General features: G+C 41.6%; 3 protein-coding genes across 5 annotated transcripts; all 3 read right to left on the bottom strand.

The window, feature by feature from the left end:
- Nucleotides 1-16,056: 16,056 nt before the first annotated feature.
- On the bottom strand, nt 16,057-43,507 carry LOC116947865 (echinoderm microtubule-associated protein-like 2). Its single transcript, XM_076071097.1, has 19 exons — nt 43,335-43,507; nt 34,685-34,713; nt 34,022-34,151; nt 32,540-32,689; nt 31,885-31,954; nt 30,828-30,938; nt 29,731-29,826; nt 28,174-28,308; nt 27,413-27,512; nt 26,942-27,093; nt 25,341-25,466; nt 24,151-24,282; nt 23,531-23,598; nt 23,284-23,372; nt 22,525-22,622; nt 21,391-21,478; nt 20,706-20,801; nt 20,008-20,138; nt 16,057-19,087 (listed from the first exon to the last, which is right to left on the bottom strand). The coding sequence occupies exons 1-19, from the start codon at nt 43,382-43,384 to the stop codon at nt 18,962-18,964; spliced, it is 1,977 nt and encodes a 658-aa protein (XP_075927212.1). The 5' UTR covers nt 43,385-43,507; the 3' UTR covers nt 16,057-18,961.
- Nucleotides 43,508-46,064: 2,557 nt separating this feature from the next.
- On the bottom strand, nt 46,065-59,997 carry LOC116947863 (delta(3,5)-Delta(2,4)-dienoyl-CoA isomerase, mitochondrial-like). Of its 2 annotated transcripts, none has more exons than XM_032964069.2 (11): nt 59,822-59,997; nt 58,093-58,139; nt 54,945-55,116; nt 53,902-53,990; nt 53,331-53,455; nt 52,493-52,541; nt 51,397-51,461; nt 49,704-49,774; nt 49,104-49,175; nt 48,063-48,213; nt 46,065-47,978 (listed from the first exon to the last, which is right to left on the bottom strand). In XM_032964069.2, exons 2-11 carry the CDS (start codon nt 58,136-58,138, stop codon nt 47,874-47,876), a joined length of 945 nt encoding a protein of 314 aa, XP_032819960.2. In that variant the 5' UTR covers nt 58,139; nt 59,822-59,997; the 3' UTR covers nt 46,065-47,873. The 2 variants fall into 2 exon arrangements, with proteins under 2 accessions (XP_032819960.2, XP_032819961.2); XM_032964070.2 differs by lacking the exon at nt 59,822-59,997 and adding an exon at nt 58,307-58,476.
- Nucleotides 59,998-62,826: 2,829 nt separating this feature from the next.
- ECH1 (enoyl-CoA hydratase 1) lies at nt 62,827-70,801 on the bottom strand. Of its 2 annotated transcripts, none has more exons than XM_032964074.2 (10): nt 70,715-70,801; nt 69,097-69,268; nt 68,234-68,322; nt 67,687-67,811; nt 66,659-66,707; nt 66,300-66,364; nt 65,848-65,918; nt 65,200-65,271; nt 63,449-63,599; nt 62,827-63,096 (listed from the first exon to the last, which is right to left on the bottom strand). In XM_032964074.2, exons 2-10 carry the CDS (start codon nt 69,210-69,212, stop codon nt 62,992-62,994), a joined length of 843 nt encoding a protein of 280 aa, XP_032819965.1. In that variant the 5' UTR covers nt 69,213-69,268; nt 70,715-70,801; the 3' UTR covers nt 62,827-62,991. The 2 variants fall into 2 exon arrangements, with proteins under 2 accessions (XP_032819965.1, XP_032819964.1); XM_032964073.2 differs by having other exon boundaries at nt 70,526-70,728.
- Between the last annotated feature and the right edge of the window lie 1,288 nt (nt 70,802-72,089).

Here is a 72,089-nt window from a genome sequence, read left to right as displayed (position 1 = left end):
TTTTTTGCTTGAAAATTTCATGGTGACATTTCTCACTTTTAGTGGAATATATAGGATACTCATGCTAAACACAACTGAGGAATGCACTTTTTGTTGATATATAAAGCTGTGAAAATTTGGCCAATTTTTGCCACAAATGGCATAGGTTAGTATGCCGATTTGCTCTTTTTTGCGACGTGAAAATTGAATCGTGAAATTTCCCACTTTTAATGTAATATATAGCCTACTAAGGCTAAACACAACCGAGGAATGCACTTTTTGTTGAAAAATAAAGCTGTGCAAATTTGGCCAATTTTTGCCACAAATGGCATAGGTTAGTTTGCCGATTTGCTCTTTTTTGCTTGAAAATTTCATGGTGACATTTCTCACTTTTAGTGGAATATATAGGATACTCATGCTAAACACAACTGAGGAATGCACTTTTTGTTGATATATAAAGCTGTGAAAATTTGGCCAATTTTTGCCACAAATGGCATAGGTTAGTATGCCGATTTGCTCTTTTTTGCTTCAAAATTTCATGGTGACATTTCTCACTTTTAGTGTAATATAGGATACTCAGGCTAAACACAACCGAGGAATGCACTTTTTGTCGAAAAATAAAGCTGAGAAAATTTGGCCAATTTTTGCCACAAATGGCATAGGTTAGTATGCCGATATGCTCTTTTTTGCATGAAAATTTCATGGTGACATTTCTTACTTTTAGTGTAATGTATAGAATACTCAGGCTAAACACAACTGAGGAATGCACTTTTTGTTGAAAATAAAGCCGTGAAAATTTGGCCAATTTTTGCCAAAAACGGCATAGGTTAGTATGCCGATTTTTTTCTACGACATGAAAATTGAATCGTGAAATTTCCTACTTTTAATGTAATATATGGCCTACTAAGGCTAAACACAACCGAGGAATGCACTTTTTGTTGAAAATAAAGCTGTGAAAATTTGGCCAATTTTTGCCACAAATGGCATAGGTTACTATGCCGATTTACTCTTTTTTGCGACATGAAAATTGAATCGTGAAATTTCCCACTTTTAATGTAATATATAGGATACTCAGGCTAAACACAACCGAGAAATGCACTTTTTGTTGAAAAATAAAGCCGTGAAAATTTGGCCAATTTTTGCCAAAAACGGCATAGGTTAGTATGCCGATTTGCTCTTTTTTGCGACGTGAAAATTGAATCGTGAAATTTCCCACTTTTAATGTAATATATAGCCTACTAAAGCTAAACACAACCGAGGAATGCACTTTTTGTTGATATATAAAGCTGTGAAAATTTGGCCAATTTTTGCCACAAATGGCATAGGTTAGCCGATTTGCTCTTTTTTGCTTGAAAATTTCATGGTGACATTTCACACTTTTAGTGTAATATATAGGATACTCAGGCTAAACACAACCGAGGAATGCACTTTTTGTTGAAAATAAAGCCGTGAAAATTTGGCCAATTTTTGCCAAAAACGGCATAGGTTAGTATGCCGATTTTTTTCTACGACATGAAAATTGAATCGTGAAATTTCCTACTTTTAATGTAATATATGGCCTACTAAGGCTAAACACAACCGAGGAATGCACTTTTTGTTGAAAATAAAGCTGTGAAAATTTGGCCAATTTTTGCCACAAATGGCATAGGTTACTATGCCGATTTACTCTTTTTTGCGACATGAAAATTGAATCGTGAAATTTCCCACTTTTAATGTAATATATAGGATACTCAGGCTAAACACAACCGAGAAATGCACTTTTTGTTGAAAAATAAAGCCGTGAAAATTTGGCCAATTTTTGCCAAAAACGGCATAGGTTAGTATGCCGATTTGCTCTTTTTTGCGACGTGAAAATTGAATCGTGAAATTTCCCACTTTTAATGTAATATATAGCCTACTAAAGCTAAACACAACCGAGGAATGCACTTTTTGTTGATATATAAAGCTGTGAAAATTTGGCCAATTTTTGCCACAAATGGCATAGGTTAGCCGATTTGCTCTTTTTTGCTTGAAAATTTCATGGTGACATTTCACACTTTTAGTGTAATATATAGGATACTCAGGCTAAACACAACCGAGGAATGCACTTTTTGTTGAAAAATAAAGTTGTGAAAATTTGGTCGAGTTTTTGCCAAAAACCGCATGTTACTTTTCCGATTTTTATTTACGACATGAAAATTGAATCGTGAAATTTCCTACTTTTAATGTAATATATAGCCTACTAAGGCTAAACACAACCGAGGAATGCACTTTTTGTTGAAAATAAAGCCGTGAAAATTTGGCCAATTTTTGCCAAAAACGGCATAGGTTAGTATGCCGATTTGCTCTTTTTTACGACGTGAAAATTTCATGGTGACATTTCTCACTTTTAGTGTAATATATAGGATACTCAGGCTAAACACAACCGAGGAATGCACTTTTTGTTGAAAATAAAGCCGTGAGAATTTGGCCAATTTTTGCCAAAAACGGCATAGGTTAGTATGCAGATTTGCTCTTTTTTGCTTGAAAATTTCATGGTGACATTTCTTACTTTTAGTGTAATGTATAGGATACTCAGGCTAAACACAACCGAGGAATGCACTTTTTGTCAAAAAATAAAGCCGTGAAAATTTGGCCAATTTTTGCCAAAAACGGCATAGGTTAGTATGCCGATTTGCTCTTTTTTGCGACATGAAAATTTCATGGTGACATTTCTCACTTTTAGTGTAATATATAGGATACTCAGGCTAAACACAACCGAGGAATGCACTTTTTGTTGAAAAATAAAGCTGTGAAAATTTGGCCAATGTTTGCCACAAATGGCATAGGTTAGTATGCCGATTTGCTCTTTTTTGCTTCAAAATTTCATGGTGACATTTCTCACTTTTCGTGTAATATATAGGATACTCAGGCTAAACACAACCGAGGAATGCACTTTTTGTTGAAAATAAAGCCGTGAAAATTGGGCCAATTTTTGCCAAAAACGGCATAGGTTAGTATGCCGATTTGCTCTTTTTTGCGACATGAAAATTTCATGGTGACATTTCTCACTTTTAGTGTAATATATAGGATACTCAGGCTAAACACAACTAAGGAATGCACTTTTTGGTGATAAATAAAGCTGTGAAAATTTGGCCAATTTTTGCCAAAAACGGCATAGGTTTGCCGATTTGCTCTTTTTTGCGACATGAAAATTTCATGGTGACATTTCTCACATTTCGTGTAATATATAGGATACTCAGGCTAAACACAACCGAGGAATGCACTTTTTGTCGAAAAATAAAGCTGAGAAAATTTGGCCAATTTTTGCCAAAAACGGCATAGATGCCGATTTGTTCTTTTTTGCGACGTGAAAATTGAATCGTGAAATTTCCCACTTTTAATGTAATATATAGCCTACTAAGGCTAAACACAACCGAGGAATGCACTTTTTGTTGAAATATAAAGCTGTGAAAATTTGGCCAATTTTTGCCACAAATGGCATAGGTTAGTATTCCGATTTGCTCTTTTTTGCTTGAAAATTTCATGGTGACATTTCTTACTTTTAGTGTAATGTATAGAATACTCAGGCTAAACACAACCGAGGAATGCACTTTTTGTTGAAAATAAAGGCCGTGAAAATTTGGCCAATTTTTGCCAAAAACGGCATAGGTTAGTTTGCCGATTTGCTCTTTTTTGCTTGAAAATTTCATGGTGACATTTCTCACTTTTAGTGGAATATATAGGATACTCATGCTAAACACAACTGAGGAATGCACTTTTTGTTGATATATAAAGCTGTGAAAATTTGGCCAATTTTTGCCACAAATGGCATAGGTTAGTATGCCGATTTGCTCTTTTTTGCGACGTGAAAATTGAATCGTGAAATTTCCCACTTTTAATGTAATATATAGCCTACTAAGGCTAAACACAACCGAGGAATGCACTTTTTGTTGAAAAATAAAGCTGTGCAAATTTGGCCAATTTTTGCCACAAATGGCATAGGTTAGTATGCCGATTTGCTCTTTTTTGCTTGAAAATTTCATGGTGACATTTCTCACTTTTAGTGGAATATATAGGATACTCATGCTAAACACAACTGAGGAATGCACTTTTTGTTGATATATAAAGCTGTGAAAATTTGGCCAATTTTTGCCACAAATGGCATAGGTTAGTATGCCGATTTGCTCTTTTTTGCTTCAAAATTTCATGGTGACATTTCTCACTTTTAGTGTAATATAGGATACTCAAGCTAAACACAACCGAGGAATGCACTTTTTGTCGAAAAATAAAGCTGAGAAAATTTGGCCAATTTTTGCCACAAATGGCATAGGTTAGTATGCCGATATGCTCTTTTTTGCATGAAAATTTCATGGTGACATTTCTTACTTTTAGTGTAATGTATAGAATACTCAGGCTAAACACAACTGAGGAATGCACTTTTTGTTGAAAATAAAGCCGTGAAAATTTGGCCAATTTTTGCCAAAAACGGCATAGGTTAGTATGCCGATTTTTTTCTACGACATGAAAATTGAATCGTGAAATTTCCTACTTTTAATGTAATATATGGCCTACTAAGGCTAAACACAACCGAGGAATGCACTTTTTGTTGAAAATAAAGCTGTGAAAATTTGGCCAATTTTTGCCACAAATGGCATAGGTTACTATGCCGATTTACTCTTTTTTGCGACATGAAAATTGAATCGTGAAATTTCCCACTTTTAATGTAATATATAGGATACTCAGGCTAAACACAACCGAGAAATGCACTTTTTGTTGAAAAATAAAGCCGTGAAAATTTGGCCAATTTTTGCCAAAAACGGCATAGGTTAGTATGCCGATTTGCTCTTTTTTGCGACGTGAAAATTGAATCGTGAAATTTCCCACTTTTAATGTAATATATAGCCTACTAAAGCTAAACACAACCGAGGAATGCACTTTTTGTTGATATATAAAGCTGTGAAAATTTGGCCAATTTTTGCCACAAATGGCATAGGTTAGCCGATTTGCTCTTTTTTGCTTGAAAATTTCATGGTGACATTTCACACTTTTAGTGTAATATATAGGATACTCAGGCTAAACACAACCGAGGAATGCACTTTTTGTTGAAAATAAAGCCGTGAAAATTTGGCCAATTTTTGCCAAAAACGGCATAGGTTAGTATGCCGATTTGCTCTTTTTTACGACATGAAAATTTCATGGTGACATTTCTCACTTTTAGTGTAATATATAGGATACTCAGGCTAAACACAACCGAGGAATGCACTTTTTCTTGAAAATAAAGCCGTGAAAATTTGGCCAATTTTTGCCAAAAACGGCATAGGTTAGTATGCCGATTTGCTCTTTTTTGCTTGAAAATTTCATGGTGACATTTCTTACTTTTAGTGTAATGTATAGGATACTCAGGCTAAACACAACCGAGGAATGCACTTTTTGTTGAAAATAAAGCCGTGAAAATTTGGCCAATTTTTGCCAAAAACGGCATAGGTTAGTATGCCGATTTGCTCTTTTTTGCTTGAAAATTTCATGGTGACATTTCTTACTTTTAGTGTAATGTATAGGATACTCAGGCTAAACACAACCGAGGAATGCACTTTTTGTTGAAAAATAAAGCTGTGCAAATTTGGCCAATTTTTGCCACAAATGGCATAGGTTAGTATGCCGATTTGCTCTTTTTTGCTTGAAAATTTCATGGTGACATTTCTCACTTTTAGTGGAATATATAGGATACTCATGCTAAACACAACTGAGGAATGCACTTTTTGTTGATATATAAAGCTGTGAAAATTTGGCCAATTTTTGCCACAAATGGCATAGGTTAGTATGCCGATTTGCTCTTTTTTGCTTCAAAATTTCATGGTGACATTTCTCACTTTTAGTGTAATATAGGATACTCAGGCTAAACACAACCGAGGAATGCACTTTTTGTCGAAAAATAAAGCTGAGAAAATTTGGCCAATTTTTGCCACAAATGGCATAGGTTAGTATGCCGATATGCTCTTTTTTGCATGAAAATTTCATGGTGACATTTCTTACTTTTAGTGTAATGTATAGAATACTCAGGCTAAACACAACTGAGGAATGCACTTTTTGTTGAAAATAAAGCCGTGAAAATTTGGCCAATTTTTGCCACAAATGGCATAGGTTACTATGCCGATTTACTCTTTTTTGCGACATGAAAATTGAATCGTGAAATTTCCCACTTTTAATGTAATATATAGGATACTCAGGCTAAACACAACCGAGAAATGCACTTTTTGTTGAAAAATAAAGCCGTGAAAATTTGGCCAATTTTTGCCAAAAACGGCATAGGTTAGTATGCCGATTTGCTCTTTTTTGCGACGTGAAAATTGAATCGTGAAATTTCCCACTTTTAATGTAATATATAGCCTACTAAAGCTAAACACAACCGAGGAATGCACTTTTTGTTGATATATAAAGCTGTGAAAATTTGGCCAATTTTTGCCACAAATGGCATAGGTTAGCCGATTTGCTCTTTTTTGCTTGAAAATTTCATGGTGACATTTCACACTTTTAGTGTAATATATAGGATACTCAGGCTAAACACAACCGAGGAATGCACTTTTTGTTGAAAATAAAGCCGTGAAAATTTGGCCAATTTTTGCCAAAAACGGCATAGGTTAGTATGCCGATTTGCTCTTTTTTACGACATGAAAATTTCATGGTGACATTTCTCACTTTTAGTGTAATATATAGGATACTCAGGCTAAACACAACCGAGGAATGCACTTTTTCTTGAAAATAAAGCCGTGAAAATTTGGCCAATTTTTGCCAAAAACGGCATAGGTTAGTATGCCGATTTGCTCTTTTTTGCTTGAAAATTTCATGGTGACATTTCTTACTTTTAGTGTAATGTATAGGATACTCAGGCTAAACACAACCGAGGAATGCACTTTTTGTTGAAAATAAAGCCGTGAAAATTTGGCCAATTTTTGCCAAAAACGGCATAGGTTAGTATGCCGATTTGCTCTTTTTTGCTTGAAAATTTCATGGTGACATTTCTTACTTTTAGTGTAATGTATAGGATACTCAGGCTAAACACAACCGAGGAATGCACTTTTTGTTGAAAAATAAAGCTGTGCAAATTTGGCCAATTTTTGCCACAAATGTCATAGGTTAGTATGCCGATTTGCTCTTTTTTGCTTGAAAATTTCATGGTGACATTTCTCACTTTTAGTGGAATATATAGGATACTCATGCTAAACACAACTGAGGAATGCACTTTTTGTTGATATATAAAGCTGTGAAAATTTGGCCAATTTTTGCCACAAATGGCATAGGTTAGTATGCCGATTTGCTCTTTTTTGCTTCAAAATTTCATGGTGACATTTCTCACTTTTAGTGTAATATAGGATACTCAGGCTAAACACAACCGAGGAATGCACTTTTTGTCGAAAAATAAAGCTGAGAAAATTTGGCCAATTTTTGCCACAAATGGCATAGGTTAGTATGCCGATATGCTCTTTTTTGCATGAAAATTTCATGGTGACATTTCTTACTTTTAGTGTAATGTATAGAATACTCAGGCTAAACACAACTGAGGAATGCACTTTTTGTTGAAAATAAAGCCGTGAAAATTTGGCCAATTTTTGCCAAAAACGGCATAGGTTAGTATGCCGATTTTTTTCTACGACATGAAAATGGAATCGTGAAATTTCCTACTTTTAATGTAATATATGGCCTACTAAGGCTAAACACAACCGAGGAATGCACTTTTTGTTGAAAATAAAGCTGTGAAAATTTGGCCAATTTTTGCCACAAATGGCATAGGTTACTATGCCGATTTACTCTTTTTTGCGACATGAAAATTGAATCGTGAAATTTCCCACTTTTAATGTAATATATAGGATACTCAGGCTAAACACAACCGAGAAATGCACTTTTTGTTGAAAAATAAAGCCGTGAAAATTTGGCCAATTTTTGCCAAAAACGGCATAGGTTAGTATGCCGATTTGCTCTTTTTTGCGACGTGAAAATTGAATCGTGAAATTTCCCACTTTTAATGTAATATATAGCCTACTAAAGCTAAACACAACCGAGGAATGCACTTTTTGTTGATATATAAAGCTGTGAAAATTTGGCCAATTTTTGCCACAAATGGCATAGGTTAGCCGATTTGCTCTTTTTTGCTTGAAAATTTCATGGTGACATTTCACACTTTTAGTGTAATATATAGGATACTCAGGCTAAACACAACCGAGGAATGCACTTTTTGTTGAAAATAAAGCCGTGAAAATTTGGCCAATTTTTGCCAAAAACGGCATAGGTTAGTATGCCGATTTGCTCTTTTTTACGACATGAAAATTTCATGGTGACATTTCTCACTTTTAGTGTAATATATAGGATACTCAGGCTAAACACAACCGAGGAATGCACTTTTTCTTGAAAATAAAGCCGTGAAAATTTGGCCAATTTTTGCCAAAAACGGCATAGGTTAGTATGCCGATTTGCTCTTTTTTGCTTGAAAATTTCATGGTGACATTTCTTACTTTTAGTGTAATGTATAGGATACTCAGGCTAAACACAACCGAGGAATGCACTTTTTGTTGAAAATAAAGCCGTGAAAATTTGGCCAATGTTTGCCACAAATGGCATAGGTTAGTATGCCGATTTGCTCTTTTTTTCTTCAAAATTTCATGGTGACATTTCTCACTTTTCGTGTAATATATAGGATACTCAGGCTAAACACAACCGAGGAATGCACTTTTTGTTGAAAATAAAGCCGTGAAAATTTGGCCAATTTTTTTGCCAAAAACGGCATAGGTTAGTATGCAGATTTTTTTTCTACGACATGAAAATTGAATCGTGAAATTTCCTCCTTTTAATGTAATATATAGCCTACTCAGGCTAAACACAACCAAGGAATGCACTTTTTGGTGATAAATAAAGCTGTGAAAATTTGGCCAATTTTTGCCAAAAACGGCATAGGTTAGTATTCCGATTTGCTCTTTTTTGCTTGAAAATTTCATGGTGACATTTCTCACATTTCGTGTAATATATAGGATACTCAGGCTAAACACAACCGAGGAATGCACTTTTTGTCGAAAAATAAAGCTGAGAAAATTTGGCCAATTTTTGCCCAAAACGGCATAGGTTAGTATGCCGATTTGTTCTTTTTTGCGACGTGAAAATTGAATCGTGAAATTTCCCACTTTTAATGTAATATATAGCCTACTAAGGCTAAACACAACCGAGGAATGCACTTTTTGTTGAAAAATAAAGCTGTGCAAATTTGGCCAATTTTTGCCACAAATGGTATAGGTTAGTATGCCGATTTGCTCTTTTTTGCTTGAAAATTTCATGGTGACATTTCTTACTTTTAGTGTAATGTATAGAATACTCAGGCTAAACACAATCGAGGAATGCACTTTTTGTTGAAAATAAAGGCCGTGAAAATTTGGCCAATTTTTGCCAAAAACGGCATAGGTTAGTTTGCCGATTTGCTCTTTTTTGCTTGAAAATTTCATGGTGACATTTCTCACTTTTAGTGGAATATATAGGATACTCATGCTAAACACAACTGAGGAATGCACTTTTTGTTGATATATAAAGCTGTGAAAATTTGGCCAATTTTTGCCACAAATGGCATAGGTTAGTATGCCGATTTGCTCTTTTTTGCTTCAAAATTTCATGGTGACATTTCTCACTTTTAGTGTAATATAGGATACTCAGGCTAAACACAACCGAGGAATGCACTTTTTGTCGAAAAATAAAGCTGAGAAAATTTGGCCAATTTTTGCCACAAATGGCATAGGTTAGTATGCCGATATGCTCTTTTTTGCTTGAAAATTTCATGGTGACATTTCTTACTTTTAGTGTAATGTATAGAATACTCAGGCTAAACACAACTGAGGAATGCACTTTTTGTTGAAAATAAAGCCGTGAAAATATGGCTAATTTTTGCCACAAATGGCATAGGTTAGTATGCCGATATGCTCTTTTTTGCTTGAAAATTTCATGGTGACATTTCTTACTTTTAGTGTAATGTATAGAATACTCAGGCTAAACACAACGGAGGAATGCACTTTTTGTTGAAAATAAAGCCGTGAAAATTTGGCTAATTTTTGCCAAAAACGGCATAGGTTAGTATGCCGATTTTTTTCTACGACATGAAAATTGAATCGTGAAATTTCCTACTTTTAATGTAATATATAGCCTACTAAGGCTAAACACAACCGAGGAATGCACTTTTTGTTGAAAATAAATCCGTGAAAATTTGGCCAATTTTTGCCAAAAACGGCATAGGTTAGTATGCCGATTTGCTCTTTTTTACGACATGAAAATTTCATGGTGACATTTCTCACTTTTAGTGTAATATATAGGATACTCAAGCTAAACACAACCGAGGAATGCACTTTTTGTTGAAAATAAAGCCGTGAAAATTTGGCCAATTATTGCCAAAAACGGCATAGGTTAGTATGCCGATTTGCTCTTTTTTGCGACATGAAAATTTCATGGTGACATTTCTCACTTTTAGTGTAATATATAGGATACTCAGGCTAGACACAACCAAGGAATGCACTTTTTGGTGATAAATAAAGCTGTGGAAATTTGGCCAATTTTTGCCAAAAACGGCATAGGTTAATGCCGATTTGCTCTTTTTTGCTTCAAAATTTCATGGTGACATTTCTCACATTTCGTGTAATATATAGGATACTCAGGCTAAACACAACCGAGGAATGCACTTTTTGTTGAAAAATAAAGCCGTGAAAATTTGGCCAATTTTTGTCAAAAACGGCATAGGTTAGCCGATTTGCTCTTTTTTGCTTGAAAATTTCATGGTGACATTTCACACTTTTAGTGTAATATATAGGATACTCAGGCTAAACACAACCTAGGAATGCACTTTTTGTTGAAAAATAAAGCTGTGAAAATTTGGTCGAGTTTTTGCCAAAAACCGCATGTTACTTTTCCGATTTTTATTTACGACATGAAAATTGAATCGTGAAATGTCCTACTTTTAATGTAATATATAGCCTACTAAGGCTAAACACAACCGAGGAATGCACTTTTGTTGAAAAATAAAGCTGTGAAAATTTGGCCAATGTTTGCCACAAATGGCATAGGTTAGTATGCCGATTTGCTCTTTTTTGCTTCAAAATTTCATGGTGACATTTCTCACTTTTCGTGTAATATATAGGATACTCAGGCTAAACACAACCGAGGAATGCACTTTTTGTTGAAAATAAAGCCGTGAAAATTTGGCCAATTTTTTTGCCAAAAACGGCATAGGTTAGTATGCAGATTTTTTTTCTACGACATGAAAATTGAATCGTGAAATTTCCTCCTTTTAATGTAATATATAGCCTACTCAGGCTAAACACAACCAAGGAATGCACTTTTTGGTGATAAATAAAGCTGTGAAAATTTGGCCAATTTTTGCCAAAAACGGCATAGGTTAGTATTCCGATTTGCTCTTTTTTGCTTGAAAATTTCATGGTGACATTTCTCACATTTCGTGTAATATATAGGATACTCAGGCTAAACACAACCGAGGAATGCACTTTTTGTCGAAAAATAAAGCTGAGAAAATTTGGCCAATTTTTGCCCAAAACGGCATAGGTTAGTATGCCGATTTGTTCTTTTTTGCGACGTGAAAATTGAATCGTGAAATTTCCCACTTTTAATGTAATATATAGCCTACTAAGGCTAAACACAACCGAGGAATGCACTTTTTGTTGAAAAATAAAGCTGTGCAAATTTGGCCAATTTTTGCCACAAATGGTATAGGTTAGTATGCCGATTTGCTCTTTTTTGCTTGAAAATTTCATGGTGACATTTCTTACTTTTAGTGTAATGTATAGAATACTCAGGCTAAACACAATCGAGGAATGCACTTTTTGTTGAAAATAAAGGCCGTGAAAATTTGGCCAATTTTTGCCAAAAACGGCATAGGTTAGTTTGCCGATTTGCTCTTTTTTGCTTGAAAATTTCATGGTGACATTTCTCACTTTTAGTGGAATATATAGGATACTCATGCTAAACACAACTGAGGAATGCACTTTTTGTTGATATATAAAGCTGTGAAAATTTGGCCAATTTTTGCCACAAATGGCATAGGTTAGTATGCCGATTTGCTCTTTTTTGCTTCAAAATTTCATGGTGACATTTCTCACTTTTAGTGTAATATAGGATACTCAGGCTAAACACAACCGAGGAATGCACTTTTTGTCGAAAAATAAAGCTGAGAAAATTTGGCCAATTTTTGCCACAAATGGCATAGGTTAGTATGCCGATATGCTCTTTTTTGCTTGAAAATTTCATGGTGACATTTCTTACTTTTAGTGTAATGTATAGAATACTCAGGCTAAACACAACTGAGGAATACACTTTTTGTTGAAAATAAAGCCGTGAAAATTTGGCTAATTTTTGCCACAAATGGCATAGGTTAGTATGCCGATATGCTCTTTTTTGCTTGAAAATTTCATGGTGACATTTCTTACTTTTAGTGTAATGTATAGAATACTCAGGCTAAACACAACTGAGGAATGCACTTTTTGTTGAAAATAAAGCCGTGAAAATTTGGCTAATTTTTGCCAAAAACGGCATAGGTTAGTATGCCGATTTTTTTCTACGACATGAAAATTGAATCGTGAAATTTCCTACTTTTAATGTAATATATGGCCTACTAAGGCTAAACACAACCGAGCAATGCACTTTTTGTTGAAAATAAAGCTGTGAAAATTTGGCCAATTTTTGCCACAAATGGCATAGGTTACTATGCCGATTTGCTCTTTTTTGCGACATGAAAATTGAATCGTGAAATTTCCCACTTTTAATGTAATATATAGGATTCTCAGGCTAAACACAACCGAGGAATGCACTTTTTGTTGAAAAATAAAGCCGTGAAAATTTGGCCAATTTTTGCCAAAAACGGCATAGGTTAGCTGATTTGCTCTTTTTTGCTTGAAAATTTCATGGTGACATTTCACACTGTTAGTGTAATATATAGGATACTCAGGCTAAACACAACCGAGGAATGCACTTTTTGTTGAAAAATAAAGTTGTGAAAATTTGGTCGAGTTTTTGCCAAAAACCGCATGTTACTTTTCCGATTTTTATTTACGACATGAAAATTGAATCGTGAAATTTCCTACTTTTAATGTAATATATAGCCTACTAAGGCTAAACACAACCGAGGAATGCACTTTTTGTTGAAAATAAATCCGTGAAAATTTGGCCAATTTTTGCCAAAAACGGCATAGGTTAGTATGCCGATTTGCTCTTTTTTACGACATGAAAATTTCATGGTGACATTTCTCACTTTTAGTGTAATATATAGGATACTCAAGCTAAACACAACCGAGGAATGCACTTTTTGTTGAAAATAAAGCCGTGAAAATTTGGCCAATTATTGCCAAAAACGGCATAGGTTAGTATGCCGATTTGCTCTTTTTTGCGACATGAAAATTTCATGGTGACATTTCTCACTTTTAGTGTAATATATAGGATACTCAGGCTAGACACAACCAAGGAATGCACTTTTTGGTGATAAATAAAGCTGTGGAAATTTGGCCAATTTTTGCCAAAAACGGCATAGGTTAATGCCGATTTGCTCTTTTTTGCTTCAAAATTTCATGGTGACATTTCTCACATTTCGTGTAATATATAGGATACTCAGGCTAAACACAACCGAGGAATGCACTTTTTGTTGAAAAATAAAGCCGTGAAAATTTGGCCAATTTTTGTCAAAAACGGCATAGGTTAGCCGATTTGCTCTTTTTTGCTTGAAAATTTCATGGTGACATTTCACACTTTTAGTGTAATATATAGGATACTCAGGCTAAACACAACCTAGGAATGCACTTTTTGTTGAAAAATAAAGCTGTGAAAATTTGGTCGAGTTTTTGCCAAAAACCGCATGTTACTTTTCCGATTTTTATTTACGACATGAAAATTGAATCGTGAAATGTCCTACTTTTAATGTAATATATAGCCTACTAAGGCTAAACACAACCGAGGAATGCACTTTTTGTTGAAAATTAAAGCTGTAAAAATTTGGCCAATTTTTGCCACAAATGGCATAGGTTAGTATGACGATTTGCTCTTTTTTGCTTGAAAATTTCATGGTGACATTTTTTACTTTTAGTGTAATGTATAGGATACTCAGGCTAAACACAACCGAGGAATGCACTTTTTGTTGAAAAATAAAGCCGTGAAAATTTGGCCATTTTTTGCCAAAAACGGCATAGGTTAGTATGCCGATTTTTTTCTACGACATGAAAATTGAATCGTGAAATTTCCCACTTTTAATGTAATATATAGCCTACTAAGGCTAAACACAACCGAGGAATGCACTTTTTGTTGATATATAAAGCTGTAAAAATTTGGCCAATTTTTGCCACAAATGGCATAGGTTAGTATGCCGATTTGCTCTTTTTTGCTTGAAAATTTCATGGTGACATTTCTTACTTTTAGTGTAATATATAGGATACTCAGGCTTAACACAACCGAGGAATGCAATTTTTGTTGAAAAATAAAGCCGTGAAAATTTGGCCAATTTTTGTCAAAAACGGCATAGGTTAGTATGCCGTTTTTTTCTACGACTTGAAAATTGAATCGTGAAATTTTCTACTTTTAATGTAATATATAGCCTACTAAGGCTAAACACAACCGAGGAATGCACTTTTTGTTGAAAAATAAAGCTGTGAAAATTTGGCCAATTTTTGCCACAAATGGCGTAGGCTAGTATGCCGGTTTGCTCTTTTTTGCGACATGAAAATTGAATCGTGAAATTTCCTACTTTTAATGTAATATATAGCCTACTAAGGCTAAACACAACCGAGGAATGCACTTTTTGTTGAAAAATAAAGCTGTGAAAATTTGGCCAATTTAGGCCCAAAACGGCATAGGTTAGTATGCCAATTTTTGGACGTGAAACTTTCAACGAATTTCCCACGTTTTATGTAATATATAGCATGCTCATGGTATAGAATGGAGGAATTCACTTTTTGTTTAAAAATAAAGCTACGACAATTTGGACAATTGGCCTAAAACGGCACAGGTTCAATCATAATTTTCAGCTGGTGCACTGATTTATACGCTGATTAGGTAATGCAATGCTTCGTAATCAAACCATTAACCTGGGGGCATGTTACATGTGCAAGCGTTGTGTATGAAACCGGCTGAAGTTCAAGTTTGTTGGAAAGAACCCCGTGGAAGCTTCACATTCAAGAGGTTGAAAAGCAGAGCAGTATTACATTTTCTTGCTGTGGTTTTCACACCTGATGATTGCTTGTGTTGCAGTCGAAACGTCGTGAGAATTGTATTGTTTTATATTTTTATAATTTTGTTTCCCTTCTACGTGACTTTACCGAAAGAACCAAGACTACAGAGCAGTATTGTTAGAGTTTTCCTCCTGGCAACTGTTTCATACATTATGACAAGGTTCGCTATTCTATACTCTTGCCACGTATTGTAGTGGTATGTGGCCAGTCGTTAACTACCTTGCCTAGTTAATTCCCTCGCCTGGGTTCAATCCCGACCGCCTGTATATTTGGAGTTTGCATATCTCCGTGGTTGCGTGGATTCTTCTCCGTGTCCTTCAGTTTCCCCCCTCCCCCCGCCACATTTCGAATCAAAATGCCATATAGCTCAGTGGGCCTTACCTGGTAAAATACAAATTTAAAAGAAATAACAGATCTGATGCGTTGACGTCAGTTATAATTGATATACGCGAGACGTTCAAAGGGTCACAACTGCTTATTTCTCAGAAAGTGATATTTATTTTATAAACAGGAATGTTCACCGGATGTCCAAATACGATTGGATAGCTCCAATCGCAACGCCATGTATCCCAATTCATTCGCTCGAGATATGCACAAGCCGACCCAAAACCCCTAAGCACGTGGACAAAGGTGTATTGCTTGTATGATAGAAGGAAAATGGAGGCCCAAAGCTCAATCGTCTGAAAACTGTGAGACGGACTGATCAAGCAGCAACATCTGACTGGCTGCAAAGGATAGGTCAACTTGGAGACGGAGCTGACGGCAGAGGCACCAGTAGCATCCCGAAGACCATTGGGGTGAAGGCATAGATGACGATGATTACTGCATGTAGTGTTTGCGTTATGAAACAAAATCCAGACAGACACATCGGCCTTGTGAAACCAACATTTATTTTCTGACATGTGAATGTAGTATAGCAATTCGCTCGTGCAGCCAAATAAATGTTTAAGATGGATCAGCAGAGCAAATAACAACGCCTGCCCCAAGGATATGCGTAAGATGCTCGTCAATGGCAATTATAACGATCAAAACGGTTTCATTGGGCAACTCAGCACTTTCTGACCATCTTTAAGCACTGTATATAGCATCTATAAATGTGCCTAAATAGTGAACGTGCAAACATCTTGTTGGAACATTTTCAATGTTGGTAATGCCTACATTCAATTCGTTTCAAACGCTTAACCCCAGCAAGTCAAAACACACAGCAATTGGCGAGGTTAACGCAAGAACAATCTGGCATGCATCTGAAATGTTAACGAGTCAATATTTCTGGAGATTATTATCTGTAGTAGTCAATCAGAAATTAGAGAATCGCTTCATGACTTTATCAGATGTGGTTATTAATCTTAAAACGCAGTAAATTAGTAAAACATCCTATTAAGAAACAAAAAAGACTAAGCCAAACAATCGGGAAACCATTTATGGAATGCACCTGTGCTTTTTATGTGTGGAACTACAGAAACATATCCCTGCTAATGTGTAAATATTAGGTATTAAAAAAACATTAATTAATTATATCAATTCAGTAGATACCGTGTTTTCGGATAGCAATATGGTGTCAATACTGCATTCCATTCACCTCTCGATCGTGCTGTGCTGCAATCTTAAGTATGTCCACAAAATTACAAGGGTGTGCAACGTGTATGGATTTATCCATACAGGGTTTTTTTGGGTTAGATCGCGGAAATATATACATGTCTCGTTAAACCCGCCACCACCTGAAACGTACAATTCGTAAGGTTTGTCACGTAAACAGAAAATGCCAATTCGTTACGAGAACAGCACACCGGTGTGTTGGAGACGGAAACAAATAGGTCTTTCGCCATACTAATTGGCTGTCGGGCTTAACGGCACACATATATTTACACGATCTAACCCAAAAACATACGAAACCTGTATTATGGATGACATTGGTCGTGAATGCCGACGTGTTAAACTGTAATGATTTAATTTGCATCTATTAACTTGAGTAATCACCTGCACCATGGTGGAGTCTGAGAAGAGGCATTCCGGAAATATCCTTCTACGTTACTTTAAAAAAGTTTCCAGAAAAGTCGTCTAGAAAGTGACACTTTGTTGTATACCACCAATCTATGCATTTCTCCCTCCTTAAAGTGCCTCTACATATCTGTATCATGAAGTAAATACACTTGCAAATCTTGACTTATAGCTTTTGTGACTGCAGGAATTCATAGTCAAAGAAACCTATCTACGTGACTTTACCGAAAGACTCAATAATATGAACACTTGCAAAGTTACAAAGTAATAATAATTCGATGCATTCCTGAAACTGTACTGCGATTTATAGCGCAATTCTTACACAGTAGTTTTGATCCAGTATTTTGCTTTGATTATATTTATTGTTTGACATGTTACCTAGTCATCACACACAAATTAATAAAGTACTGCTTTTAGACCTGTTTTTAAAATGGTGACTACCAAGTGTGCTTTTTTCCCCATTGTTAAAATTATTTGTGCTGGGTTTCCATTGCCGTTTACCCCTTACCAAACGTGTGCTGTACTTTAAAGTGCTTTGAAAAACGAGCGAATGGTATCACTTTACCAACAAATGCTGCATTTAAGAACAGCACCGTGGAATCTACAAAGTTCAAAAGACTTGTCTCCCAGCACAATTAATTAAAATGTCGTACAAAAATCTCATTGGACATTCCAGACCGAATTGTTATACTATGACGAGAAGTTAATCAGTGCATGGGATCACAGGATCGTAACCTACGCAAGCGGACCGGTAATGTTACCAAATCCTCAAAGATTATCTCAAACTGCACAAAAAACGTAAACAACGCAAACAGTACGATTGTTAAAAGACATTCGATAAATCTTTTCAAGACGCTCTCAATTTTTTTTTATATTTTGAGGTTATAATGCACCGCTCAAACGGTAATTACGACATGCTAGCCAACGCACTACGATTGCATTAAGGCATGCTGCTACGCGTGGTGGCTAAACGAGGGTAGAAATCTGTAAATGAGCTGCAAGAAGCAGACCAATATTCTACGTGTAGGAACCACCACGAGAATCTGGAAATGTAACTTTCACTGGCCAAAGCATGACAGCCCAGACTATTTGTCCACTATAGCAAACTTGAATATGTAAACAGACCAAGGTATATTAAAGGCTCAGAAGATCGTTACACCTGGAAGCGTGGAGTGGTACGTTGCCACAACTACTCTGCTTGTACTATGGCGAAGCAGAAAACCTGCTCTTAAATGGACTGCAAATGTATTGAGTGAAGGGGATATTTCAGTGGCCTGTTTAAAGCAGAGGCAAAGCGACAACCTCCTTCATAAACTGTATGGCATTGTTGTTGCGCAAGTTTAATGTGGTCGTTTTGCAAGGTCCTCCCAGATGTGTTTTCGGGTTGTATCGCGCTGCTGTTCGGCTTGGTGTCCGACAATTCACCCCACGTGCCGGGAGCTTCTCCACACTGTGGGAGCCGAACAACAGGTGGCACAACCTGACAAAACTCATCGGAGCGAGCCACAGAGATGACGAAAGAGGCGACGCATCGTTTTAGCAGTGACGTGTAACATCAGATCAGGTATTCATAGACATTAATAAAATGAGCCACAGCGATGAAACGATTGCTGGCCATACATCGCATGACAACAATGCTTTTGCACTGCAGATTTTACCATACACAGATGACGGTGCCTCTGCCTTAAAATGAATCATGGTGACAGGGTGCCAAGGGATGACGAGGTGGACGGGGTTCGGGGTTGGGGCAAAGGGCTGGCGAGCACGCCGCTGGGCCGTCACTGCACGCGCCACTGCAGGACGCCCATGTCCTTGCCGCCGGTCGTGAAGACGAAGGAGTCGTCGCTGGAGAAAGCCACGTTGGTCACGTGGCTGCAGTGGCCGCCGTAAGCGTGGCTGGGAGCCTGCAGGGGAAACCGGGGGGGTGGGGGGGGGGCAGAGGGGAAGCGGTTTAAGGAGGCAGTTACGTGTAAAAAGTTGCAGTTTACAACCAAAGCCAAAGGATTATCATTGACGATGTATCAAAATCCGAATATTTACTTATACTGGAGGAATCCGATGAGCTATAAAGCAGTTTTTATCATTATTTTTCACAGGTGTCCAGTATGAATCCGATGCGAGGAGCCAATGGCCTGTATGAGGAAATGCAGGCGAGAAGCCTGTTTTATTTTTAGTAGAAATGGATAGGTTCCACTAATTTGGTACAAATTGAATGTTCTGAAAATAGTTTTCTTCAGATTTAACTATAAGCCAGAATCAGAACCATTGAGACGCAGCCAAATAGTGTGACTAAAGAGGACAATTTGGAAATCTGATTGAAGAAATTTGGAGCTAAATAAGAAAACACTATTTTCAAGTTCACTCTAATAATGACATAAAATGCCGACCTATACAACAATATGTATTTGTAAAATGCTCATTTGGTATTATGTATACAAGTTTGTAAAATATGTATCCATAGGTGTCTGTGCGAGGTTAAATTTCAGAAACAGAAAAATATTCACAAATGTAGTCCCATTAGAAAGACGATCACCAAACAGTTGCACAGCAGTGACAATAGTTAATAGACTGTGGCATAAACATGTGGCGATGCTTTGCATTGACGCCAAAAAATTACAGCAAATCACCTGGCAACGTTAATTCAACAACGTCCTAAACAATTCGCTCCCGTTTACCATTTCGGTTTCTGTCTGCGCGCCGATATATTTCTCATCCTGGAATAGAGCCCGTGCAACTCGCGTCAGCGCGCCAGCATACGCGCGAGAGATTCGCCCTTGCGCCCTTCACGGCTCTCGACGCGGAGGCCACGGCCCGCGTCTCTCACCTTGGGCTGCGAGGCTGGAAAGCGGAAGAGGCGCACTTTGCCGAAGTCGTCGCCGAGCACGCACAGCTTGCCCGAGCCGGAGCGGCACAGCGCGTTGATGTCGGTGCCGTCGGCTCCCTCCGACCACACGCCTGCGCGCGGAAACAAACACGACCGAGAGACTCGGCTCGGTACTGCGCCGAAAAAAAGTCAAACTAAAACCAGAGAGCTCTTCAATTCTGAGTCGCATCCCAATCGTGATGCCGGCACGTTGCGAATGAATGTACACACACGCTGCCATTCCATACAATCATCATCATCTGGGATCACTCGAGGTTGAGTACGATGATCGTCCATGGACAGTGATGATGCTCAGGGTTTATGGGTATGCAGTGGGCTGATAAGGCCAATCCCTGGAACTAAATATCTTGTTGTACAGTGACCGGCATATGTTGTCGCTATTGATGGTATGGAATCTTTGAGTCGGACATGGATGCGTTCTTTCCTTCGTGACCGTTTGCAGTTTCATTATGGCGTCTTTGTGACTCAAAGTGTCGAACGCCTCGGTGGACTAGAGCTCTCCAAGATGATCGCTCCCATCCAATACAGACCCGGCAAAGTAAACGTGTGGAATCATTTTTCAACAGTGCCGTACGTTAAAGGAGACGTTTAAAAAAGAAAAAAGCAAGGGCGCCAATTCGTTGGGGGTGAATGCGCACCAAAGGTGGAGAATCCAAGCACACAGGTCATCGTGGCCCACTCGACGTCCCGGACCGTTGCCATGGCCGTCACCTGCTTGCAGTTGGCCGGAGTCCCTAAAGGAGGAGACAAAGAGTAATAAACGGCAGCGGCGCGATGGCTTGGAAACACTCAATGCACGAATGCGCGTCGTCGAAAGAGAGAGGCAGGCATCCAAGGGATCTGGGTACCCTCCCAATCCACGGGGTTGACCCAGAGGCTGGGTTGAACCACACGTTGACGTCTGGTGCATCGAATCTTTCATCGTCTTGGCCCAGGCCGCTATCGTTATGAATATTTAAGCGTCCTCATACTCAAAACTATTGTTGGACGTTACTTATTGCTGGCGGTCCTGAGCCAGCGATGGAATTCCCCAGCAGGTAACTTAAAAGAATGTTCTGCAGTTTAGAAAGTTTTTTTTCTTCATTTTGTACCTTCTCAAAAATATGAACAAATGAACCAAATACACATCTTTCACGAAATAGAACATCACTCGTTTTTCACGGGTTTATTAAAGTTGCCTTGTGATATACAAACTACTGAACCCCTTGCTATTAAAGTTGTACTCTTCTTCACCCGACATTAATGCTCCATCGCTAAGCGGGCTTTATTTACAAAGCTTTATTATTAATACATTTTTGCGATTTGATTAATGTCCAAACTCACAGTAAAGGGTCTCATAGTCTCCGGAGTTGGACATGAGGAACTCTCCGTTTGTAGACCAATCCAGGTGCGTTACGAAGCTCGAGTGGCCCTGAAAATTGACAAGGGGAAATGTTTTTAAACAAAACAAGGTTCGGCACACAAATAATGTTAAAGGGTTTACGCATCTCCGTTCTCTCGCTAATTATAGGGGTGGTGTTCATCGCTTTTGGTGTGCTTGAGCCAGGAGCGGAAATTTCACTTTCCTCTGGCAGAAGTCAGACTCTGTACAGGACAACCATTGTTAAATTCTTCCAAAGCAGTTATTTTTTTATTTTATCACCCCTGCATGATTGGCTCGGTTGACCCTTGAACAGGATTTGAACTCTCAATCTTCCAACGCAAGACTCGTGCTCCGCTATAGTGCCACCCAACTTGATTTGTTATCATACCTAGGAAAGTCTCGGTCTGAAAACCTTTTTGAGAATGGCCCTGCAGTGGGATGAATGGCCAATTACTTAAGTGGTGGTTTGCACGGAATATAGAAAACTGGAGCACCCAGAAGGAATACTACAAAATAATTTTGGACCATGACAGCCGCACACGTGGCCAGCTCTTTTATGAATATCTCCCGGTGGCGAGACGTTAACTACCTCGTCTGGTATACAGGAGGTCGCGAGTTCGATCCCGACCCTGATGCCTGCATATTTGAAGTTTGCATGTTCTCCCTGTAGTCGCATGGATTTTTCACCGGGTTCTCCGGTTTTCCCCTCCATATTTAGAAACATGCTTTTAGAGTATTTGCTATAAATTTACACATAAGCCACTTCGTTGGGCTATCATTTGTAGCCAGGTCGCTTCTGAAAAAGAGCTTTACAGCTCAGTGGCCCTTACATGGTAAAATAAAAATAGCTTATAATCTTAGTTTAGAATAATGCCACCGAAACTTTTAAGCTCACTGTGAAGCATAGGGCTTATATGCTATGGTTAATACATCTGGAATATTAACCGAGGTGGCTGGGGGTTTTGAAACCGCACATATTTGCCACGAGTGGCAAATGCGCTTGCGCTCGTCTTTGATGATGATGATCATGACGATGACACACCAGTGGCCATGCACCTGGTGTAGCAGAGTGCTTCTCATGACCCAAGACTTACCGTGCATTTCCCAACAGCGTTGTACTTGTGCCCTTCCTCCGAGACGGAGTACACATAGATGAAATTGTCATTTGAACCCACGGCCAGGTGGCTCCCATCTGAAAACATATACATAAGTAGATAAATAATTCGACCCTTTGCCAAGGTTCTTTGAATCAGAACAACAACATGTGTTCCGAATACAGTGCTTCACATATGCACAGATGGAGCAATCGTGTTTGAAATTGTGCCAGAAATTGGCAGGACAAGCAAGTAAGACATTGTGGTACCCGCATTTTATCCAAACAGCCAATGGCAGACATTCCACATTCCCATGACGGGAACCAGGCATTTCACATGACAACCACTGTACACTTCCCACAACATGATTCTCATTCTTTGAATCCCGTGTAGGTGGTCGCCCGAGTTTACCGCCACCTGGAATTTAACTCGCAACTCGAGCTGGGACGGCGAGTAGATTGAATCCATTAAATCGACCAATACTTGCAATGGACTACTTTTTGTGTCCAATTATTCAGGCTCGTTCACAAATAGTGCCACCCCCCCCCCGCCGACCCGAAAATGGAAAACCCCAATACATGCCCAGTGTAACAAAAATTGTTTGTATTATCTGATTAGGAGTGAAATTTGACCGATGGTGTAATCGATTCATCATATATATTCGTACATCCCAGCTATATTGAGAACCTTACAATTTTGATTCAAGACCTCTCACTGCAGCACCAGGTTGGATCATTTAAGGGATAGTGACACTCATACCAGGCGAGTAGCGCATCACAGCAATCTGCTCATTGCCAGCTGATTCATGATGCAACTCTTTCTGTGTCTTCAAGTCCAACACCAGCCAGCTGTCACAGAGAATAATCACACACAGACACGGTCACGCAACCACACATGTGTACTAGTACACTCGGGCACGTAATACTTTTCTTAACAGTTTGGATGATGCACCGAGCCTGCGTAATTCCATTGTGTGTGTTCACGTTTCATGACATTTCAGGAATACCTTGCAGCCTGTGTTCCAATGGCAACCACTTTTCCACTGGGATGGAAGTCAGCCGACTGCAACGGATCCTGAGCCACACATAACACAAGCGACGACGAACAACTCGCATGTATCCATTCACACTACGAGTCATTCTGATTATAAATGAGCATCCAAAGTATCTCGCTTTAGTTTTTTACCCTGTGCTCGTCTTTTTCTCCGTCTACCTGTGGATATTTATATTCTTCCGTGCATTGTGATAGCATCTAGAATAAAACACATTTCATAGTAATATACAGCCCTTTGCCAATCTGCTGCTGGATGAAAGCTTACCGATGCCATGCTAGTCTTTGGGGGATCAGAATCAGAATCTTTAATTGGACTGGAGGAATCTGATGAGCTATGCAGGTCTTGTTCGCAGATGACTTAATAATTAATGCACTAAAAATTCCAATAACCAATAAAACATTGGGGACGTTTAGACTCAAGAGTCGGCACAGGCCTATCATGCACCCTTAAATACGAGCTACTTTATAGGGTCAACTCTCGTTTCCATGGGAATGTAGAATCTGTGTTGCCGACCACTGTTGACACAGGCGAGGTAATCAGATGATCCCAGAGGCAAATGAGCAAATTCTGACCTTCAGAGTCTTGATCCAGGTGGGACGGTGAGTGGCAGAGTTCCACAGTATGGCCTGCTTGTCCTGGGCACAGGTCAGGAAGGCATCCTGGTTTTGGTGCACCGCCAAGCCCCACAGCTCGTCCGTGTGGCCCTGGCACAAGCAAGAAAGCAAGGCATTTTTTTTATATCACGGTCGCTTAGCACAAGCCCAAAAGTCCCAAACGCCAAGCAGCTAATAAATGAGGGTTTATACGTTTCTTGAATTGAGCGAGATAAGAACTTGACAAAAGGGACGATCCAAAAAGCAGCGGCGCGAGGGAAGAAGCAGAGAGGCGTTTTGACTTGCAGTGTGGTGAACACAGTATGTGACAAAACAGTCTGGTCGACAAGAGTCCTCAACAATAGAGGATGAACCAATGAGTGAAGTTCATGGGAACAGTAACCATGGCAGTAGCGAGGAAAAGCGAGTGGCTGGAGTGAATCTGTGAGTGCTGATATATAGGACAAGATAAGATGCAGCATGCTACTTATAAATTGGAACTCCATTTTTTTAAACAAGTTAGAAAAGCCATGCACACAAATTCATTAAGTAAACGCTATTCAACAATCATAATAAAGGTTTTTAGGTTAGATCGCATGATTATAAATGTGTCGCAACCCTCCAGCGAAACGTCGTACTCAAATTCTAAATGTTGTGGATTCACTCTTCAAACACACCGGTGGGCTGAAGAAGTAACTAATTGGTGTTTTGTTAACGTGACACATTTTTTACCGATTAGCCGTGTCGGGTGGTGGAGGGTTGCGACACATTTATAATAACGAGATCTAACCCAAAAATCTTTATTGTGAATAACACTGTTCGCGAAAGCCTACGTGTTAAAATGTTATTCAACATGCTTTTTGTCCTCGCACATATTTTATTGGCAGTCCGGATGCTGACGGATAGCTGTCAGAGAAATATCAATTAGCATATTTGGCAAGAGTAATTTTTTTCACTGGTTTGTCTCCCAAGGTGTGGACAAGCCTTTAAAAATCAATTTGTCCAGTTTTACCAAGGGCAAGTCTCTAAGAGCAAAGCACACGAAAGAGAGTGCACAACACAGACATGTGACCACATACGACGCACAGGTCAGCGTGGGGCTGGGAGGGAAAGCAGCGCTGGCGTATAACCAGCAAGGACGGAGCGCGTGTTTCACAGAAGCACCTCACCTGCACCACTGGGGAGAACTCCCCGTGCGCGCTCCCCTGCAGAATGCCGTTCTCGGTCGTGCCTACCCAGAAGGAGCCATCGGCCCCATCAGCCAGAGACCGGACGGTGCCCAGGTCTTTGGGGATCTGAACGGCAACAGCAACGACCATCACCAGTCTTCAACCGATTCTCAAATAATCAGAACCAAAGTTTCTACCCGCTCAAATCATCATGGTTTACACCGTGCCTCCCATGCATCACATCTCGAGGAGCCTTGTGGGATTCTAGCCAATGGCACCTCATGGTGGAAGCTGTATCTGTATGGCACAAGGTGAATTCAGCAGCAGCCTGAAAGTGGGCATGAGTCTGGCAAGAGGGGAGCGATGTTGTTACGTGGATTTTTTTCCCCCCATTAAGTAATTCGCGAGTAACCTATCAACTTTGGTAAATTTGGACCACATTTTTTATTTATCTCATGGGATGTTTAATGTGCCCTGTGTTATGCAGATGGTACATTTATGGTTAAAAACACCCACTGTATTAACCAGGGAGGCCGTTTGCCTTCAACCACACACTTCTACAACGAGAGGCAAGCGGGCAACAAGCTCGGCCACGTCACTCAAATCAGACACTGGGGCAACAAGCACTCATCCCTGTTCGTGGCTCTGAGCCAGCGACAGAAATTCCACATTCCCCCGGTTTTGGAACGATCCTTTTCAGAGGAGGGCCGCTGATGATTCCCCAAGGGCCACTGATATTTTCCCAAAACAGTGGCACTCGTTTTTTATCAGCCCCGGTAAGATTCTGGGCTAATTCGGCCCTTAACCAGGATGTCGACTTGCAACAATGCTATCGTTTATTCATTGAGTGCTTTGCCAACACCGCCTCTCCTGCCAGGGAAATAATCACACGTGCCCTTTTAACGCGTTGCGCATAGAATCACTGTTTGGAAATACAAGTGACAATGATGTAATGCTGGGAATTAACAATGACAGAAATATGAGATTAACATAAAAATGCAGAAAAGGTTCATTTGCAGTATGGAGCTAGAGCTGTAGAGTGAAGGGCATCGGGAGGGGATTGGATTATGACCAAACTTATATGAAAGAAGCAGATAGAGGAAAGTCCATGGAAGATCTAAAAACCAATCAGAGCAGTCTTGTAGTTGGCTCTGGATTGAATTGAGGATGCAGCCATGGGGTGTAAGCAAAGGGGCGATGTGTTTTTGTTCACAGATGCAGGTGGGCAAGTCTGGCGGTGGCATTCAGGGCCATCCCGGAGGCTGGAGGGTATTTGGAGACGGTAGGAGGGAATTACAACAGTCGAGGCGAGATGTGACCAGAGTAGGAAGATAACGGTTTCAGAAGAGGAATGGGGGCAAGGAAGTGGCAGAAGAGAGATGGTCGCAAGGGTGAGGGTGGCTTTCACAAGGTTTAGAGATGTGCAATTCGTTTGTTGTCTTTTCCCCGCACCTACAATGAGCATTTGGCTACGTACGGTGCGAAAAAAGTTCAACATACATACATACATGTGGCTGACAGGTTGTGTTGGCGACATCGTGAGAAACAACACTGTCGTCAATAACCACCCCACTCATCAACACTTCACCCCACCAACTCACGCGGCTCTCTCCAGTTTTCTCCATCTTCGAGTCCCAGAAGACAACGTGGCCGTCTCTGCCACCGGAAATGAAAGTGCCGTCGGCACGCTCGCACAGCGCCATCACCCCGCTGGCGTGCACGCCCGTGATGGCGCGCGTGATGCGGTAACCACCTGCAGGCGGAGGGGATCGGGCACCGTCGCAAATATCGTTTCATTGAAGACGTCATCATGGCCAATGCCGCCGAGGTCACCGCACCTCGGTCAACTTTTCATGACTGTTAGTGGTCCTGATAGCGGTGGAAAATCCAGATTGTTATAGCACAGGCCAGCAATGGTGGTTGTCCTACAGGGCATAGGACAACAACCACTGTTCACTTCCCATTAAGTGACATTAATTTATATGACGGAAAGAATATAGTAAACTCACAGTTAGGATTTGAACTCTCGACATTCGGGACTCGTATGACGACGAGATATTTAACGCAGTTACCTTTGCCCCATACGTAGATGTTTCCACTGGAATCCCCAGAAACAGCATCCCCGTTGTCGAGGTAGATCAAGCACAGGACATGTTTGGGTTTCTCATGCTTCTGCAAAGGTGGCAGGAGACACACTTTCATTACAGGAGGAATTCCTTTGAGAAACAAGAGTTGCACTTTGGTCTGATGCACGCTACCTTGCTGGCAACCGTGTTGATCGCTTCTCATGCTGCACACGCAACATCATTGGGATTGGCTCGAATGAGCTCACATGCGGACAGGGTCATTGAGGTAAAAATGTAAACAATGACTTATATGGACCATCAAAGTTTAGTATGAACAGATGCAGTTGTTCAACATAAATTTTAAAATATTTCTCTTTATCAAGGTATGCAATATGCTCATCGTAGTTACTCAATATTTTTTTAATCTAATTTGCTTAATTTTTCTTCACCTTTTATCACCGGAGATGGCCACAATGTATTGCCTATATACTGTCACATATTCGGTTGGTTCATGGGGCTGAGCCATATTGCCATAAAGAAAGGATTTACGTAGCATCCACATCATGAAATACATAAAACGCAATACCATTGAGAATTATTTATAGAGCATCTATATGCAACTGCATAACAAGATGCTAGAATGGAAATGTTTTGGCCTCAGAATAGCTCATCAGTATACAAATATGCCATACCCTAGGTCAATGTCATTACTGCTCGTGCATATTGAAGACATAAGAAAGACTGTACATTGCAGCCACGCACGTCACCTCAAATATGCCCTGTTTCTTGCTCAAGTTGCGTCCGTCCAGTGCCCAGAAGTTGATGTTGTTTTTTCCGCAAGTGACGATGACGTTTTCCTCCTTGGGGTGGAAGTCGGCCGAGTACACCACCTCGTTGGAGCACTGCAAGGTGCATGGATCGGGACACAAAGCAGAACGTATGAAAAATAAGAATAATTGTCTTTGTGGCAATTAAACAGGTGTTAAGATGTTCAAACACCAAATAGACACCTTTTGCAAGGGGATGAAGTCTGAATTAACCACACATACTTGTGGTGAACATGCAAACAAAGCTCTGATAATAAACGGCATTGTCTTTGAAACCGATTGGCCGACACCAGAGACATCCTTCTTTATGGCATAGTCTCACAAGTGTCAGACCAGAGAACGCCAAAATCAAAATAGTACAAGTACAATAATATAGCGAAACGCATTTTCAATGTGGCTTTAGAGCCGATTTTCAATGCCATAACCGTGAGCAAACAACAATCACGTCCTGGGTTCAAGCTCCAACATATTTGGGTTCCTGCGAGTTGCAGGTGCGACATTGGATGTTATCGGCTATTGCCAACAAGACGTAAAAGAAAATATCACCCAAAATGTGATATTTGAACCACTCAATTTACTCACAGCAAGATTTTTACGAGTTAAATTAGATTTTGATTTAAAGCTTTCGTGACTGCAGGGATTCATATTCTTGGTTCTTTCGGTGAAGTCACGTAGAAGGGAAACAGTAAAATAATATATTTATTTTATATATATTTTATTGTTTCCTTTCTACGTGACTTACCGAAAGAACCAAGAATGAGTTTAATTATGTTAAGGTTTCTTTAGCTAACAGAACTACATATCAGTGCCTACCTTATTAGACCAATTCAGACCTTATTGGTCACCCCGTGCCCTTATAAATCACAACGTTCATCCTACAAAGTCCCATCACAAGGGAGAACCACAAACAAATATAGAAAAAAAATGATGTTACTAAACAAAAACTGTTTTATATATTGATTTTGAGAAGTGGTTTTCAATTATGCTACTTATCATGCTACTGTCTGTGATCTTGCATGCTGATGCTGTTCCACGACTTTTTTAATTTAGCCATACGATTTTTTTTGCCCGAATTGAAACAGCTGTATGCCATATGGACCCGAAAATTAAATTTCCCTGTATAAGAATACGGGGCAAACCGTATGGGTTGACATGGTATGGGGTATGTTATTGCTCCATGACAAACCGGGATTTGGTCGTTGACGTTACTCCGAGTTTTCATTGGTGGCTGTTGATGCCCTCATCTTGACAGACCTTTGAACCTTTCATCAAAAAACGCCTTTCAGAAATGCACTGAGAAGTCTGATGCTCGAAGCCTGCATTAGCGGTTATCAGTGAGCCGTACCCAGCTAAAGGCCAAGTCGTCCTGATATTTTAGAGCTCGACTCACAGTTACATTGCAAGTTAAAATCCCGGGTTAGGGGTTAACTCAAGCCTCCCGCGAATCCTGCGCGCAGACATCATTCACAAACGATGGTCACAACTTCTCCCACTCACCTTGCTGTCGGTCACCTTCGTCTCCTTCTTCCAGTTCCAGACAGAAATCATCTTTTCGTTCCCATCATCCACGGCACAGAGCAGCCCACCGCCACCCTGCGCACACGGATTATGTTCAACAACGTTTATTTATTGCCTGTGACCAAGATAATCTATTATGAACCATTACTTATGGCTCCAGCCCAGCTTGCAAAGCTATTTCCCGAATACCAACTGAAGCAGGCACTTTAGTCCTTGGATCAGATGACTTCAGTTAGATTGATTTTTGAGAGCGCGTGAATGACATCGCGATGTTTGACCGACTGGGTGATGATGTAACACAACGAAATTAGGTGGCGGGACCAAATCCCGGTCAGCGAGTTGACTTGGCGTGGCATTCTATTTCTATGGTGGATGACATGATTAACAGTTTATCAGGAAACTAACAGTGGCTGTGATAAGGAGCAAATGGACCCAGTTACAAGAAATGTGAAATTTGAAAACTCCACCTTAAGGCTGCCAAGATCGAGTACAGCCCACAAGGCTTGTGAATGAACAGGTCTTAACATATTTCAGCATAGTTCTGTTGGTGCTACCAAACTTTAAAACACTACTATTAAGTGTCAAATTACTCAATTGGAATAGACAAAGCTATCATCGCACCCTTCTACGAAAACCTGGCAGGACCCTCCAGAAACTTTTGGGGTCATTTTGAAAAGAATAAAATAGCATTTTTCCAGAGAATACGACACCCTGAGCAACTGGTAAATAAGGATCTAAAGCATACATTTACAAAACACAGAGTGGGAAAAAAAGTGGACTCATAATCCAGAGAACAGGGTAAGGGTGGATGTGGCTGTGCAATGGCAATGAAGTTGACTACCCGGTACTAATAAAGTTATCCAAATCTGGTCACACCTGCAATGATGGATGTGGCTGGTGGAGGCAATGAAGGCCACATTCTGGATTATGAGACACTCCAATTTTTATTTTAAATAACGGGAGAAACCTAAAAAAAGTTTGCGATAAACCAGAATATTCGGTAAATAAACCAGCGAGCATTAAAACCGCAGAGTATGAGCTGCAGAGTAGTAAATGTGAAAATGGCATGAGCGTACGGCTCGGGAGAAGGAAATGCAAAGGACGCCCCGGTCGAAGACTCCTCCTCCGATCAAGTGCAGCGTCTCGAGCGAGGCGGAGCTCCACACCCGCACGTGGGCAGGAAGCACCTGAGACACAAGTCGATAGCGCCGTTAGCTTTCACTTCATTTTTTATATCGTTAACTTTCCTGCTGTGTTGTCAAATTTCTCCAATCGGTGGCCCACTGGCTCCACGATTCTAGTTTTTGGTTAAATAAACAGAAAATGAAGTTTTGCACAGTTTTCACATGCACCGTTTTGTTTACAAACAAGATTTGTTTTCCCATTTATAAACCGAATAAGACCGTTCACCCAAATTGTTGTCCAACAACTGAATTCATATGTAAATATTTCAATAATTATATTCAAATGATGTGATCAGCATCACAGCAAAAGAGTAAAACATTGTCATTGAAAACTCTTGGGAAGAAACGAAATTACAAAACTTTCTGACCTCACATCAATAAAGAGGCCTCTTAGCCAAACACTAGGTGGCACGCCGTTTTATACTCTGAAATGACTCTCCCTTGCATGGCACCTGAATGAGAAAAAATTTGTTCTCAGGGTTGGACACTTCTAGGTTTTATAAGTAACGTAACATAATGCAGTGAAAGGTGGCGGTTCAGCGGCAACACGCATTGCACTGACCCTGGTGATCCGGGTTGTATTGCTGGTCACGACTAACGTCAGTGGCACAGGAGATCAGAACTGGTTCTGAGCCCTTTCACTCAGCCGCTATGATCGGTACGGTCCAACGACCCCGTAACCAACAGAGCATGGGGGGTGGGGGAATAATTCAGTGGTGGATTAACAAATGGCTGAATTTAAAAATATATTATTTTAAAGTCACAAACCTAATGTACTTATCGTTTTGTATGCAGTTGTTGGTTAATGGGCTGATACCATAATCGCCACTGCCTGGATCTGAACCACGGATTTAATTGGTTTCAGGCTCTGTGCTGACATGACACAAGCCCCATGCGGCAACCAGCCAACTCCTATTTTGTCCATCAAGCACAGAGGCACGCCACTCACCTTCCCATCCTTGCTCTTCCCAACCACTTGCCCAGTTGCAACAATAACCTTGTCCGGATGCACGGCCATGCTAGAAAAAACACACACACAGACGTTTAAACAGAAACAGGCACTTAACAATGCACCCGTTTCTTGCGTAAGTGCAAAGAAAATATCTAAATTGTTGCTAATATTGTTGATCACTATCTATGACTGGGTCAATTATAAAAAAATAGCTACTTAATTTCAAGGTACAGGATACATACAGGATGAATATTTGGATAGCTTACTGTTAAAAGAACGGTTAACAAACAGGATTATCAGTTCCCCAATACAGTGGTGATTTCTGCCAATCATGTCTCCAGAATCGGTCACTGACAAATGAATCACCACTTAATGGGAATTCAACAGTTGCTAAAGCAAGGCAACCTTGGATTGGTCCCATCAGACAAGTGCGATTTCTTGCGAAACCACCACATTATTACAACCACACCAACTATGTTTGATATTTGCAACATTCTTATAGCACATGGGCTGTGCAAGCTTTACTGGCTGACAATGTCTTTACAACAAAGCTCAAATCTCACTCTGTGGTTTGGCCGGTGCAACCGGAACTCCCGGGCGTTCGGGAAGCGCATGCCACAAACAGGAGTAGCCAACTTGGCAGATGGCCCACCATTTGATGTCATCATCATGGCCCAGATAGTGGCGCTGCACGCCACTCTCCACGTGCTGCAGCACGCCCACAGCTGCCACGAAAAAGACCAGTTCCCCCGAGGGCAGCAGCTCCACGTTGGCGCGGCAGTCCTTGCCACGGTAGCCATAGCTGTGGGTGTCACCCGTAGCAACGCGACCCCTCCCTCCCCACCAGCATGGCGGAGGGAGTGGACGAGAGGCAGTGGGGAGTCAAGGGCAACCACTGGGACTTTTACCTGTTGTTTATTCAAGGGCCCTGCCGCTTTTAACGCAAGGCAAACACACCGGGAATGTTTCAACTGCCTGAAAACGCATTTACTTTTGGGAGATGGATTGTTGGCTCAATGGGCGAATGCAGCCTTTGCGGCACTGCCGAGATTCTGGGTTTCGATCCGGGCGGCCGCCTGTATTTAAACAGTTTAGTAAGCGAGTTGACGGTCTCGGCAAGCTTGCCAATGTATACGTGGATATACAGACCATTTCTGTAACATACGCTGCAGGTGGAGGACGGGCCTCTCCACACCTTTTGGACTGATGGTTATTTGACCATACGGCACCATGGTGGTCAGTGCACGTTGAAGGTCGAGGACGTGCAGAACAATGGACTTTTATGCACTGCCCTCTACTGCCCTAAACGTCTATTACGCCTGTCCATAGCACATGAGTGTCACCCATCCAAGTGCAATCCAGGAATAAAGCCTGCTTAGCTGCCGAGATCTGAAGAGGTCGGACGTATTCCGGGTGATTTGATCATAGGCTGGTTATCAATAACTGCACAATAATTGGCCAGACTATCCACCTGGAGGGATAAATAGATAGCACACGTAACTTGCAGTGAACTACTCTTTGCAGAGTAATGAGCATTTTCTAGAGTTTATTAAGAGAAGACGTGCCTCTAATCAAAGTATCTATCGTTCCCAATTTGTTTTAAGGTTGTACCACGTGTCGTTCGGTACGATGCCCAACGTTTATCTCCACGTGCCGGGAGCTTCTTCAGGAAATGAACCCACCAACGTGGAGCCAAAACGGACATTGTGCCGAACAACACGCAGTAGAACCTGAAAACACAACGGAGAGCTATCTGTACAACTGCGAATAGCTACACAGTTGTTTGACTATCATATAGGTTGTCAGATTGTCCGTCTCTGCAGCGTTTGAGTGTTAACCCCTCATTAGGTGAGGCTTTTCTCCAGGCGTTTTAGTTTATTTCCACACACTAAAAGTTCATCTCAAGCAGGAAGGCGCATCCTATATATCACTGCTGCAGAGAAAGATTTTATATTACATAATGAAAAATATATCAACTTTGTTTCATGATGGGGGCCGCTAATCCGTTACTTTCACAAACACTTGGTCAGGTGTAACTTTGGCAAAATTTGTTGTGTAACTGCAAAGAGCGAAATTTTTTATATTAATTGTCGTAGGAAAACAAATCTAAATATAATGCAGGTTTCCAGGATACGCCCACTCAAGGGAGAGTTTCTCTGCAGGTAGTTCCAGCTTCGCGCCTATCTTGTATCCCTCCACTGCGTCCTGAGGCATGAACATGGTGATGGGTCTCCCACGCAGGTACATGCGCACGTATCCATCTTCTGCAATAAATAAGTGCATATGTATGAAATAAAGCCAAGCACAATCTAGTATAATTTCACCACATTTAACAGTGATGAGACTGTTTGGAAACCACCATTACAACTTTAGCCGTCGTTTCATTAATGTTGTTATTTTTACTCAGGTTTTCCCATTGTGTCCACCATCAACTGAATGACAAGCTCATTTATGTTTTAACACAATTCAATATCCTCCCAGTGCGTGCATTATTCACGTCCCTTTATAAGCGTATCAATGGGCACTTCAAAAACTGTTCTTGTGCCAGGGTATACAGTGTGTGTGTGCACGTGCGTGTGATGAACAGACCGACTAGGTCAGATTTCAGCTGACAAAAGGCTTCACCGCGCCAGAGATTAATCTATACGGTGCATTACATCACCATGTAGCTAAGGCTTTTATCCTGTCCACAATGCATGCGGAGCATCCATTCGCAAATACTAAACCAGCTTATCTGATAGACGCGAGGCTACAGCTACTGTACAGTTTTTACAAATTAATAGCGGACATTTGTTACCTTTGTTGAAAGTAGGCTCTTTGGCTTTGCTGCAAAGAGACAGAAACAGGTAAACGTTAAAAATAAAAGTGGAGCTCATTGTCAACCCAAATAAAGATGAACAATCGTAAATATACTACACGTATGTGTATAATATGTAAGAAGAAGTGAAGGAAAGGTAGTTGGCTAACACTTGCATTGTGAAGTCCAGTGGCCTGGGTTGAAGTATTAGCTAGGGCACAGAAGTAGAAATTTGTATCCATATTTGGATAGGGCCTCCCCCATAGGGACACAGTCTAAAATAAGTATCATTCCTCATCTGATATGAACATATCTTACATAAAGACTTGAAATAAGTGGATGGCTGCCTCTTGGTATCCCACAATTCCGAATAGGTACTCAGAGTATACATCTTAACATGACAGTATAAAGAAGATAAATTGAGCACTTTGCACATCTATAGTACTGCATATATGCTTAACTAAACACTATAGCAATTATTTCACCTGCCAGCTCCACACAATTACATTGCCAAAAGTCCGGGTCGCAATTTTATGCAAGAATAATTTTTGTGCGTTTGGTTTCGATTGTCCTTTTGCTGCTTTTATTGTTTCTAATTTGTAGTTTTTTTCTAATTACATTAGCCAAAAAAATGTAACAAATATTTTCTATCTTTTACATAAATCACGAATATATTATTACGTGTACCACCCAATGCATAATAGACCACTGAGTGGAATTAATTTTAATAAATCGATGTTTACACACCGCACCAGGGACTCATTTTAGGCTGAGTCGACCTAGGGGAGGCCCAGGATCGTCACTGGTGTGGACCGCGATCCGGGAATCGAGCCCAGGTTGTCAGGTTCATAGCGCAGCACGCTAACCGCCACACTACCGCTCCCCACACACAACCACGTTTCCCCCAGTACTGGTGTTCACCACAACGGGGACGAGTCTACCGAGGGGTGGGGCTCTGGCTAAGTGCAGATGCCGATTTCCGCTCGTGTTGTGCTTGGTAGCCAGGATTATACCGCAGTGTGCGAAACACTGCGACATTTCTCCCCACTCATACACAGTCACATGCATGCATACAGTGAATGCTGCATTGCTGCAGTTTTCATGCACGTTTTACAAGGGGGCACAAAAGCCCTCCTACTCTCAACTCCAATTCAAATCACCGCTGTATACGCTCGTAAGCCCTCCACCCTTCCCCATGGGACCAGCCTGTGTGCCGCACTGCAGCAAAGGCCCTATCCGACCGCTGCGTCAATTAGTTTGCTGGTCCATTAGCGCAAGCGAAGGATGTCTGCAGAAACGACCTCATCCTTTAGAATCACATCACTCAATACTGAACAGACAACTTTGTGCACACACAGCAGGTCTTGCATGAGACAGTGAAGGATACTTTACTGCACAGCGCACCAAAAGGAGATGCATTAAGGGCACTGCAAGCATGTCAAATATGAACTCGAACATACTTTTAATTCCTTACCATTTCATACACACAAGGTAAATCATTACAAACATAATTTCCCCCTTCTCTCTCCCAAGTAGTTTTTTTTCTTCTTCTGGAAACAGACATAAATAACCACTAGATATACTACGATAGGCTCCTGTACACAAGAATTACACCTACCGATTGGCTCAACTGAGCATGCTGCTGGTTTTAAAATCAACTTCACTTACAATATGTATTTGATAAGGAAAGCATTTAGAATCATTAGCGCGAGCACGACTGGGCCACTTCTGTGATTAAATGTCACCGTATGAGCGGAGATTTAAGATGTCGCGATACTGGCAGGTCAAATGTCATGCATTCTGAGTGGACCAAATTTCCGTCACGCCTTTGCGCCCACTCAAATTAATTGAAATGTGTTTCGGAAGATTAGATTAGCATCTATGAATACTTCTACGCATAGTTTCAGACAATCCTCTTCTTACGAAGGACCAAAATTAATATCGTGTATTGAAACACATGCCATTGAAAACACTTGCACGCCTGTGCCACATTACTTCACGCACGAATACAACTATTGTGTACAAAAATCAACTATGCTCCCGATGCGATCAAGCAAGTTACTGCACAGAAAACCAAATCATGTCGTTTCACTGCTATATCCAATAATCCAATGCTAGTGAATTACTCTCACAAATGGCTAGGGAATACTGTATACCAGTTGCTAGAAAGGCCTCCCATACATGCCATTATTAAATTAAAACACTGAAAATGGGCGGGGACAGTAGGGCTCTTCCGATTAATATCTAGCAATGCCATGAATTGCCACGATTCGAATGAAGATTCTTTACATTGTTGTGACTAATAGCACCTCTAGTGCAGACATGTGAATCCATACAAATCTAGATCATGTGAATCCATTACACATGAACAGAAAAACATCAATTCTTACACACCATTTCAATTACATATATCGAGCATAAGAAGTGGTATGATTTGATGAATCAGTACATGCCTACAACCCTAATGGGCAGAGACCATATCAATTGGTGATTGTGGGAAGGTGATGCAAATACAGTACCATATCATGGTGGAAACCAATCTCTCCATAGGACCACTGTTGACTTAGAAGCAAGTGGTTCTCATTTAAATCAACTCTGGAGGGATGAAGAGCAGAGATGGCCCTGGACTGGGAATTACACTCTTGACATTCCACCCAGCTTAACACTATACTACTGTAACTATACCTTAATTTCTAATGATGTGGATTGGAATGCACGTGACCTGACAGGATAAACTGATACTGTGATGTTGGTGTGGTGGCACAATGCACTGTGCACTGGCCACTTTGAATAAAAAGGTTCTATTGAAATACACATCTCATTGACAAGCATTCCCATCTCTCATTTAACAAGTCCTCGCTTTGTTTGCGCATAAAGCTGAGCAGAGGACATGTTTACAGGTCAGCGATTTTATTGACCGGTAGTGGGAATCCAGCCAACATTCCACAATTAAAGAGGCAAGTCGTGGGAAACATCTACTGTTGGTAATAGAGGTTGTTGGGTTAGATCGCATCAATATGAATGCGTTGTTAAACCCGCCACCACCCGCCACAGCCAAGGATTTGTCACGTACACAAAACATGCAAATTCGTTACTAGTTAATCACGGGTGTGTTGCAGAGTAAACCCACAACAGTTAAAATTTGAGTCTAGTATGACGTTTCGCTGGTAATTATACCTACTATAATCACCCAGGAATGTCTGTCCTTAATGCTCGTGACGTCATTCCACATAGACCAGCCCCCTCATTAATATTAATGAGCAGGTGACAGCCTCCAAATGGACACCCCCCACCCCTCATTAATAATCATGAGCGGGTGACGTCATTCAATATGGACATCCCCCCCATTATTATCTACTATGAGCCAAGAATGTCTGTGTGCAACGCTCGTGACGTCACTCCATGTCGACCAGCCCCCCTCATTAATAATCATGAACAGGTTATGTCACTCCACATGGAGCACCCTCCCCTCTCATTAATAATCATAAGGTGACGTCCTCCAAATGGACACCCCCCCCCCCCCCATTCATAATAATTGGTGGCTTACATCACTCCACATGGGGGGCCGAGGCGCCTCCTCCCCCCTCCTCGGCGTCAACTTACAACCCTCACTACAAAGGCAGAACCCTCACGTCATCACGTGATCTCCGTAAGGCTGTTGTTGAGACATCGAAGTAAAAAGGACGTCATGATGAACAAGGGATTATAACCTTAAAATGAAATAGGTCTGTGTCACCGCGGCCTTACAAACTGCACGCGCATTAATGCAATGAATAACGTCACGGCCTGCTTTTCGCTTGCAAGTTTCAGATTTACTGCGATACACCCGTCCTTGGACGGGCAAAAGGCTAGTAATTAATAATAATCTTGCCGGTAATACGCAACTTAACCCAAAATCCTCATTTTATGGATAATATTGGTCGTGAGCGCCTACGTGTTCAACTATCTGCTGCCGGATTGCAATTTAAAAAAAAAAACACATACACAGGATGAATTTAAAAGTTTTCTGCCTTGCTATAATTGAAAGCACACAAGATTTGAGGTCGCCAATTCGATCTCCCAGAGCGGCAGTTGAAACAGTGGGAAGGTTTGTTTTTAATCCACCAGCCTCTGTCCACGCAGCCACCGTTAGCCAATCGACAATTTGCGTGTGGTGGGATAAAGTGTGGGTACTCGCAACTTTGCCAAGACGTCTGGCCAGAGTGGAAGAGGTTAAAATACCACCGAGTGCCTCTCTGCAGCCCACTCTAGCGGAAGCTGTTCCGACAGCAGGAGGCTGTTCTGACAGCAGGAGGCATGAACAAGCAAATTGCAGATTCTCACCTTTAACGTTTATTCATTTAAATGCTCACTGCTGATGACCACTGCAGGCACAGTATTGCAGGATAACAATGTACTTGTATGCTTGATGGCACGGAAGGAGTGCACTAGATTGTTGGGAGAAAGCACTTGTATGGCATTGGGTGCTCAATTGAGCGTGGAGTTAGGAGGTTTGTTCACCAATGCAACCACGGTGCATGTACAGACGTCGAGGCACGATGGAGGGGCCACACCTCTCTTATCGATCACTCTGCAGCAATGGCCCTGTGGTTCCCGCATTCAAGATAAAAACACATTTGGGCAAACGATACCTATAGACCGTGCGTGCATCCACACCAAGGGCCACACACTCTTTGTACAATTGTTTTTGTTTTTACAAAGTGATTCGAGTTTGTCCAATCATAAACTCTAAACATTTGCAATATACGCTCGCTATAAGCACATCTTATACAAGCAACACATGGTGACATTGCACTGGTGGGGGAGGTCAACTTCTGATACAATTACACTATTGTACTTCTGATACGCGGACAAGTGGAATTGCTCCCAATGGAGGGTTTGACGCCCAGCTTGTACTGTAGTTTTTTTTCAGTGTCGACGTTATTCTCTCGAAAAATATATTCACAGTTTTAAGTTTAAGTGGTTGTAGTATGATATTCAAGAACATGGTGTGATGGGTTATCTTCCATGCCAAGCCCTGAGGCAGTACTGTAGTGCAAATGCAACTCCCTTGCTGGCAGGACCTAAGATCAACCACTGCACAATTCCCAAATTTGAACTCGTTAAAAAAATCTACTTTGGGAGTCGATTCAAAAAGTCCGCCATTGCGAGTCAGTGCTGCTGTAGTTTGCCCAGTACCACAGTCCCCAACTAATAACCAAACATCGCATTGGTTTCAACTATTGACAGCTCATATATACACTGCGCATACCATATTGATGGCAGCTCTTGTTCAAACATTCCGTTTGCGCTTTTCTTCGAATTGTGTGCTTATATCCCTGTTAAGAATAATATCGCGGTTACTTGTTGCACCTAACTTTTTTTCCGGCGCCTCTTTCTCTCATATTTGTTTTCGATTTGCATGCGTTTCGTTAACAAATGTTAAACATCTCGTTTACTTGTGTGCAATATTCCTTAAGGGGGCCCTGTACTCGTTCCTCTGCAATGTGTTGTTGTATTTCGTGTACTGTCGCTTGGCTCACATACCACGGATCTCCATGGAAAACGTAATATTTAACAAAAAAACTTTTTTTAAAACACGCTTTAATGAAATGTACCGTAATAGTAATGGAAAAACTCCACAACTCCAGGAAGTAGCCCCGAAGCTTGCCATAACGTAAGGGGACCGTGGTGATTTACAGCCAACGTTAGTTGAGCGTGGACAATTTGACCCAAGCCGAAACATCACATATACAAAATAATGTTTAAAAATAGATTTTTTTTTAATGATAGAATATAGACTTGTCATCAGTATGACATAGTATACCAAGTTTGCAGTCGATGCCACATTGGAAAGTGGGTAAAAATTGAGTTACACGATTTGAGGATACACCAGAGTGAGTTAATAAAAAGCGTCTAATAAAAAATAGCCTGGTAACTAGCTAACAAAGCAAATAAACAAACTATCGCCACTCCACACTGCCAGAAAGACTTCGGCTAACGCATCATTGAACGCTTGGTAAGGGAATCAGACCAGGCTACGTTGGACAACGTTTTACCGAGGGAGTGCCAACAAAAGGTGCACTTCGGTGAAGTGAGATTGGTGGGAGACGTGGCGTCAAGGCTGTGAATAAAAATGTTATCTTCTCCCGATATTTTTTTATAAATGGGTCACCCCTGCACTTTATGGCGTACGTTTAACACGTCGTGGGCTTTCGCGACCAATATTATCCATAACGAGGTTTTTGTTGGGTTAGATCGCGTAAATATGTGTCGTTAAACCCGCCACCACCCAACACAGCCAATTAGTGAGGTTTGTCACGTAAAACCTTACTAATTGGCTGTGTCGGGTGGCGGCGGGTTTAACGACACATTTAGTATGCGCGCGATCGAATCCCAAAATAAACCTCTTTAACGGCGTAACATCATCTCAATTTTTTTTTGCGAAACGTTTCCCAAACACACACACAACACCGCTTATACAAGAATTGAAGATGTCAAATCGTGGCTTTCACTTCACAGGTTGGACCAGGGAATTCATTGACGTTTCACCGACCGTACCGTCTATTTAACGTGCAACGTCTGCGAAACATTCACCGAGTGTGTTTAACAAAGTGTGCGCTTGATAAGTGCGCTGTTGGCACATTTCCTGATAAGCTTTGTTCACATACAACACAAGACTCTCGGCTTTACGATTATCGCACGGGGGGTTATAGATGGAGCTCACTCTCTCGCCTGGATAGACTTTATCATGACACGCTTAATGGTTAAATGAACGGGCATGTTATCAATATATTAGCATGCTCTTTTAAATGGTCACGAGACCATGACCAGCGGGGTGAAGTATGGTCAAAGAAGCCCCCACACGGCATGGAGAGGGCCATTCATCCAGCAGTGGATTGAGAGTCAAGTACTGTAAATTTTTCTCCATAAACTACAACTGAAATGGGCAAATTCACGGTGAAACAAAGGACACGATGACGTGACTATACATATGAAAATTTACTAACCTTTTAGTACATTTAGTAAATGGATTAATAAAATGAAATGTATTTATAATAGTTGTTTATACCGAGTGGCTGCTGCTGCCTGCTAAACTTGTCAACCCATACGGTTTATTCCTGTACAGGGAAATTGAATTGAGGTCCATGATGGGAATTTGCAGGATGAACATTGAGATGCATATAGGGCACGGGGTGACCTTATTAGGGTCTGAATTAGTATGTGACAAGGTAGGCACTGATAAGGTGGCTGAAAGGTACGCGCCATGTACATTAATTGTTGGTATTCGCAGTACCAGATGCATCACAATATTGTTGAGCAACGTAGGTGTAGAGTTGCATCGATTCACGTCGATGATAAGAAAACCCAACGGACACCCAACTGCCAGTGGGGAAAACGTTGTTCTTTACTTAATTAAAACACGGTAATAACGAATGCTAACGCTCGGTTAATCATTACGCGACACGTTCTCATGTACACAGCATGTAGATGCGGTTACAGGAAGAGCCCCCCCCCCTTATGGCCTGCGTCAGGCGGCTTAACTTAATCTTGCGACAAGACGAGTCGACTGAACTCGTACATCTGAAGACGAAAGATGAGCTGCGATTGAGATGCTAAATTGCCATCGTGTTGTTCGCATTCAGGCCGAGCGAGAAAGACGACGCTGTAGGACGTTACGCACGGACATTACATTATGTAATCTAATCGAAAGGTGTCAATAAAATATTTGGCGGGCAGGCGGGTTAAAAACAAAAAAAACTTAGGCCGCATTGTTACGTTGAACTTCTATCGCACAGCACGTAGCCACAGCTGTGCTAATGTGTAAACATGTTTTTTTATATATCGAACGCCGTGGTCAATCCACTGCTTGATGAAGTCCTCCCCGATCTGCCTTTCGCTCCCATCTCCCCAAGTGCCGTTCCACTGCCACGCCATCACCCGAGTTGATGTTTCAATGTAAAAAAAAAACACTGCATACACTATGCAGTACTTTAAAACAGACTTTAGATAGCGTATATACGTAATGCCGTACTTGCACGCGCAATGTGTACATTTTGAGCGATTGTGTGCGTTGCATATCGGTTATCGAATGTAACCCTGTGCAGTGCATAACTCGTACTTATGGTGAAATGTGCATTGCAGCAGTGTGTCTACGGCGCATGTGTGTACACATAGCGAAATTGAACACATTATTTGTGTAAATACACTTAGTACATAGTCAAGTGGTATTTGCAAGCACCCACTACTGTATTAAGGTCAAAATAAGCAGAGCCAACACGAGCGAGCGAGGCGTGGCCGGAGCCCACGCGCCCGGTCGCCTTTGTATCTCCCAGACCTACCATCAACTCAAATCACCGATTACAGTGCTCAATCATCATTCAGATAGAGTCGACCTAAAGGGAAAAGTATAAAGACAGCTGGATAACTACTACTGTACACAACACACACACACGCGCGCGCTTGTGATAATCTTAACACGCACGTGGACTGTAACCTCCCTCTGCAGTCCGCTGTTGCTCCGTTACACAAAGCAGCAGCAGCAACAACAACAAACACAACTTTACCAAACTTAACAGTTGCATAACCGGGCACAACTCGCGAAGGGCTACCGCAAAGTTTTGACACTTTTCTTTTTAAAGAGGGGGGGGGGGGGAAAGGGCCCACACACCTCGCTCCGCCACCATCCGAGGTCCTACTCGACTTCTTGCCTTTGTCCATGTCTTTAAAAACTTTACACACAACTAGGGTACGTCGCTGCTCCTTTGATTGCTGCTCCTGTTTATAGTCGTAGCGTGCTTCGCCCTCGCGGAGTGGTCGCGATCCGTCCCCACCCGCGCCCTTTAAATAACGGAAATCCGCGTCGCACGCGCAGCCAATGGGCGACCTCCAAATGACTCTCCAGCACGCCCCCCTCGCTTCGTGCTGGCGATGGTCGTGGTGGGTGACAGCGTGGTCAGTAGGGTTGGTCCCAGACCTCCCTTTTCCCTGGCCACAGACAGACCCAATCACTACTACACGGTAGTGCTATACACTACACTATACACTACTGCACGACACGACTACCCACTGATATACACAACTACACTTAGACTATTATTCACTAGTACGCTATACACAGACTCTAGCTCTTCCTGGGAATTCGCAGGCCAGTCGAGTGACAGACACCGGCCATCGTGTGGCACGTGCTGCTGCTGCTGCCCGGTAGAGTTCCAGGGGGAGTCAACCGGGTGGGGGGGGGGGCATCCTTACCAGGTGCTCGGTACCACCTCAACTGGCTCCTCTCGATCCGGGGGAGCAGCAGGGGCTAGACGCCTCACTCGATTACGGAGAGTGAGCCCGGCAAAAACCTCATTTCGGCCCCTTGTATCCGTGATCTCATCATTTCGGTCATTACCCAAAGCTCATGACCATGGGTGAGAATGCAGATCGACCTGTAAAGCGATGATGGACACTCGCTAGCCCCATCCCTGGGTTCACCCAACACACACAGAGACGAAAAGCTATCTCACCGTGTCGCCTTGACAGAATTTTGGGGCTAGTGCAGTTAGCGAGGACTGGCAGCTTTGAAGGTCGGAACGGCACACCAAGGGGTGGGTGGGTTGGTGTTCTTTCAGTATCGTTTGTTATCCATAATAGAGGTTTGCCAACGAATTGGCACGTTTTGTTTACTTGACAAAGCTTACTAATTGGCTGTCGGGTGATGTTGGGTTTAACGACACATTCGTATTTACGTGATCTCACCCAAAAGGTCTGTTGTGGATATTGGTCGCGAAAGCCTACGTGTTAAACTCGTTTGTTGTTGTAATATTCTGACCCCCACTTTTACTGGACATCTGTGAAAAAAGAGCTTTATAGCTCATCGGATTCCTCCAGTATAAATATTCAGGTACTGGTGTGGCCAACACAACGCACGCCCGGCCGCCTTTGTCTCCCTAAGTGGCAATGCTTACGCACCGCTCCAGGTACTCATTTTAAAGCTGAGTGGACCTAGGGGAGGCCCAGGATCCGACACACACCCAAGGTCCCCTCCACTTCTCCGATATTAAACCAACCGTGTAGGGTATTTGGTGATACTGGGTTAGCCAGTGGTGCACAAAGAGCAAAATAACATCAACACGTTCCTGAATAATACTATGGTCTTAAAAGGAAAACAATATTATGATAAACGACGTTTCAGGCAATGATCCTTCTTCAGAGTACAATGTAGTGGAAGATAGCAGCCTTCACTCTGCCCACTGTTCAGGGAGAAATCACGAATCATACCATCATTAACCCGGCGACCGAACATCGGTCATTGATCACCCAGTCTCCAGAGCAACAACTCATAGCACAATGATCAGTGTACGCTTGCACTTAATATATTTATCCAGGAAAGCGACACCGAGTCTAATGACGTTTTATTTCAAGAGGGCCTTGCATTGTTTTTTTTTAGATGAGAATGCTCATTGAAAGGCACTTTATAAAACGTGGTTTGTTATTATTAAGTCCAAGGAGGAAACTGAATGTTCCATCTTGGAGGATTCTAACTGGGGCCTGGAGGTGGTAATCACCAATTCTCAGGGTGGCAAGGTGGCCCTGGGTTCGATCCCGACCGTGACTGCTGTATATTTCGAGTTTGCATGTTCTCCCCAAGTTCGCGTGGATTTTCCCCCGTGTCCTCCAGCATTAAAGAGTATTTGGCTGCGATAAATTTGCACGTGATAAGCCACTTCTCGTTGGGCTATCATTTGTGGTGAGGTCGCTTCTGAAAAAGAGCAGTACAGCTCAGTGGGCTTCATCTGATAAAATAAAAAGTTTATTTTTCTATGTAAAGCGGGTGGACTCAGTAGGCGAGAAAAGGCTAAAAGCCTGCCGTGTTTAACAAGCCGGCCGTCTCAAAAGCGACACGCATGCCACTCGATTAACATATGCTGGACATGGTACGGTATGAATGGGAGAAACTAGGCAAGAGTTTTAAGGGTTCCGAAATCAATGGGCAAGCCGTGCGCCATTAGGAAGGAGTAAAGGGAAGCCCTCATGGGATCGATTGCCTCTAATCGACATGGCGATGTATATCCCCCACAATCCTTCAGTGTAGAGCCGCGGAGGAGAGCAATGTTTATTTTCTATCCTCAAAAGGTCAAGGTGACTGATGTTTTCAGGTTGTCCTGCATGTTATTATCATAAAACACATGTTGAAATCTACAGTACTGTACATCGCCATGCCAACACCAGACAACAGCAGCTGACAACACTTACTCTCACCGAAAGAACGTGAGCTGCTCAATTACATTTCTGATGGTTACAGCACGTGCACAGAAACGTCGGACGTAATAACGAACGTGCAGTACAACCCGAAAGCACACCTGGGCACTAAAATATAAGATATTCCAGAAATAATTTGATAACCAAAGGAAAATTTTACTCTCCGTGAAAGTTTATTAAATCAAGAATGTAAACTTTACACAAGTCTTCCTCTTAACAGGGTAGCTCAGTTTATATGCACATTTATTTTTACAGTGTAGCCTACATCCCAATTAGACCGAGGGTAATGTTTTCACTATCAAATAGCTGTAAATATTGATTTCCTGAAGTGCATTAGGGCCTTGACTCCCATTGATACCAGTCAGATGGGAAATCGAATTTACCCAGATGTCAATGTGAAATGTGAGTGCATGGATGTCACAATTAGGGTACAGTATTTATTGGTTCAATAAACCTATTGCATGCTGCATAGTGAAAAAAAACCATGGCGTTATGAATGCTTTGTATATAGAAAAATATATCACTAATTTAGTTTACACAAAAAGGTGGAGCAGTGGCACAGTGGTTAGCACACTGCACGACAAACCCAGTGGCCTGTTCCTGTCTCCAGATAAAAGTGATCAGCGAGTGATATTTTAACGAGTCATCAAAACTAGCATTGACCAGCGTGGTGAAGCATGTTTATAGAACCATCATTACGAACATTTGGGGAGGACTTCATCCGCCAGTGGATTTTTGTTCTCGTGTAATATTAACCGTAACATACAAAACACGTGTGATCAGTCAGCCCACATGTTTAGCAAATGATGCCCACATTGCTGCACCCATTTATTTATTTTCATCAGTTGATTACATTTGTAGGGTATTGTACATGGCAAGGGTTACAGTGGGGTCAGTGGAGATAGGTGGAAACAGGTGCAGGGTACTGTTACGAGGGAATGTTCGAGAAGGGAAGTAGAAGACGGTAGAGTCTGCTGGAAGAATCTACCGGGGGAAAGTGCTGGAAGTTACCGGGGCGTGGCCGAGCGGGTATATAAGGGTGAGTGAGGCCCGCGATGAGGGCGCTGGCTCGGGGACTGAAGGATGACTGCAGGTGGACGACATCGGGGCCGACTGTTGGAGATCGACATCGTGGAAACCATCGGGCCAACTGTTCGAGATCTATATGGTGGAAATCATCAAGAAAGACTGTCCGAGATCTACATGGTGGAAACCATCAAGGACTGTTCGAGATTAATTTAGTGGGAACCACCGGGGCTGCAGATAATTATAGCTTTGTGAACGTGTTAGTCGTAACACGTCAACATCGTGGAAACACTGAACATAACTGCATTTAAAAAGCAGCCCTGTGTTAGAACTGATGCCATCAGAAAGTTGAGAGTTCAAATATCTCCAAGATTGAGTAGATGAATTCTACTTTGTAGGATGCCAAGAGTTGTTGTCTTATGGATAAACTAATCCATACCCACAACACAAGAGTGCCACTTTGAGCTGGGCGACGACTTTAGAATCAGTTATCCGAGGTGAATTACTGGTCAAAAGTAACCGTCCCAACACTGCTTGCGTCACCATGTCCTTGTAAATAAATCAACAGTCGTGCCAGCCTTAGGAAATCCAGCTAACTTGTCATTTTTATTTTTAACATTATAGCAGACTGCACTCTGAAGCCAACCACTCGAGTTCAATTCCCAGCCATGGCTAACATCAGTGACAAGTCATATCTCAATTGGTCCCAGTCTAGGAACCTCACCATTACCATCCCGCATGGATCAGCATGGTGAAATATGGTCCATATAGCCGCCACGACCTGCAAGGCATCAGGGAGGCCTTCAACCGGCAGTAGATTTACATCAGACTATGAATTTCTGTTAATTATTACCAAAATAACATTTGTTATCCAAAGCTTTTGCATCTAGAGCCCTGCTTGCCTCTGTAAATGCCACTGTGTTCGAACAAAGCAATATCACAGATTGGTGTAAATGTTCTCCTTGAGGTTTTTCTTCTGAAAGACGGCCGTTGCCGACTTCATGATGTCGTTAGTTTGTAGCATGGCCATGTTCCAGGCAGCCTGCACTCATCAGACAAAGATATCCTGAGGCTTTCCTGGATACAATTCCATTCATTATTATCACAATACATTGCACACACTCACCATGTATTCCAAAGACTCGGGGACAGAGTGGTCACGTGCGTACAGCAGGTTGACCTTGCTGCCCTGCACGGCCACAGGACTCTTGCTGGCGATGTCCTCGGCCAACTGCAGGGCCCCCTCCATCATGTTGGCCTTGTTGTCATAGACGTGGCTGTGGAGGACAGAGATGCACGTGCAACGGATGGAAGATTCTCTCCCATGTCAATGCATCTGACACTGTGCAAGGGCTGCTGAAATAAATGAAGGCATCTTCAATTCCAGCTGTGCGGTGTGTCGTTCTGGCTGGGTTTATTGAAATGATTCTACATGCGTGCAACAACATCTTCAGTTTTGTAGCATTAAGAATAACAAACTAATGATATACTACTGCGTAGGTTTTCATGGTTGTGCTGCGTAGCTCTCCAAGGTGTATTCGGGTTGTACCGTGTGTTGTTTGGCATGATGTCTGTTTTAAACCAAGTGATCACTGCCCCCTACTGCGAAAAATTTACAGGACCATCATGAACGAGTCGGAAAACTCAGCGAGGCTTTCCTGGGTAAACACGAAAAATAAATACATAACAATGTGCTGGGAGCTTCTTTAGTACGAGGATCATCATGCCAAACAACATGAAGTACAACCAGAAAAAAACATCAGAGAGCTAAACCAATGCTATAGTTAGTATTTTTGGGCACTTGGTGTTATAAAACGTGTGTGTATCGCATAACACCAAGTAAAATCCCCCATGCTCCAATGTGCAAGGGAGTGGCACTCATCCCCATTAGTAGGACAAGTCATAACCTCTCACTTGCAAATGGTGGAAATTGCACATTCCCTTGGTGGTGGTATGTATATCCTTTGAAAAATCACGATTTACTAAATAGAAAGTGGTGTTCATTTGGTCAACCACTGAGAGCCATTGAGACCCGTGCACCGCATTTCAACTTGTGAATGCGAGTGCAGCAGTGATCAGTTTGAACCCATTGGTTGCATAAAAAAACAAAACAAAGTTGTGTTCACACAAAAGTTCAACAGACCTGCACCCCGCAAGTTCTACTCACCTGACCAAGCCGCTGCTCTTTGCTTCATCAGAAAACATCTTGCGTGCTGTGAACACCATCTCACAGACCAGGCTAATAGGGAATGCAAACCAAGTGTTAGAGGTTGAGGAAAGTGGCTGAGAATGCAGACTGGTGTGTGGATGGTGCCATCATTATTGTCCCAGTGTCACACAAAAGACTGATGTTGGAAGATCCTAATTATTCCAATGAAATATTAATAACTCCACAGTCTGATTAAAGAGCAGACCAGTGTCTCCATATTCATGAACAAGGGCTGCGCTAAGTTATCTGGCAGCTCTGAGCCAACCATGCAAATTCCACATTCCGATGGCAGGGGCCAGTTTAAACAAAGAATGCTCACTGTTGACTTCCCGCAAAGTTGTGTTTGTTTTATCGACCCGATGAGATGACAGAGTGGCATCTATTGCGGGAGTGGAGAACCTCTAGCTCACGAGCCGGGAACTTAATTTCATACAGCTGCGGCCACACGAGGCTTACCACTTAATATTGAGCATTGGCAGGTAAATTTAAGAGGATCAATTAAAATACTAAACAGAGCATTTGAAAAAAAAAAGTCACTGCAGGAATACAATTGTTTACCTGCGACTGCCAATAGCATGTGGCAGGCGTTGCAAGGTTCCAACATCTGCTGCTTGGCCAATGTCCACCTCCTAATAACACACACACTGCAGTCAGTAATAGGACATTGTAGAGATTATCATTAATCTGTGAATACAAGTCAGTGTGGTTCCTCGCTCAAACAATAGACAAGCTGTCTTTACCTACACTGGTGGCTCTGAGCTAGTAATAGATATTCCACATTCCCACGTCAGGGGCCAATCTTCCATAGAATGACCACTGTGGATTATCCACAAAGTGATACTCAATTCTATAGGACTGCATAGGCTTAAATTTCCACCAGTGATTTATAGCTGTCGAGAGAAGAGGACCTTTCTTGCTTATTTAAGCGGGGAAATACGTTGACTTAACTCACCATTGCGCATCTACCTCTTGACGGCAAAGTTGATCCATGATAAAAGTTGTGAACTTGCCGTGGTACAATGGTTAGCAACACTACTGACTTGCGATTAGGAGGTCGCCAGTTCAATTTCCTGGCGCTGTAGCGGAACCAATGGGGAAGGTTTCTTAAACCTCCCCCCCGCCCACCGACGTTTGTCAAACCAGCAGTAGAAATGGGTACCCCACGGTTATCTGACAGGCAGGTCGTGTGAATTGAGGTAGAGTGTGGGTAACTCCCACCTCTTCCAAGACATCTTGCCAGCATGGACGATTTGGTTAAATGCCCTCTCGAGCTCCCTCTAGTGGAGGACCTTCCGCCAGCAGTATGTATCTATCCATATAGATTTTTGTTGTTAGATCACGTAAATGTGTCGTTAAACCCGCCACCACCCGACACAGCCAATTACTAAGGTTTGTCACGTAAGCAGAACATGCCAATTCTTTGCTAGTACAGCACACCGATTGTAAATGTTGTGGATTTGCTCTCCAACACGCCGGCGTGCTGTACTAGTAACGAATTGGCATGTTCTCTTGATGTGACAAACCTTACTAATTGGCTGTGTCAGGTGGTGGTGGGTTTAACGACACATATATATTTACGCGATCTAAACCAAAACACCTATATTATGGATGATATTGGTCGTGAAAGCATACATGTTAAACAGTATGTTGAACTTCTTTCGCACCCTACGTAGCCAACCGCGCTAATCGGACTGTTGTTTACAACAAAAAATTCACATTTAAAAAATAACTTCACTTGTTCCAAGACTTTTTTTTTAATACGGTTCTGTTTGGTACCTGAATGTAGAGGGTGGTCCAGATGTCTTGTGTCCCCCTCCCACAATTAATTGACCCGTAACATGTTTTATTACTTTCCATGTTAATTTCTGTTTTAAATAAACCTTATTTTTTAAATATATATTACATTTGACAGCATTTAAATGGAGGTCATAAGGCGTCTCGACCCACCCTTTACAATAGACATTGTAACGGATAAAGAGAATGAACATAAGATTGTTATAAATGACAATAAATCGCATTGATATAATGTACCCTTGAATTTCATACTGATATTTCACTATTTTTAGCATGCAGTGTTGTGAGGTTCCACTATGAAAGGTGCTCTAACATATACAGTACACCGCCATACATCAATACTCTTCATATACCCGCCTGTACCTCATTCACTGGTGAGTTGGATGTGTGACACTGGACTGTACTGCGTTGTACAGTCTGGTGTTCTATGTAAATAAAAACTCTCATACGATTCTACCTTTGCCTGGAACCAGGCATCCTTTGTGCACACACGGATGTCACATGCTGAAATCATGTCCAAACCTGAAACAAAAAGATAGTTTTTGTTTTATAAAAACAAAAAATAGCAATATTTATCAATTCAGATACTGTTTTACGCTATGAGAAAAAATGTCAGATGATGGTATCGTTTGAATTAATATCGATTCGGGAGGTTCACTTGGTCTATCATTTTTCCGTGGTCGATAAAATGCGTACCGCTTTGTGTAAAGTCGACAGAGGGTGTAATGTAATAGAAATGTATAATATTGTATCCACCAATGCTTCAGGGCCACCAGTTTGGCATGAGTACTCCTCAATGTGCATTTAATTATGGATATGCCATGAACTACTTTTGTAAAGGAAGCTTTTAGACGGTTTTCACAAAAACAACTCATTCAATGATTCCCATTTTTTTTCACTACTGACGTTAGTCATGTCCAGGAATCAAACTCAATTCTGCGTTCGTAGGATAATGCGTGAACCACTGCACCACCGCTCCACTTTAGTGCACAGAAAATGTTTAAGAGCACCACCTCCAGGCCAGTAAAGTAAAGAACAAGACTCTACTGAGATGCATTTCTAACGAGCTACAGGAAGTTAATTCTGACTTCAACGTTAAAATCATCACTGTGAATATGCAACTAAAATTAAGAATACAACTGCCTGTCAAACTCATGCATTTTAAATTTAACGCCTGGATACGACTGAAGACATTTAGGTGCACGGTGCTTGTATACAGCACTGTGAAGGCGAGGGCTGTGGGCCAAACAAATGTTGTGAAGCTCTCTTCCTGTGGGCTATGAGGTGCCATACCCTGATATTGGAGGAGAAAGTGGTACAGTAATTGTGGTCTAATCTCCATCTGTTCCACCTGTATGGGAAAGAGTGTTTCCCCTTTCACACGCATTGATTTTCTCCCCATGCTCAGGTTTTTCCTCCACGTGTGTAAACACTCCTTAATTGGCTGAAAACATCTAAAGAAAAAAAAACAATGCAGGCCCCTCCTGAAAAAGGAGTCCTTGGATTCAAAATATCTTCCCCAGGTAAGCAAGTCACTCTTATTGTGTTTTTACCTTCGCCAATACAAGCGCTGTGGACGGCTGCTATGACTGGCTTGGAACACTGGAAAAGAAACAAAAGCAGTTCAAGTGTCTCTCTGCCAAGAAGCAGCAGGGGGCAGTTTGAAATCTCTTTACATCCCACAGCCTGTTAAGAAGAGTAAGCGAAGCTTCTCCCCGTCTCCTTTACCCCTTCACTTTAGTTCTTCCTCCCTTATCTTCCCTCTCCGCCCCCCTTTAAAAAACAGTGCATGCACCCACTCAAATTTGTCCCCTCCTCTAAACCCAGGAGCAGTAAGAGTTTGGGACTTCCGCCCGTGGAGTTTCGGTGCCCCCTCCCCACATCGCGGTTTGTGCTGCGTACCGGCCTCATGCTGAAATACAACAAAATGTAAGCGAGCTTCGACAAGGACGTGTCCATAGAAGGGATGTTGGCCAGGGGTCCAAGACTGACACGCGGGGTGCAAGACAAAGGAGTGAATGCACCTGACAGGACGTCTGCCGCAGAGATGAAGGGATGCAGTCAGCTGGTGTGCAGGTGCTAGGATCGCTACAGCGCAGCACCACGAGAAATGGAAACAACTTGGGGAGGCCTTTATCTAGCTGTAGTCATAGCTGATGATATGAATGTCGAGGGCCAATTATGCCACAGGATAACCAAGAGTACAAGTGTATATATGGTTGCTTACCTACTAAAATATTACCGGTTCTCCTGACTTCATTTACGTGTTTTGGGTTCTGCTTTGGGCTGTATTAGAATGTGACAATTAATTAATTTAGTGACAAACCACACATTGCATGGAAACTGCAGACCACAGCACAAGTTGCTTAGTTTTCCATGAGTGGGACCCACCTTCTCAATGACGTTGAAGGCCTCCTGGTACAACTTGATGACCTGCTTCAGGTTCCAAGCAACTCGAGCTGCATCATCTCCTTCCGGTGTTACCAGGTCACCCGTTATGTCCACAAGGTCGATGCCTAATAGACAAATATATTTGCTCAATATCCAATGTAAATGTCCTATTAATACAAATGGCGATTGCGGAGCAACAGACCATTCTATCTGGCCCGTTTTAAACTACTTACCTTGCACATTCAATTAAGTGTTCTCTTAAAATCAGTTGCAGGCTCACGTGTGAGCCAATGTATGGCAGCATCATATACCCTGAGCCTTACTAAAAAAATAGGTGTCACTTTGTGGAACATTTTCGGAAAGAAAAACGTTTAAGATATTGTGCCCTTGACTAAATCACCCAGAACGGACCTAATATTGTCAGATTTTGGAAGTTACACTCGATTGAACTTGGATAGCACAGGTGATATAGGTTGCGGAGCTACATTGTGGGCAGCACAGAGTAGTACAGCAAAATCCATTGTCATGTACTTATATGCCGCACAGCTCTCCGATGTATTGTTCTGGTCACCTGCACTGAACACCTTCCCAGATCCAGACACGACCACCGCACGGCATTCTTTATCGTCTGCGATGTGATTGAAGCATTCCACCATTTCCCTGTCAGTCACGTCAGTATCAGGTCAGATCGGATACAGTAAAATCAAGCATGGACGCAGAGCACAGACACAGCATATGGAGGTAAACATCTATAATCATGTTTGGGTCATTAGGTCATATCAGCCAGGCGTCGCCTTGGCAAAGCACTTGAGTTGCAACTTCTGGTTGTGAGTTCAACTCAGTTCATTATCCATATGGGGGTCTATACGTAAAAGTTTAAGTCAACAGTGTTCTTTGTAGAGTGGACGCTAGACATAGGGAACATGCAAAGGAAGAAAGCACTGCCAAAAATGTATTTGAATGTGGAGACACTAAGATCTATTTTAATAAAATAACGTTTGCTCAGGATTAGAGACAAACATTTAATGGTATGCAAAAAGGAGCCTGAACTTTGAAACTGGTAAAGAGTTGTTAGTCACGGGTTGGTATTACAGATAACAGGGACAGCAGAGGGTAAGGAGCACACCCTCCCATCAAGCTGAGCTTGACTGTAGGTGTCAAGAGTACATCTTGGTTGCTGAATCGCAGGGCATACATTTTTGAAAATCAGAGTTATCAAGCAGAGGCCCAAACACAAATCATCCTGCAACAATCAGGAAGATTACATAGCAGTTAATCTTTCCTGAATGGAGCAAGTTTATAAGAACGTGGGTAATGAGACAATGGGAAGGTATTCCCAAGTCTAGCAGTGCAAGATAAGAGGCAGGAAGCACAGTGTGGATGAGCCAAAGCAGTCAGTCTGGTAGACTGAGTCCTCATACATTGGTGGAGGAAGAAATGTATGTTGAACTTCTTTCGCACCGTAGGTAGCCAACTGTGCTAATGGGAGGTATGGGAATCAGTAGAGTGAAAGTTGAGATGACAAAGGCAGTCTTGGGAAATGGAATTTAAGACTTAAAAAAAATATATATCGACTTAGCACATCAACAAATATGGCCTGTCTCATCATTTTACTTCCAGAATGGCTGGTTCAAGGCGTTGCGCTTTTCTGGTCGGTTGATCTCCACGTGAACCACGTGATCCTTGGGCTTGGTAACCAACAGCGTCTCGTAGGTGGGCCCTGTGCTCATCGCGAGACGCCCGGACAACAGATGCCGCCCCAACAAGGCGATCGTTCCACGCAGCCCTGTGCCCACACACGCACGAGTACACAGGTCAGGCAGAAACCATTTATTAAAGTAGGGTAAGGGTGCAGCCATGGAATTCCTTGCTCACACCACTGCTGGTGGAAATGTCCCCACTGCAAGGCACTCGAGAGAGCACCGCTAAAGGGTGTTTGGACCACCCTTCCATGCTACCAGTTAAATACATTTGTAATTTCCGTTTATAACTTTTAGCACTAAACCCCGCACCTCCAATTAGCACGGTTGGCTACGTAGGGTGCGAAATAATTTCAACATACATAACTGCATTCGGTCTGCCGAACATATATTCTGAATTGTCTAACAATAAACGTAATACCATAGTCCAGCCGCGTGTGCGTCTTGGTGTCTGTTCAAACGTACCGCGCGCACACCGAAGAGCCCAGCCAGCGGTGTCATATGATGACTGCCCCTGACCAATCATATTTCAACACGCCATGCAGTTTCAACATTCGCTCGTGTCAATCAGTTACATTGTAAATAAAGATGCAACTGGATTTCATCATCCATTCCGTGACTTTTGGAATCGATAATCAATTAACCCTAGTTTAACCCCACCCTAGGAGAACTGTGTTGAGAGATCAACTATTGAGGTTGACCGCGAAAGACGCGGTTAGATTGCCACGTGTCGTGTCCCGCTGGTTTCATCTCTCCAGGTCTCATTTTTGGCAGGCTCTATCAATGTACTCATGTTGGGGCTGAGATGACCTGGAGAATGCATCGATCCATCGATTCTTAAATTCACACGTGTTGGAATAAATGCTGTTAGATTAAAATAGGTTGTAAACACAATAGGTTCGTGTCACTCCTGCAACTACTAGGAGGTGCTATTATTCACTGCTAATTAAAAAAACACATGAATTGGGACGACTCATGGACCAATTGCTCGTTGTGTGGGTGGTGATGGGCGAAAATTGTTCCATTACTAGAAATGAATTTACAATGTTCCTTTTGGGTGTACAGTGCTCCAACAACATCACTATCTGACCCGATGGTGGAATGTATGGTTAGGCTGATAACGATACGAGGGCTTGAACTGCAAAGCTTTAAAATGCAAACGGCGGGCCCACAGAATGATCGATCTTCTTCTTAGTTAGTTCATTTATTTAGTTTAGTTCATTTATTTGGTATAGACCTGTGAGCCATTCGGCTCTTGAATCGGGTGCAACCGCAACAAACAAAAACATGAACAAGAAAACATCTTAAAGTGACTATGTGACTGTGCAAACAGAAAATGCAGGAGAAAAAAAACATCAAAATATTCCTGAAATAGCACCGTACACCAACGCTGTGTGCAAAAATCCCAGTGGGATGCAAGTCAAACAACAACAACAACAACCACAAGACAACTAAGATTAAGGCCATCAGTCTAACTCCGTACTACAACTGCCATTCCGTAAAAACAAAAAGTTCAGTCAGCTCCACTATTCCACATGGACAATTCAATTCACTTTGACGGCGGGATGGAAAAAAAAATACTTGTGCGAACTTATATAATGTGTCTATATATATAAAACATTATACAGCTACAATTATCACGCAATGTTAATACGGTATTTTAGTGCAGAACACTTTAGCAAGGCTTTCCTGGGTAGATAACATGCATTGTTATAAAACCAAAAACATTGGCTTTCCCCACCAATTTCTGTCCCAATTATGCAATCGGCGTCACGTCATGAGATTAATCAGTTTAAAATCATGAATTTTAAGCAGTGGGTTTACATAGGGCCTCTGTATGTAATGGGTAAAACAACGGCATGAGATCGCTCTTCAGTATTCATATCGCACTGTAGACAAATTAACTCCTCTGCACTTCATAACCTGTAAACACAAACCATTTACCCCCGTATTCTTGTACAGGTAAAGTGAGTTTCCAGGCCCATACAGCGTACAGCCGTTTCAATACGGGCAACATTTATTGTGTCTATTTGTTTGTGTTTCTCCCCTGCGATGGGACTTTGTAGGATGAACGTTGAGATTTGTAAGGGGCACGGGATGACCTATAAGGTCTGAATTGATCTGCAATAAGACAGGAACTGATAAGGGTTTGACAGGTATGGTATTTGGTTCACTCTCGATAAGAATGGTGTATATATGTGTGTGTGCAATCGTTTAGCACCCAAATCTTGCTTAAAGCGAAGTACAACTTTAGGATGAAGTTGTCCTATTCGTGGAGACTATTTGCGGACCCGATGTATGGCTGGGGCAAGTCTAGTGCTTGTACTGTGTTCGCCTTCACCACTGTCAATCGAAAGATAATAAATAACTACCGTCATTTAATACACTTTGGCCATCGCTCTTCATCTTTCGTTTCTTTCTCGCTTTATGTTTAAAATGCAGTAGAAGGCGCAGACTGAAAATCCACGCGCTAATCACGATTAATGATATAGTCCACCTCCCAACCCCACAATTGCATTAACTAAGCCCCCCACGATTGCGTAAACAAAGTCCCCCAACAATTGCATAAACAAACTAAGCCCCCCACAACTGCATAAACAAATAAGCCCCCCCCACAACTTCATAAATAAACTAAGCCACCTCCCCCCACAACTGCATAAACAAACTAAGCCCCCCCCCCACAACTGCATAAACAAACTAAGCCCCCCCATAACTGAATAAACTAAGCCCCCCCACAACTGCATAAACAAACTAAGCCCCCCCCATAACTGCATAAACAAACTAAGCCCCCCCCCCTACAACTGCATAAACAACCTAAGCCCCCTCCCTACAACTGCATAAACAAACTAAGCCCCCCCAACTGCGTAAACAAACTAAGCCCCCCCCATAACTGAATAAACAAAGCCCCCCACAACTGCACAAACAAAGCCCCCCCCCCAACTGCGTAAACAAACTAAGCCCCCCCACAACTGCGTAAACAAACTAAGCCCCCCCCCCCCCCCCCAACTGCGTAAACAAAACGTATCCCCCGCCCGCAAGTGAATCAGCAGCATGAAGCTCACCCGTGAGCTGGTGGTGAGCTCTTGTCATCATCAACACGGTCGCCATTCTGCAGATGAGAGGCAAGAGTCGTCGTCGTCGTTTATTGGCAAAAAAAAAAACATTAAACACGAGTGTTTCAGACAACGAACTCCTAAAGTTCGGTATTGTAACGATAATACAATCGGGTAAAACTTTATAGAACGCGGATATATTATTTTTGGAGGGTTCCCGTACAGGGCAAACTTTTTACTCTGCAGTAAGTTGGTCGTTTAAGTGGCCGGCTTCTTGCCGTTCAGCCGCGGTTACTGCTGCAGATGGAGAAGAGCGAATAAATATAAAAATAAGTGAGAAAATATATAAATATATAGACAGTGTTTACGTTTGCAAACCGTGACGTTTGATGGCAAACCAAATGCCGTGAACGAAAAACAAATGTAACGAAGCGGCCGAGAGAATAAAGTTGTTTAATAAAGTTATTTTGATATGGTCACACGTACCGGATTATAAGACGCACCCCGATGTGTTCAATAAACTTATTTTGATATGGTCATGCGTACTGGATTATAAGACGCAACCCCCTCCCCAATGTGTTCAATAAAGTTATTTTAATATGGCAACACACGTATCGGGTTATAAGACGCACCCCCACACCCATGTGTTCAATAAAGTTATTTTGATATGGCAACACACGTATCGGATTATAAGACGCACCCCCCTCACCCATGTGTTCAAACGTTATTTTAATATGGCAACACACGTATCGGATTATAAGACGCACCCCCTCACCCATGTGTTCAAACGTTATTTTAATATGGCAACGCACGTATCGGATTATAAGACGCACCCCCACACCCATGTGTTCAATAAAGTTATTTTAATATGGCAACACACGTATCGGACTATAAGACGCACCCCCACACCCATGTTCAATAAAGTTATTTTCATATGGCAACACACGTATCGGATTATAAGACGCACCCCCCGCACTCCCATGCGTTCAATAAAGTTATTTTAATATGATCACACACATATCGGATTATAAGACGCACCCCCCTCCAAACTTGTGCTTGTGTCCAATAAAGTTATACGAATTATGGTCAGATAAAAAACACGTTAAGGACAATTTAACACAAAACCTTTCGCGACCAATATAATCTATAATGTAGTTTTTTTGTTGAGTTCGATCGCGTAAATATGTGTCGTTAAGCCCACCACCACCCGACACAGCCAATTAGTAAGGTTTGTCACGTAAACAGAGCACGCAAATTTATTTAAATGTTGTGGATTTGCTCTCCAACACACCGGTTGTGCTGTACTATTAAACGCATTGGCATGCTCTGTTGACGTGACAGACCGTACTAATTGGTGGGTGCCGGGTTTGACGACACATTTATATTTACGTGATCTCACCCCCCCAAAAAAACCGAAACCTACATTATACATGAAGTACAATTTGCAGTACACGTACTATTTCATTGCTGTACATTTCACTTACGGCTTGGTGGCAATGCGTTCCCTGTACGCACGTCTATCTCAAACGTTATGGAACGCACGTGCAACAGCGGCGATAGCATCTTGAAATCCAGCAAGATGTTTCGAGCAAAAATAAATAAACCTCTGTCGACAGACGGAAGGCACTCGCAAGGCCAACGCCGGGCCAGTTTGCTTGCAAAAAAAACCACATCTTTAATTGGACCGTACATCGCATTAAAAAATAACGTGAAGGCACGGTTCCAGGGTCATGCTTACGAAAGATTATTCCACACGAGTCGTCCGAAGAGGATCGTATTGTTCCAAAGAGCACCAACACGCACACTTGTCCAGCACGAACAAAGAGCCTCCTCTTAATCCCCGTAGCCCCATTCGCTATGCCTCCCACCTCATATACATTCTGCTCTACCCCACCATTTGGTATAACTCTTCCCCTTCCCCCATATCTCCCCACATTCCAAACAACCACCCCTTCTTCCTGTGGGTATGGCCGCTTGTCCTTTCCGTGAACACCCCCCCACACACTCAATCCTAACGTCTCCGCACGAACTCCACACTTGCATGTGCTAATTTTGTACAAACTATAAACTAAACTACACATCTATATTTTTTCTACCAGGTAATGTCCCACTGAGCTGTATAGCTTTTTTTTTCAGAAGCGACCTGGCCACAAATGATAGCTCAACGAAGTGGCTTATCACGTGGATATTTGTAGCGGACAAATACTGTTCAACGCGCGTTTCTGCAAATATGTAGTTCACGTGGCCTGAATGTTGGGTTGATGCTCCCAAGTTGCTGTTTTTTTAGTTTCGATCCAACAAGCAGTTGCTGTCAGCAGAGTTCAAAGTCTGCATCAGCAAAAACAGTGCGGATAATTGTAGGGCAGATTGTACGTGTCCAAGCTCCCGTTCGAATCTGTTATGCCTTATTAGGGGCCGTCCATAAATTACGTCACGCGATTTTGGATGAGTTTTGACCTCCCCCCCCCTACTTGTCACACGGCGTCACAAAAAAATCAGACACCCCCCCACTCAAATATGACGTCACAAAGCTCTGCCCCCCCCCCCCCCCAATAATAAAACATGCTTCAAATCGCTTTAAACTAGTCATTGTAGTACGTATTTAATGTGGCGCTGCACTCTGATGTTGTAGGGGAAAACATTTATTAAAAAGTATATTTAAGTAGAACGTGGTCTATTTATTTAAAGTTGCGCATTTTGATGTGACGTCAGATTTCTCAAACCCCTCCCCCCCCTTGTCACACATCGTCACAACTGTCTGACCCCCCCCCTAAATGCATGACGTCATTTATGGACGGTTCTTAAGGAGCCCTTAAAATGACGATCAATACCAACAGCCTATGATATCTAGACTACCAGCGGTATTGCAATGCATCTATTTTGGGAGTGCATGAACTACGTTATGCGAGCTACAAATTAATTCAAATAATTACATTAGTTCACGCCACTGCTGGCGAGAGGGGCCTTCTTCCCCTCATTGTGGCTAGACGTCTGTGGAAGAGTGGGAGTACCCAGTTTACCCCACCTGCCGATCGACCTGTGGGTGTTATCATCTATTTTTTACTGTTGGACGCACAGACGCGGTGACGATTGATTGAACAATCCTGCCCATTGTTTCAACTGCCGTGCCGGGGCTGCAAGTGCAGTGTGCAAGCCATTTGTACTACGGCATCACCCCCAGCTAGATAGTACTGAGCTGTAGTAGTGAAAATAGGGCATGCTTAAGCGCACAAGCGTTGGAATTCGACCCAGGCTACAGGAATTGTAAGCAAAGTGCCAGTCCAGTGACCCAAAGGACATGTATCTCGATGTTTATCAGTTGTTGACCTTTAGCCCGGTTTACTGTGCTTGCTTGCAGTGGTTCTACGTTCTCCGTACAAAAAAAAAAGCTTGAAACAGCAAAGAATGAAGTTAGTGGTCACACTTTCTGCCCATAAAAGGCGTTAAGCACAGAGAACACAATACAGTAAATTGTATGTTTTAATCCAACGTTTGCGGCAATGAAAATATCAAAAATAACGTTATCTACTTATTTCCATAAGTAAATAATTCAATCAAAAAAAGGCGGTCACGTTATAAAGCACAACCATTATCAGGTGTTTTGAAACATCCCTGCTATTCTCCACCACAATATTACATACCAGTCAACATTATCAGTGCCTACCTTATACAGACCAGTTCAGACCTAATTGGTCACCCTGTGCCCTTATAAAATCTAAACCTTCATCCTACAGTCCCATCACAAGGGAGAAACACAAAATGACACGTTTTTTCCCGTATTGAAACGGTTGCACGCCGTCAATTTCCCTGTTAACCGTATGGGTGGACAGGTATGATTATTCCAACTACAATAAAATTTGGTGTACCGTACATGCATAAGGCAGAGTTAATACACGTTAAAACCATCCACTAGAGTTAAGATACAGCCAATGGATTTTTTTTCATACAGAATCAGATGAGAATCTTTATTCTGGAGAAATCCGATGATCTATGAGGTTCTGTTGCACAGATGTCCAGTAGGGGCAGGTCAGTTGTACATTAACATGCTAGAAAACAGTAGGCGATTATAACTATTTAAAATAAAACCTCCCTTGGGGTAAAGCACATCTCTGAACTGCTGGTGAAAACGCCATGTTTCTGCAGCAGGTACAAGTGCCACAAACCAATCACAAATTGGTGCAGACCAATAAAGTGACCCAAGATCGTAGAATCAAACTTGGCTAGAAACTGAACGCTCATATCCACCCACTGCTCCTATATACACAAAAGGGCTGACTAATTATAGGACTGATATACTGCTTTGATTAAAGGCATTTCTTACCATTCGAGGAGTGTATTGCACTTACATTTAAATCGTGATAAATTTGAAGACTGTTGGTAAAACCACCCGCATGATCAACCATTTGATATTTCTTTACCATAGGATCATTCATATTGGTTCAGCAAATATTGAGGACCGTTTGCAGTACATGCAGTGGAAATTCAAAGGACAACTACAGTTTAGGCTATTCGCTCTCTCATCCCTCAAAATAATTTCTCAAGAGCAGCACTTCTCCCTATAGCCCTTTAAAAGCCATTATATCAATATTGACACTGGGCCATATTATTTGATTACGTTTTCTGCAATGTCTTAAGTTATCACATCTCAAATTGTAATAAATTGGATTGACGAGAAGTATATCACAGAAAATCAATACGAGTGCAAATCGTGAGTGAGACAGTTTAACTGGCTCAATAATTACATTATTGGCATGTTTGTAAGAATTTAACTCGAACATTTTAGTCGTATAAAGAATTTATGGTTGCCTTTTTATGAATATACACATTGCAGTCCACTATCCATTTCTTACACCAATAGTCCCATCTTATGTGACCACTTTGTAGATTGACTCAAACCAAAGATTTACATCACAGCTTGGAAAAAACAGTTTCTTTGGGGTTTTTCTTTTGAAGAACGGCCGTTGCTGATTTCATTATGTCATCTGTCTGTAGCATGGCCATGTTCCAGGTGGCCTGTAAAATAACAGAAACAAGGATACACATAATATATATTGGGTTAAATGCTTGCAGTACTCAATTGTATGTTTCAGTGGTATAAGTCCGTGTATTTGTTCGGTCCAAAAGCTTCAATTATGAGGGATGCGGATGACATCATCACGCAGATGTGCGCAGCGACATTGCTAATGGTCATATGCCTACCTGCACCAGTCAGCCAAGCAGCAACTTGTTCCAATCCAGTATCATGGTTTTAAAAACAAGCCATATCGTTGCATAGTTGAGATGAGGATTTCAGTTTCAAGAACTTATGATTACTATGGTACACATACAACTCTCTGCAATCGCCACCCACAGGACTTGCACTCACCATGTATTCCAAAGACTCCCTGACCGAGTGGTCACGTGAGTACACGAGGTTGACTTTGCTGCCCTGCACGGCTACTGGACTTTTGTTAGCAATGTCTTCGGCAATCTGCAAGGCAGCCTCCATCAAGCTGGCCTTGTCAGGAAACACACGGCTGAGAAGCGGCATGATGAAATGTGCACAACATAACCTTTATTAATAACAGAGGAAATACTTGAGCATGAACGAATACATTTTTCTTGTGTTTAAAGTAAGGTCCACAACTTGAGGTTTTAAAAACTGTTACTTTTTCAATGGCATGGTGTGTATGTGTTTTAAGTTTGTATAAAGTGTAGGGTTGTGTGGGCTTCAACACTTTCACACAATGGAGACCGAATAGTTGAAATAGCAAGACAGAAAATGCAACATTAACACACATCCAGTTTAAATGACATTGACATTCAAGCATATCACTACCAATTCACAAAAAAGCATCTTCAAGAAAAGAGTGCCAAGATGTCATGCACCGAGAGTAATGAGACAATACAGACCCAATTTAATTTGACGGTCATTTATTTAACCAAGTGAGAACAGTGATATATTTTCACCAACCTGCACTAACCAGTGTAAAATAGTAAAGTATGGTAAATCAACTCCAACGACTGACACATTGTAGGGAGGTTTTCATCCAGCAGTGGATTGACACATGGCTTAAAATTATTATGATGTGTAATAATATTGCACTGAGGCAGTTAGTTGAGGCTCCCTTTTAAATTTGGGATTCAGATGACCTCATAAGAGAATAACTATTTTTAGAAATGCTGTGACAAGGTCTTTAATGTCTGGTCTTCAGCATCTGTTTTGCTAATTTCCCTGTACAAATTACTCGGCACCAAACCATCATATCTGGCCCAATGCATGAGCACCACGAGGGAAACCAAGAACCTCAAATGTAACAGTTAATTCATGTTCTTGGTTCTTTCGGTGAAGTCACGTAGAAGGTAAACAATAAAATAATAAAAATATAAAACAATAAAATGCTCACGTTTCGACTGCAACTCAAGCAATCATCATCAGGTGTGAAAACCACAGCAAGAAAATTTGAAAAAAGTGGCGTTTTTTTCTTAACGTTAGCACCACGGAGAGCGATTTGGCAGTTATTCAGATGGACGAGTCCATCTATTGTTTTCCTTCTACGTGGCTTTACCGAAAGAACCAAGAATATGAATCCCTGCAGTCACGAAACCTTTAAATCAAAAGTTAATTAATGCTTATACAAATATTAAACTTAATAAGCATTACTCTTTGGTACTCTCGGTAAAGTCGCGTAGAAAATCAAATCAAATAATAATAGAATACGACGTTTCGGTTGCAACACAAGCAACCATCATCAGGTAAGAATGAATGATGAAACACAGACACGGAAACAACACAGGCAGACACACATGCAGAGAGACACACACAAAGACACACACCAAGACAAATAAACCGTGTGTATTTGTGTTTTATCTTGGTGTGTGTCACACTCGGTGTGTCTTTGTGTGTGTCTCTCTCTGCATGTGTGTCTGCCTGTGTTGTTTCCGTGTCTGTGTTTTATCATTCATTCTTACCTGATGATGGTTGCTTGTGTTGCAACCGAAACGTCGTATTCTATTATTATTTCATTTTCTACGTGACTTTACCGAAAGAACCAAAGAGTAATTCCTGCAGTCACGGAAGCTTCGAATCTAGTTTAATAAGCATTGCAAATGATTGCCTGGGTTAAATGCACTCACCTGACTAAGCCACTGCTCTTGGCCTCATCCGACATCATTTTGCGACCAGTGTACACCAGATCACAGACCAGGCTGAAGGGCACAGCGTGAAAAAGGAATATTTAAGTTCAATGACATGCAACCCAAAAAGAACATACATGTTGCTGCATACATCACAAGGCTGTGTACCCCTATCTGTCCAACTTGGGTTTCAAGTTTTGTTGACAGGAAAAAGTCAAAATAAGTAGATTTTAGAAGCACTGCCACAGTGCTATTAATTATCTAAATGCAGTTTAACATCACAATAGTTACATCACTGAAGTGGAACAGCAATGCTTCTGAAAGTTACTCCATATTGCATTGAACACACGTTTAAGCAGAGGTCAATCCATTATGGTATACAGTATATGCCAATAAGGGGACTCTTGTATAGTAAATCACTCCGTATCTGCATATACAATACATGCGTTTTCCTACATTAATTTAAAACATAGATTCATACTGGACATTCATGCTCATGTGAGTATTACAGAACCTTCATATATAAACAGTGCAAGGGAAAGTTCTTCTTGTCAAAGTGTGAAGACATCACGATGTCAAGTGTGCAGTAGTGAAGCATCATTTATGTGAGCCACGGCCTTTTCAATTACGTCCCGCATCACTGTTTACCTGCGACTTCCGATAACTTTTGGCAGACGTTGTAGGGTTCCAACATCTGCTGCCAGGCCAATGTCCACCTCCTACATGAGAGAACAATCTTGTTCAGGTAGCTGTAAAGATACTTATAGGCATGCTCATGACATATTACGTCTGTCATCCTAGGAATGGGAAAACTAAATCAATAGCAACAGAACTTAGCACAGCTTATCAATAGCAATGGGAAACATTGGCAAATTCTTTTTAAAAAAGCGCTTTTAAACAACACAGTTAGCATGTTACAATTGAACATGTTCGTGCTTGTGTGTAAGCATGAGTGTAAAACTAAGCACGTGGGTGTAATCGAGCATAGTTATTCATGAAATAGACATCAGTGAAAATGCACATTTACATGGCAGAACCACATGTATTCTAGGAATGAAAACACACGTAATGTAAAATCCAGCAACAATTAATATTTTTACCTTGACTTGGAACCATGCATCCTGAGTGCAGAAACGGATATCACAGGCAGTGACCATGTCCACACCTCAAAAAGACAGCATACACAAGGTACTATAGCATGCAACTGCAGTACAAAGTTACATCAAAGACATACACTCAATGGAAAGGTGTTTATGCCACATGTTAAATGAAGGCAAAGGGCCCGATTCACGTATTGGGTGGATTTCAGCCAGTAGTGGAAATTACAATTCCCATGGTAGACAAGACTCTCCCAAAGGATGACCACTGTAGCCTTCCCAAAATGTGGTACTCATTTTATGAACCCGGGAAGGTTGATGGGTGGGACTAGGAGTATAGGCTGGGAATTAGTTTCCAATACCTCCACCGACACAGGCACCTTGAATAGCAGCTATGACGGGCTTGGTGCACTGAAAAAAATACAAAGAAAAATACAATTAACCAACCAAATCTGGTCAATACTAAGATGGATATAACCCTAAACAGCTGTTTTTGTATAGAAAGTTCACACCTTGACTGCGTGACCTGGTCTTACACCATTGTGATACTTTAGTGAGACAAAAATAAAAAAATACCACAGCCATGTGACTCTCAAGACATAATTGCGGTGCCCTCTATAATAATGGCATCAATTCACCTCCACAGCTCGGTGGGAGTGCCTCCCTGTAAGTCAGTGCATAAGGCAATTTGAAAGTAATAATGGCAGCAAAGAATTACGTGGCTGTAAAAGGGAATTTTATAAACGTATTTACAGTACAGTAAGGTCTCAAGAGTATGTGGGCTCAGAGTACGCGGACCCCCATTCATACTTGCCACTTGTGATTCGTACTTTCGCGACACGCACGGGGCAGGAAGCGAGTCAAACCACCTCCCGCCATTAAGCAAACATGGATTTGACGGCGTGTAACTGTATCGCCTGCACAAGAAACAAGTCCACCCAGCTCGCATATTTCGTATTTATCGTATACAGATTGGTGAATCATTTACTGTACAGTACTGTACATTATGCAACATTTAAGTACATTTATATACATTTTATAGACACTCTTACATTGCATATATTACACTCGTATAGGCGAACCCCAACTTACGCGAAATTGCACTTAATCGGGGGTACACGGAACCTAACCCCAGTGTACTCTGAGACCTTACCATATATATAAAAGCACATCTCAACTCTCGTGCTGCTGTGGTTCAATACTTATTTGATTTTGTGATAAAATTAAATACCACAAAATACGTTTTATGGCTGACTCGCATCAACAAATGAAATTGTATTGTATTCTAATAAAGGAAGAAAAAAGCAGTTTGAACAGTAAGCCTGCAAGACGGTTATACCAGAAGGCGATCGGGCAAGCGCTGTTTTTATATTATGTGCTCCAGCCAAACCTTCTCAATGACAGTGAAGGTCTCCTGGTAGCTCTGGATGAACTTTCTGAGATGCCATGAGGTTCTAGCCGTATCGTCTCCCTTGGGTGACAACAAAGCTTCCGACATGTCCATCAGGTCGATGCCTGAGGAACATGGAGGCATTTTAAAATGTACCCTAACCAGCAATGTTGGTTTATATAAACAGGTGATAACACTGACAAAATATGCATATGCCAAAATAATGTTTTTTTTTTACTCATCTGTTGTCAAGCCCAAAGGCTCAAAACGTCAAGCAGCTAGCCCACAAGCAGCACTATTGAAGATACAATAGCGATGAGTTGATATATTTCTTGAATTTATCAAGGAATTTGCTACATAACCTCCTAAAATCTTAAAGAATCAGTGAGGCTTTGCTGAATAAAAAAGGGACTTTGTATATTATTTCAGGAGGTAAAATACCCCCTTTCTTGAGCTGAAATAATCGACTGTCTAGATTACCGTAGGCATAGAAAGATTATATTTAGAATTTCCATACGTACAGTATATGTATAAAATGTCCTCTCACCTGATGAGAATACCTTCCCAGCTCCGGACACCACCACTGCACGACATTCATTATCGTCTGCTATGTAGTTAAAACACTCCACCATCTCCCTGTCAGAGCAACATGCAGACATGTGATTTTAGCGAGTTTTGTAGAGATTTGCAGAAGACTGTGCTTATTCATCTGCAGTTGTCTTAACACTGCGGTAATGAAAAATCACGTACATAACATAGAAAGGCGGCATATGCAATAAGGAGAAAAGACCAAGTCCCGCGTTAATAATTCAGCCAAATTGTTAGACCGCGAAGGAAAATGGCTTGCGTAGAAACTAAAGTTTGAAAAATGCAGTGTCTACATCCTCCAGTGAGCACGAGACAGTGCTCATCTCTCTTGATGGCCCTGCGTCAGTGGTGGAAAGGCCATTTTCTTACCGGACACGGTTAGTCTCTCCACAAACCAATCACTGTTAGTGTACATTTTCTTTACCATAAAACAATAACGGGCTCATTTGATCCTGCCAAGGTTTGAAATATTAACTTTCAAATTTGAGTGGAGAACTCTGCCCCCTATTGCCAACAAGGATCAAATTGTACAACGCAATCCTCGTTTGTCATGCAAGCCTCTAGGTACACTGGTCGCATTTACCAATTGCCTCCATAGAATTACAACTGAAGACATTTCATACCGCGCATACGTGCTTATATATAAAGTATGAAAATCGCCATTGCTGTGGGTCACATGGACTGACATTTTAGAAGGCCTAGTGTGTCGGAAATGGTGCCCTACTTTAACATAAAAGTAATAAACCTGCAGGTAAACTCATTGACAAACCGAAACAAATTATGTTTTCACATTTTGTTAGTCCTGGTTGTTGGTTAATGCACCTCCAGAACGCCTGGTTCATGGCATTGCGTTTTTCCGGTCGGTTGATCTCCACTTGAACCACATGCTCCTTGGGCTGGGTGAGACGCAGGGTCTCGTAGGTGGGCAGAGTGCTCATGGCAAGATGCCCAGACACCAGCTGTCGCCCTGCCACAGCACTCACTCCACACAGTCCTGTGCCCACGTGTGTACCCCCAAGAACAGAAGCACGCGCACACGTAAACAGCAAGCTTAGAGCAGAAAAAACGGGCGTGTCGCGGTCACCCACGACTGCGCCAGCATGTTGCCAAACGGGTCCCGACTGCACTCCATTACTGCTCCCATTGAATTGGCATTATTAAGCGAGCCGAGCCAAGCGGTGCTTTGCCACAGCTGCTGCTGCGTTTCTGCCAAATGGCTTCTGGGGGAAGACCGATAAGTCACGGTTCATTATGTCACATTCACTCAATCGCGTGATTATTTCTTAAGCAAAACATTGGTTTAACCATTACTAACATGAACTGTAATCAAAACAATTGTGGAGTTATGCTAATGCTTGATAAGGGTAGACAAATGTGGTAGGCAGGCCTCTTTAAATGCGTTCAAGGATTATCTTACAGCAGTAACAGAAAATGTTGTAGTTTAAAAATGCGATGATTTGTTTTAACATTACATCAATACATGGAATACACTAATAAACACAATGATACTGTACATGTAAGCATATTCAACAGTTTAAACAATTAATGATTTAAAATAAAAATAGAAAGTAAACATTTTTTTAAACATACTTAAAAACTCAATCATTCAAATAATACAAGACAATATAGATCTTAATGGAAATAATACATTACAACATTTATCTTAATATTTAGACATAAACAAAATCCATGAGCGTATTGAACGAAAGCTGTTGGGAAACATGGCATGCATATAAGGTCCATAGGCCTATGGGGCAACATTTCACTACTTTAATTTAACGAAGTTAAACTGCCCTTTGTCTATGTACTATTAAATAATCAGTCATGACCAATCTGCTGGATGAAGGCCTAAAATTAACAGCAGCATTTCAATAAAAAAAAATTCGCAATGTAATTCGTATTTGAGACTGAAGCACTCTCGTCTTTAAAGCACGGAAGAATAAAACTTGAATTATACTTTGCAACATTAAATTGCTACAGTATTTGCATCAATGTCAACAACAGCGAAACTGTAAAAGAAATATAAAAAAAATAAAAGGGGGTAAAAGTGTGTCAAAGTTGAAACCCCATTTGGCACGCACGCCACCACACCAACACACTGTTAGTGCACCGAGACAGCGGGCAAATGCACTAGTTAGTAAACACGCGTTTAGTCACACTATTAATAGCACAAAAGCATTGTCATTCACACTCGCAGCATGAGTTTAATAATAACAACGCAAAGCCGTAATCGGTAAACAATTGCTCTTACTTGCCACGCCGATAAATCTTTGCACTAAAACCCTCGCCATTATTACGGGAGACGCTGCCACAGACTGCGACCGCAGACACAACTTACGACAGCGATAAGATTGCTTTTTTTTAAGAGTGATTTTGAGCCTTTAAATTTGTGACAAATGTTTAAAGATAACGCGGAGCGAGCCGAGGACCACTCGCCTACCTCCAAGCACTGCGCTGTGACCTCAAGCGGGTGTCGCCCCGAAATGCATCCGGAGTCTACACCACAGCTTCTGTAATTGGTTCCGAGGGAGATGGTGGTGGTGGGGGGGGTTATTTTTTTGTTCCGGGCAAATTATTGCACAAATTTACAAGAATTATATTACGCATGCGTACCTGTCAATATGTATGGTTTTACCAGTTATTTTTGTACAGGGGCAATTCTTGTACAGGCGTTTCAATACGGGCAGTTTTTAAAAAAAAATATATATTTGTTTGTGTTTCTCCCCGTGTGATGGGACTTTGTGGGATGAACGTTGAGATTTATAAGGGCATAAGGTCTGAATTTGCCTGTAAGGGGTTGCCATGTATGAATATGTCGTGTTAACTTTGTTCTATTATATAATCACATGCATCATAATGCTGTTAAATATATTGCAGAATAAGTACTTTGCCATTCAGAAGCGTAATAATTCATATATACTGGCTGTGAAACAAATGGTAGTCTGATTTGCCACTAAACAATGTTAGACGGTTGGAAATGTAATTGCCAATTATTCCCGGCAGGTGGCAGAGTCTGCTCACATTTCCAACGCGTGTTTCCCTTCCTTACCCGACGTTTCGGTAACTAAATTTTTGACTGGACAAGCAATTGCATATCTTGTAACTGCTTATGTTAGAGTATCAAGGCTCTTTTCAGGAGGGTCCTGCTACATTGAGATGTTTGGCCATGGGCCATTAATGGGCGTTTGACTCGTGGGGAGAAAGCCGGGGTGGTGAGATGTTAACTACCTCGCCCGGTATACAGGAGGTCGTGGGTTCGATCACAACCCTGACGATGCCTGCTGTATACGTGGGAGTTTGTGTGTCTCTCTCGCCGTGGTCGCGTGGATTCTTCTCCGGGTCCTTCGGGTTTTTCCTCCACATTTACCAACATGCGTTTCGAGTATTTGGCTGTTATAAGTTTCCACATGTTAAGCCACTTTGTTGAGCTGTCATTTGTGGCCAAATTGCTTCTGAAAAAGGGCTATTTAGCTCAGTGGGCCTTACCTAGTAAAATTAAAATATATATAGTTTTGTTAGACTGGAGAAAACACGCATCGGAAGGAATAACCACTCACAATTAGTGCCACACAGATGGATTCAATAATCTCTTGCTGTACTTCATATGCCCCGTGGTCACCTTCAAGCCTCAGCCCACACATTTCGGTATTCCCAAGTAGTCTCACATATAAGCACTAATCAGGTTAAAGCTCTGCTTAGCTTGTGAGACCTGCAGAGATCGGGCCCATGTAGGGCGATTTGGTCGTCTTATCTGGCCTCAAGTGGAGAACACTGGTGCGGATATGAAAAACTGTTGATAAGCAGAGCTTTCATTT

Source organism: Petromyzon marinus, chromosome 31 (genome assembly GCF_048934315.1).
Source record: "Petromyzon marinus isolate PM22_M1 ecotype Great Lakes invasive population chromosome 31, UKy_Petmar_22M1.pri1.0, whole genome shotgun sequence".
Classification (NCBI taxonomy): domain Eukaryota; kingdom Metazoa; phylum Chordata; class Hyperoartia; order Petromyzontiformes; family Petromyzontidae; genus Petromyzon; species Petromyzon marinus.
This window is presented reverse-complemented; position numbering and strand designations above follow the sequence as displayed.

Bases quoted from the DNA above. Each gene is read 5' to 3' on its own strand.
- LOC116947865 (XM_076071097.1), bottom strand. From the start codon at position 43,384: ATGGACAAAGGCAAGAAGTCGAGTAGGACCTCGGATGGTGGCGGAGCG. The intron at 23,373-23,530 runs GTATTCCTGAAA...TCTCTGTGACAG, and splicing joins ATTGGAACACAGGCTGCAAG to CTGGCTGGTGTTGGACTTGA. The intron at 22,623-23,283 runs GTATGAGTGTCA...ATATGTTTTCAG, and splicing joins TGTGATGCGCTACTCGCCTG to ATGGGAGCCACCTGGCCGTG.
- LOC116947863 (XM_032964069.2), bottom strand. From the start codon at position 58,138: ATGGCGACCGTGTTGATGATGACAAGAGCTCACCACCAGCTCACGG. The intron at 53,456-53,901 runs GTGACCAGAACA...TTTGTCTATTAG, and splicing joins TGGGAAGGTGTTCAGTGCAG to GCATCGACCTTGTGGACATA. The intron at 49,775-51,396 runs GTAGAATCGTAT...GTGTGTTATTAG, and splicing joins ATGCCTGGTTCCAGGCAAAG to GAGGTGGACATTGGCCAAGC.
- ECH1 (XM_032964073.2), bottom strand. From the start codon at position 70,565: ATGGCGAGGGTTTTAGTGCAAAGATTTATCGGCGTGGCAA. The intron at 67,812-68,233 runs GTGAGAGGACAT...CATGTTCCTCAG, and splicing joins TGGGAAGGTATTCTCATCAG to GCATCGACCTGATGGACATG. The intron at 63,600-65,199 runs GTGAGTGCATTT...GCCGCTTCTCAG, and splicing joins AAGAGCAGTGGCTTAGTCAG to CCGTGTGTTTCCTGACAAGG.